Source organism: Medicago sativa, chromosome 7 (genome assembly GCF_051527215.1).
Source record: "Medicago sativa cultivar Bolivia chromosome 7, Bolivia_mono, whole genome shotgun sequence".
NCBI lineage: Eukaryota > Viridiplantae > Streptophyta > Magnoliopsida > Fabales > Fabaceae > Medicago > Medicago sativa.
Genome location: NC_140755.1, coordinates 61,066,915 through 61,139,003, shown reverse-complemented (window position 1 = coordinate 61,139,003; position 72,089 = coordinate 61,066,915). Strand labels below are relative to the sequence as shown.

General features: G+C 34.9%; 3 protein-coding genes, 1 long non-coding RNA gene and 1 pseudogene across 4 annotated transcripts in view; 2 read left to right on the top strand and 3 right to left on the bottom strand.

Moving 5' to 3' along the window:
• LOC146907372 (UPF0481 protein At3g47200-like) overlaps positions 1 to 5,919 on the bottom strand; it is a 12,895-nt gene extending 6,976 nt beyond the window's left edge. Inside the window, exons 1-2 of the mRNA XM_085724430.1 lie at positions 5,554 to 5,919; positions 107 to 590 (exon numbers count right to left, since the gene is read on the bottom strand). Coding sequence (XP_085580556.1) covers positions 107 to 590; positions 5,554 to 5,825 — 756 coding nt within the window. The 5' untranslated portion in view covers positions 5,826 to 5,919. The remainder of the gene's footprint in view (positions 1 to 106; positions 591 to 5,553) is intronic.
• Positions 5,920 to 20,030: 14,111 nt separating this feature from the next.
• Positions 20,031 to 20,534, bottom strand: LOC146907371 (uncharacterized). Its single transcript, XM_085729093.1, has one exon. It carries the CDS (start codon positions 20,532 to 20,534, stop codon positions 20,031 to 20,033), a length of 504 nt encoding a protein of 167 aa, XP_085585219.1.
• Positions 20,535 to 33,344: 12,810 nt separating this feature from the next.
• On the bottom strand, positions 33,345 to 34,714 carry LOC146907370 (uncharacterized). Its single transcript, XR_015019707.1, has 2 exons — positions 33,706 to 34,714; positions 33,345 to 33,459 (listed from the first exon to the last, which is right to left on the bottom strand). It is a non-coding gene; the product is annotated as an uncharacterized LOC146907370 (long non-coding RNA).
• A 10,315-nt stretch (positions 34,715 to 45,029) lies between these two features.
• On the top strand, positions 45,030 to 47,466 carry LOC146907369 (UPF0481 protein At3g47200-like). The gene is made up of 3 exons (XM_085726509.1): positions 45,030 to 45,916; positions 46,112 to 46,163; positions 46,614 to 47,466. Exons 1-3 carry the CDS (start codon positions 45,195 to 45,197, stop codon positions 47,256 to 47,258), a joined length of 1,419 nt encoding a protein of 472 aa, XP_085582635.1. The 5' UTR covers positions 45,030 to 45,194; the 3' UTR covers positions 47,259 to 47,466.
• A 4,405-nt stretch (positions 47,467 to 51,871) lies between these two features.
• On the top strand, positions 51,872 to 52,928 carry LOC146907368 (uncharacterized; annotated as a pseudogene).
• The last annotated feature ends 19,161 nt before the right edge of the window (positions 52,929 to 72,089 follow it).

Genomic DNA, 72,089 nt, shown 5'->3' with positions numbered 1-72,089 from the left:
AATGTTAGTATATTTAGGGGACTATTTACTTATTTAACCCAATTTTTTTGTCTATAATTGCTATTTCAATCTTTTCTAGTGTTTTTTATCGTTAATTGTATTGTACCTTGGACTTGGACGTAGTGAGAATGATTTTGCGCTGAAGATCTAGAAGATGAGTGGGTGTCTCTGACTGTGACTCATTTGGTAATGGTATTGATACACTATGTTCTCCTTCTCCTTTTCCTTTTGGAACTATGCCATTCTCCTTATCTGACTGTGACTCATCTGGTGTGAACCAAGGATGACAATTGAGGAAATTTTTCATGGTCATTATCAATTCACTCTCTTCGTTATCTTTCCACAATAGATTGAGTACTTCATAAGGAAGTTGATTCTCCAACAAAAGCACATCCGTTATCAAAAGATCCGGTTGATCAAGCTTAATATTCATGGCCCCTTTCTCCAAGATATGGAGCAAAGAACATCCATCCACAAACAACATCCACGACAACTTTTCTTCAAGGCTACCAAAGCCTTCAAGAGACTTTCTAGTTAAATTTAAAACATCGTCGCTAAAACGACCCTTCAGTTTATCGATGTTAGTATTATGAAAACAGAGAAATGGGAAAAATGGTTTCATTCATCATAATGTGAAATGAGAGTACAACAACTATTTATAGGAGTTGGTAATTACACTTAGCCTAATTACAAACTAATGAAGTTGAATTAAGACTAAGTATGATAACAGACTTGGAGTGCAAGTAATTGCTTATTGTCTAAGTAACATCAGAAGCAGTTATCTACATCAGAAGCAGTTATCTGTTTTCTTTCTTCTTCCTCTAATAGCCCCCCACAAGCTGGAGAATGGTAAATATTCAACATTCCCAGCTTGAATAAGAGAGTATGAAATGGTTGTGGAAGTAAAGGCTTGGTAAAGAAGTCTGCCAGCTGATTAGTGGAAGTTACAGGAAGTAACTTCATGATGCCTGCTTGTAGTTTTTCTCTAACAAGGTGACAATCAATCTCTAAGTGTTTAGTTCTTTCATGAAATACTGGATTGGCTGCAATGTGAAGAGCACTTTGATTGTCACAATAGAGGACTGGAGGTTTGACAAGAGTGACCTGCAGATCCTGAAGAAGGTAAAGTAGCCATTGCAACTCACAAGTTGCAGCCCCCAAAGCTCTATATTCAGCTTCTGAAGAGGATCTGGAAATGGTCAATTGCTTCTTAGTCTTCCAGGAAATCAAGGATTTACCAAGAAAAAAACATTGGCCAGAGATTGATCTCCTTGAATCCAAGCAACCTGCCCAATCAGCATCAGAGTAGCCTGACAAAAATAAAGAAGAATCTCTAGGAAAGAATAAACCTTGACCAGGAGCATTCTTCAAATATCTCAAGATTCTTGTGGCTGCCAAGTAATGTTTCTCAGTAGGAGAATTAAGAAATTGACTGAGTTGTTGAGTGGCAAAGGTTATGTCAGGCCTAGTATTGGTAAGGTATATCAACCTACCAATGAGTCTCCTATAGGAGGGAACATCAGCATAGGGAGGGCTGCCATTAGAATGAATCTTGAATGATGGATCAGAAGGTGTAGAAGCAGGTTTAGCAGCAAGAAATCCAGTGTCAGTTAAGAGATCAAGGCAGTATTTCCTCTGGCAAAGATGAATGCCTTGAGAAGAATGGGCAACCTCTAAACCCAGAAAGTACTTCAATTGGCCAAGATCTTTTATTTTGAAAGAAGCATGCAGAATGGCTTTGATATTGTCAAATTCAGAGAGTGAAGTACCAGTGATAATCACATCATCAACATAAACAAGCAAAGCTGTGAAAGAAGTGTCAGTCTTTTTGATGAAAAGAGAATGATCAGAAACAGACTGAATGAAGTGGTTATGAATGAGAAGTGATGTGAGCTTTTCATACCACTTTCTACTTGCTTGCTTGAGGCCATAAAGAGATTTAATGAGTTTGCAGACCTGATTTGGTTTGGAAGGTGTGATACCCTGTGGAACAAGCATATATACATCTTCTTGAAGATCACCATGTAGAAAGGCATTATTTACATCCAACTGATGAATGTGCCAATTGTTCATAGATGCTAAAGCTATAACAGTTCTGACAGTTGTGAGCTTTGCAACAGGTGAATAGGTATCAAAGTAATCCAAACCTTCAATTTGGTTGTATCCTTTGGCAACCAATCTGGCCTTCTATCTCTCAATGGAACCATCTGCATGATACTTGATCTTATAGATCCATCTGCAACCTATAGGTTTGACATTAGGTGGCAGATCAACCAGTTTCCATGTCCCAGTATTCTCAAGAGCAGACAGTTCAGCTTGCATAGCTTGCTTCCAACAATCCAATTTGCTTGCCTCAGCATATGTGGTAGGCTCAGTGTGGGAATCAAGAGACAAAGCAAAAACACAATGTGAAGAAGACAGATTATTATATGACATGTAATTGGAAATAGGTTATTGAACAGCAGAAGCAGAAAAATTACACACATAATCTTGTAAATGACTGGGTAATTGAGTAGTTCTAGATGATTTTCTGATGACAGGTGGTGGTGGAATGGGTGAAGTAGGCTGATTATCATCAGGAGTAGGTGGATCAACATCAATAAAAGATGGAGGGACAAAGGGTTGAGTGACAGGAGTGACAGAAATAGGGTTACTTGGGGAACAAGAAATAGGAGAAAAATAATCCCAAGTAGTGGTAATAGTTGATGGATTGGTGGGATATGGGAGAATGTGTTCATGAAATTGGACATGTCTAGAGATATGAATTTCTCTAGTGTGCATATCTAAAAGAACATAGCCCTTATAACCAATAGTATAGCCTAGAAAGACAGATTTTCTGGCTCTTGAAGATAATTTGGTTCTATGTGATTGAAGAGTAGTGGAATAACACAAAGAACCAAAGACTTTAAAGGATGACTCTGCAGGGATAGAGTTATAAAGAAGTTGATATGGGGATTTATTATGCAATGTTGGTGAAGTGACTCTATTTATGATGAAAACAGCATGAAGCAAAGCATATGACCAGTAAGAAGCAGGTAATTTTGATTGAAACAAAAGGGCTCTGCCAACATTCAAAATATGCTGATGCTTTCTTTCCACTCTCCCATTTTGTTGGGGAGTCTCAACACAAGATTTGTGATGAACTATACCTTTGGAAGCATAAAAGGTATTGAGTAAAAACTCAGGGCCATTATCAGATCTGACCACTTTAGGTGTAATGTGAAACTGAGTATGAATGAGATTGATAAAGTTTTTGACATGCTGAGAAACTTCAGACTTGGATTTTAACAAAACAATCCAAACAAACCTACTATGATCATCAAGAATGGTAAGGAAGTATCTATGATTATGTATGGATGTGACAGCTAAAGGGCCCCAAATGTCAAAGTGTAAAAACTCAAAGTTACTAGAAGCAACAGAAATGCTATTGGGAAAGGGTAATCTTTTTTGTCTAGCAAATTGACAAATGTCACAAGCTGCATGATTATCTATAGTGAGAGTAGGATAAAGATGAGACATGTGATTGAGTCTTTTATTAGAAACATGACCCAATCTGAAATGCCATAAGGCAGACATAGGTATAGTAAAATTGGAATTGGTGACAACATTATTGACATAAGTTTTATTTAGAAACTGACATGAAGGAGAATCTAAAACTAATCTATACAGACCTCCAACTTGTTCACCCAAACCAATCATCTTCTGGGAGTGAAGGTCCTGTAAGAAACATTTGTTTTCATGAAATGAAGCAAAACACTGTAATGATGCACACACTTTGAATATAGAAATCAAATTCAGTGTGAAAGAGGGTGAATATAGAACATCTTCAAGATAAAAATCAGGAGTGAAATGAATGGTGCCAGCATACTCAACCAATACAGATGTACCATTTGGTAAATTAACAGGTTTGGAATTGATCTTATGAAAAGAAGTAAACCAATCAATGCTAGAAACAATATGTTCATTTGCACCAGAATCTAAATACCAAGTATTATTGGAAGCAGTAATAGAACAAGTGAATATGGATGATATACCTGACTGTGTGGGAAAGTTTGAATCAGAAGCAGATGAAGCATGAATATGATTGGCACTAGCTGATGAAAAAGGTGCGGAAGCTGCAGGAATCAAATTGGCTTGTTGTAACAAGCTAACAAGCTGATCATACTTTTCTTGAGAAATACTGGAACTAGGAGAAGCACTGCAACTTCCTGGTTGGGCCTCAACATCATCATTACTACTAGAGGCATTCACTGAAGGATTGTGCTTTTGAAAATTAGGATACCCATGCTTCTGATAGCAAAAATCAACTGTGTGATTGCTTTTACCACAAAATGTACAATGTCTAGGAGGTTTGGAACCATTGTAATATCCTCTTCCTCTACCTTGAGGTTTGCGTGAATCAGCAGCATTCACAACAGAGAAAGGCTCAATATTGGAAGAAGCTATAGACAAATTGTTGCTTTCTTCCTGAACCACAAGAGAATATACTCTGTTAATGGAAGGAAGAGGATCAAGCATGAGAATTTGCGTTTTCACCACATTAAACTGATCATTGAGACCAGTTAAAAATTCCATGACTTGATCTTCAAGTCTAAACTGGCGTGCCTCCCTCATTGCAGCACAACGACAGGGATGAGGACAAGTGCAGTGAGGCATAGGTCTGTGGGAATTCAACTCTTCCCATAGAGATTTCATTTCAGTGAAATATTCTAACACTGATCTAGAACCTTGTTTCAAGTTGTTGATCTTAGAACGAAGCGAAGAAATACGAATCTTATCAGCTTTGGAGAAACGTTCTTTAAGGTCAGACCAAGCATCAATGGCGTTTTCATGGAAAACTAGGGTTTGAGCAATTTGTGGTGAAACTGAATTGATAATCCAGGATTGAACTAAGTGATTGCATCGTTCCCAAGCAGCACGATTCAAATCATCTTCATCAGGAATCTCCAAGGATCCATCAACAAATTTCAATTTGTTTTTCGCGCCAAAAGCTCGAATCATGGATCTACTCCATGCGAGGTAGTTTGTTCCATCCAATGGAGGTCTAACCAGAACAGAGTTTGGTCCTTCACTTGGATGAACGTAAAAGACAGATTCAGTGTCTTGTTGATTTTGGCGAGGCATTGCAGAGAAGACAAAAATTCAGTAGAACGAAGGAAGAGCAAGATGAATGCTGAACAAAGACGCAAAAATCACGAAGAATCTTCAAAGAATGATGAAGATCGAAGCAAAAAACGATGAAGATGAAACTGTAACTAACTTTTCCGCCATGGATGAATCAAAAAAAAGCTCTGGATACCATATTATGAAAACAGAGAAATGGGAAAAATGGTTTCATTCATCATAATGTGAAATGAGAGTACAACAACTATTTATAGGAGTTGGTAATTACACTTAGCCTAATTACAAACTAATGAAGTTGAATTAAGACTAAGTATGATAACAGACTTGGAGTGCAAGTAATTGCTTATTGTCTAAGTAACATCAGAAGCAGTTATCTACATCAGAAGCAGTTATCTGTTTTCTTTCTTCTTCCTCTAATAGTTAGCATCAATCTTTTTGTGTAGTTCCTCTGGACTAAGTCCAGTGTTTTCTATGTATTCTGTTGCCCACATAAGCTTGTACTTCTCTCCTAACTTCAGATCTTTTCTGTCATGATGGATAGGACCTATTGACACCAACTTGGGTGTGTAGTACTTCCCAAAATTTGGTATCTTTCTGCGGTAATATGCCACCCTTTGTATCTTGGGTCGTGAACTTTCGGGTGTTTGCTTTGAATTTTGTAACTCCGCAAATTTTTTTTTAATAGTTTGGGATGCCATCATTCATTCAATATACTAATGGTTGAGAGATATTGATCTAAGTTACGAAATTATGAATCAAAATGCGGATTATATATTATGGACTCAGTGATAGTGCTGTAGTTTTTTCCATGCACTCACTCACTCACACGTTTTATCTAATAAGTGAAGGGTACGGCTCTGAGGTGAAAAGGAGAACCACATGTGAAAGTGATAAGAACAAGAGAAAATTACTCTTTCTTTTTTTTGGCAGAGTAATTAGTAATTACTCTTTTAACTTAAGAAATTGTTCATTGATACCCTGCTCGTTCCAACGGCAATTACCGTTGAGTTCTGATATGCATGCAGGTAGTATTTATTACCTCTATACAAGTACACAAATGACCTGTAATTTATAAACATAATTTGCATCAACATACAACTGGTTCGACTACAAATTAAAACTCAATCATAAGCCATATCATTACATAATCATCAAGGCCGGATCTTGCGGTGTGCAAACAGCTCAATGGAGTTGGGCCTCCCTAAATTATGAGCCTAAAAAAAAAATTATAGTCCAATAGTACTACTAAGTGTTAGGTGGATGTTTTTTTGGGAGTGTGGTTTGAAATTCCTCATGCATACGGTAGCGATTTTCACTTTTGAGTGTACCGCATATATACGACATCTTGTATTTATCTTTTAAAAAATTTAAATAGATTATTGTTCTTTAAAAAAAATACATTTTTTGTTTTATTACGGGCTTCTCTTCACTTATAGAACCGAGTCTCCAGATTCGTAGGAACGGCCCTGATAATCATTGATAATTGAACTAAACTAGTATAGTGACCCGTGCCAAGCACGGGAAATAAAAAACTTTTTTAATCAAATGTATAGATTTTATATCATGTTATCTTAAAGTTATAAGTGTGGTTATAATTTAAATTTGATATGTAAAAAAATATCATCTTAATTTTGTTAATTTTGTATATATTTTGAAATATTTAAACATTGCACATAACGATTAAAGTATTTGGATTTATATTTATACTAATTATTTGTAGTATAAGATGTACTCATTGTTAAACTTAACATATGTAATATTTTTGCAAAAATACGCCGACGTACTGTATATTATTATTTGTTGACATAATGTATTTTATTAATCATAAAAACTACAAAATTTGTATTTTTTTTATATAATAGTCAGTGTCAGATAGGCATGGCAAGAAAACCCATACTCGCGGTTATCCGCCCGAACCAAACCCAATTTGACGGGTCTTCCCCGTTTTTACTGGGTTTGAATTTGGGTATGGGTTTTTCCCGATTTCAAAACACGGGTATGGGACGGGTAACGGGTATATAGGTACCCGCCCCAAACCCAAACTCATACTCGTCCCAAATGTAAAAAATTACTTTATGTTGATATGTCATGTTTTTTTTTTGATAATTGTCATGTTGATAAAAACTACAATTGATATTTAAAGGATCAACTAAATCATTTCATCTAACAAATGTTAATGTGAGCGTGTTATTCGATAATGTATTACAACATTTCTCTTGGGGATGCAAAAAATCTTCTCTTTTTTATTTAAAAAAAATATTCAATGCGGGGACAGGGATGGGGCGGGGATACCCGAACTCGTCGGGGACGGGGATGAGATTCAATTTCTCATCCTCGTTGGGTATGGGTAGAATAACAGGTAAGTATATGAGAATCGGGTATGGGGACGGGGAAGGTAAAACCCGTCCCCACCCCCCCCCCCCCCCCCCCCCCCCCTCATTGCCATGCCTAGTGTCAGATGTATACACCTAGTCTGTGAATGTAAACGTTAAATTTTTTACGGGTGTGTATAAATATAGTTTAGGCTACAGAAACGCCGATTGTTATTTGTTTTTATTTTTTACAAAACCAATGGTCTAATGTAAATATTGTATTTTTGGGTAACAATGATATAAAAAAAAGTTCCATGTATTGTTATACCTGGAAAGTGCATCAATTAAAAGTCAATGGCAGGAGGATCTACTTATATAGAAATTGCATGGCCTGTAATGACCAGTACGCCTTACAAAGAAATTAAAAAAAACAACTTCCAAACAATATGCAACTTTAGTTTTCTAAATTATAGCAACAACAATTCTAAAACATAACCAATGATCATACTTTTTGAAAAACTTCACGATACACAACATTTGTGGTCTCCTTGCAAACATTATTATCTTCATCCAAGATGAGCAGCTTCAAACCTTTTCTAGAAGTAACTCGAGAGACAGCGGCATAGAGTGGTCCATGCGTGAACACGAACTTAAGAAGATAAACTCCCACCCGAGATAAAGATTGACCCTGACTTTTATTTATTGTCATTGCAAAACAAAGCGTCAATGGAAATTGCATGTGCCTGAATTCGAAGGGTAGTCCTGGATCACTCGGAATAAGATTCATCCTGGGAATGAATACCCTAGTACCGTCCCTTTTCCTGTAATTAGGGTAGCAGCTATCGTGCTCTTCCCTAGATTTGTAACTGTCAGCCTCGCACCATTACACAACCCATAGGCCTGATCGATGTTTCTCTCCAGAGCTCTTAATACCATTAAGAAATTCCGTTGTTAACCACTCGCTTTGGACATCAGAATTTTCACCCGATCGACAAACAGAATCAGAGCTTAAATACTCTTTCTCTTCACCTGGAATCACTGACATCATATATTCATTAACATGCTCAACTGAATCAAGCGTTGGTGCGAGTATTCCCCTTTCTTGGAAAAATAACGGGTCACCAAGATTATCATTCAAATCGGGATACTCGTGCAAAGCACGGGAAATTAACATACTTTTTTATATTTTTTTACTCAAGGAATTAAAGTTAATGTTTAATAAAATATTATTTAAAATTCAAAATTAATTTACATAAAGTTTGTGAGTATTTAAGTTATTTGATATATAAAATATAAATTTAAAGTAACTTTAAATAAATTATATAGTTTTTTTTGACAAAAAATATAACTTAATATTAATAGTTTTTGTAAAAAAATATAATATTATATAGTTGTATCAAGATCTTTTCTTTTACAATTTTTTTTTGAGGGAATATTTTCTTTTACAAATATAAAGTATATATATAGTTTACAACTATATATTATTTTAAATTGGTATTTTTATCCTAACTAATAAATTGTTTTTGGGGTTGAGTAGTTCAAATGATTTGAGTTAAGGAATAAGGAGTTGGAGGTACTGGGTCAAACTCAAACGAAGGAGTAATATTAATTTAACAACTAATTACTAACATTTGTCATTAAAAAAAAGGGCAATTGTTTTGATCTCTCCAACATGATGATATTTGCCCCAAGAATATATTACATTGACATTTTAAAAAAAATATATTTACTATTGTCAAATTCATCTTTTGAAAATGGATTTTTTTATAAGATCTATGGTAGCATGTGTTCCTATTATGATTGGCAAGTATTTAAAGATATAGATACCCATTTCGAACCTATACCGAATGTAGAAATATATTAATATGTAACATGCAAATCTCTAAATATTATCTCTACTTTTGAGATATTTTTGAACTTTTAATCACTGTAATCATTACCCTAATTTAAAATTGACTAATTACTTTGTGAAGAGGTTTGTTTGATATAAAATATGGTGTTGTGTGTTTTCCTACCTCAAATGGATTAGATTAATAAAAAATGGTGGATATGAATTTCTAGTAGTAGGTTCGGGTTTGGGAAAATGTTTAGGTTGGGGACGGGTTCAGGTTTGAGGATGAAATTTCTCCACAACTTTTTTGCACTTCAATAGATTTATTTTCAAGCTCAACTACCTTATTGTCTCATCCGTTTCAACACTTCTTTTACCTCGTGTTCTATAATACGATGATAGTAGTTATAGTTTATATTTGCCTCTCTAATATCTATCTTTTCTTTCTTTCTCGTCCTTTAGCAAGAATATATATAAACTTTTCTCCCTCATTGGTGTGTAAGGATTGGTATAACCCATCAAAAACTTGTGTTCTTGTTGCGTTTAATGCCTTCTTTGTCCCTTTCTTAGCTCTCTTATAATTTTCCTAAATATTTGTACGTGTACACCTATACCACACTTTAAAACATCCCCTTTTGATTCTCATTTTAATTTAATAATGTTAGTGCCACCATGATTCTTTACTCCTAGTTAGGTCCAAAACCTATTAGTTTTTCTATTGTCTTTTTTGCTACTTTTCTAATCTCATATGTCATCTTGTTCCACTTATCATTTTCGCTTCTATGTAGCATGACGCAACCTTCCTTTAAAATCTTTTGTTGGAAAACACTTTGTTTTTCATCCTTTAAATGCCACCATTTGATCCTTGTATCCCAACTGTGGCATCTCCTCTTCTCTCTTCTCTTAACCCTTGCATCTATAACCAATACTATATGTTGGATAGTCAAACTCTCTCCAGGTAAAACCTTAAGTTCATCAAATCTTATTGTCATAATTACTAATAAGAAATACATCTCTCTGAAAACATGACATCTCGCTCTTGTATGTAATAAGACTCCCTTTTGTTTTCCTAAAGTAAGATTAGAAGACAACAAAAAATCTAGGATAAATTTACCCTGTGCATTTATCTCCCCGAGGCTATACCCTAATTCACACCTTCAAAACTTATCAAACACTCCTAACATGCCCATTTAGACCCCCTCCTAGAAAAATATTTTCTTCTTGTGGTATATCTTGAATTAAGCCTTTCAAATCCTTTCAAAATTTTACTTTAGGACATTCTTTCAACCATACCTAAGATGCATAAACACTAATAACATTAAAGTTGTCTTATTTTCTTTCAAAAAATAATAATTAAAGATGTCTAATTCAGCTACAAATTTGTGGGCTACAATCCAATCTCCTATCCTCTTTACATCCATAATATCCTTTTTCCCTTATTTATTCACAATAATGCCTACACCATTTCTTGATCCAACTTTTCCAGTGTATCAATGCTTAAATCTTGAACTATCTAATTCTTTCGCCTTTTCACCCACCCACTTAGTTTCTTGTTGGCACATAAAATTAACCTTCCTCCTAGTCGTAGAGTCAACTATTTCCATATATTTTCAAGGGTGCTTTTATTCCATGTTCTAAAATGGGTCATACTCTCGTGAACTAACTTATTTACTCACACTCGTTCACAAAGATGTTGAGACTCTTGCTTATTTTTTACTGCATCCAGGCGGCGATGTATCGACCCTAGGCATGGCAATGGGGCGGGGTGGGGACAGGTTTTACATTCCCCATCCCCATACTTGATTCTCATATACTTACCTGTTACCCTACCCATACCCAACGGGGATGAGAAATTGAACCCCATCCCCGTCCCCGACGGGTTCGGGTATCCCCGCCCCATCCCCGTCCCCACATTGAATAAGTTTTTTTAATAAAAAAATATAAGTTTTTTTGCAACCCCTAGAGAAATGTTGTAATGCATTATCGAGCAATATGCTCACTTTAACATTTGTTAGACTGATTGATTTAGTTGCTCCTTTAAATATCAATGGTAGTTTTTATAACACGGCATTACCAAACAAATAACATGGCATATCAACAAAAAGTAATTTTCTGCATTTGGGGCGGGTTTGGGTATGGGTTCGGGGTGGGTACCTATATACCCGTTACCCGTCCCATACCTGTGTTTTGAAATTGGGGAAAACCCAAACCCATACCCAAACCCAGTCAAAACGGGGAAAACCCGTCAAATTGAGTTTGGTTCGGGCGGGTAACCGCGGGTATGGGTTTTGTTGTCATGCCTAATCGACCCTTGCTCATTTAACATTGTACTTGACTTATACAACGTGTTTCCTCTAAGCACTGACCTAGTGTTCACACTATTAATACTCGGTTCATGTCATAGAGATTCAAAGTGTTTCAATTGTATTCAAATGTTCAAATTTTAAACAATAGAATCTAGTCTAAGTCTTTAAGTTTTTATAATATAGAATGTCATTTAATTATATATATTTTAAATATTTTTAAAAAAAAAGTTATATGTAATGATTTGTTGATCCAACCTAACGAAACTTCATTGCATCGGGTAATAGATTACAATGAAAAGTGACCCATCCTGTGAACACATGTAGGTGTCGATGCAAAAGCATGTATAACAACACCCGAGTATATATAATTACAAATGGTTTGACCAATTTTTTTAAACTTGCAATTCTACTGTTATCTTGTAGACATCTTTCACATGTAAGTTTATTTTTAGGAAAATTTTGGTGTGACTATAGCCACACCAAATCCATATGGTGCATCCACCCATGGAAACACACTCATAAGAATGAGATAAAATATATAAAAAAAAATTAAAATCAACCAATGATATATTAATATTAATGCAATACATTTGTAAATGTTTGGTCTAGTGGTAAAGAGATAAGATCTTGGACATTAAAGACAGATCAATAAATTACATCAACCTGTGATAAAAAGAAATGAACTGGTTTTCCCTTTTTATTTTAATAATACTTATTATTTTAATTTATTAATGTATAATTGTAGTTATAAAAAATTAATTTTTTTATTTATTATTATAATTATAATTATTAAAATTCGACGGTAAAGAGAATGTCCTGATTAATATTCAATTTTCTGTTATATATTATATTGAGATGACTTATTAGGAAAACTTCATTACTCATTAAGGAGAGTACGCATTAAAATTAAAATTTATTAAAAATATTACAAATTGATAACTTGTTTAGAAAGCTTGTATCACAATATTATCATTTAAATTGCTTCTGATTCTCTTAGATATTTGTCTACCTTCATAAGTTTTTTTTTCATATGACTTAAAAATTATATAACTATAATAATTTTTTTGAGGAATTTAATTATAATATTTAAAATCTTAAGAAAATTAAAAGATAACAAAATTATTTTAACCATGTTGTAGATTAAAAATGATTTAAATTTAAAAAAAATCAAATTATCTTTATTTATACTTTTTCAACATATAAAAAATTAATTTAGTGGTACAATTTTTAAAGTAGATGAGTGTTGGTTAGAAACCAACAAAAAAGATGAATGTTGTTTCAATTTATTTAAAAAAATAAGATTAAAACAATTATATTTATAAAAAAAATTTAATTTTCTTTTTTAGTTATAATTATTAAATTTTGTGTTTGGTCCAATTAATGCCTACATATTGAGAAAATAAAAAACCTTAGAATAGTAAAATTATTTTAAAGCTTACATCATGACCAAATAAAAAAAAATTATAATAAAGAAATAACCGCCACAGATGTTAAATGCATGAAAATGCTTGGTTTGGTCCATGGTGTGGTGTGTCAAGAGTAGGCTTTGAAGAACTTTGTTTTCATATATACATTTGAGATAGAAGCCTTAGAATAGGTGGTAAATTTATATTATATAGATTACACAAGAATTTGACATTACCTTCACAATACACCAAAAATGAAATTCAATAAAATTGCAACATTACGGATTTTTGCAATTTTTTTTTTTTTTGATAAGCCAAGAGCAAAGTGACATAGAAGAGAATAGTTTCCAACTTAGTTGGTACCCTACTCTAATCTATTGCCGATTACTCATATATATTATTAAAAAAAAGGAAAAATTACAAAATAAAACTGGGGGGACATAAGACCTGACCCAGTCGACAACCCTAACAGGCAAAATAAAACAAAAATAAAAAATAAATATCCACAAATTGTATTCAACCCTAAACAGTTGTAACAATTAAGCACGGGTCTAAAGTTTGACGAGTGAATCGATCGTCAACACAAAATCGAATCACTTGTCATCAACTCCCAGCAACAAAGACAGCAAGCATTGACGACTCTTTCGAGTCCAAACAGTCCCAACTGAAAAATGCTTGAAAGTGGGGGGTGAGTTCGACCGCCAACACGGTAATTAGCGAATCGACGCGCACCAACTAAATTGCAAATTAAAAGAAAACAAACTATCGTGCACCAATGCACAAATTTGTGATGTTTGCAGGCACGGAACTTAGACATTGAGGGTGGTGGGTAACCTGACCGCCAACACGGATAACAAGTTTACTCACCGACAACCCACTACAACAAAAACAGCGAGCATTCATGGCTATTTCGAGCCTAACAGTCCATTGTCAAAATAATAGTGACTCGGATAAGCCGGCGACGGTGGTGTGAATCCGTTGAGAGATAGAACCACCAACCGAACGCAATCCATGACTAAACCTTCGATGTTGAAATATCACGCTTGAACCAGAACAGACTCTGAAGGTGAGAAAAACACAAGAAGGGGGGTTGAATTGTGTTTTGAAAAATTCTTCGTTTCTCCTAAAAACTGAACACACTGATCAGAAGCTAAGTGAGACAGCTTCTGAAGTGATGATCAGAATCTAAATGCAGCGGAATAAAACAGAGAGAGAGAAGAAGAACGACACAAAGCAATTATACTAGTTCCTTCCACAATCCGGAAGTAGTCCAGTCCCCCTTGCACTTCCAAGGAGATTTCACTAAGAGTAATATCTGATTACAATTGCTCAAGCACACAAGCAAGAGACTTCCTTTGCTCAAACACACAAGCTAGAGACTTCCTTTGCTCAAGAACACAATCAAGAGACTTCCTGCTCAAGCACAATTGCAAGAGACTTCCTAACTAAACAAAATTACACAGAAAATTGTTTAAGGTTGAACACTTGATATACAATCAGAGGTGCTCACAATATAAATCAGATACAGACTCAATGGACTTAAGAATTTCTAAGATATGACTTTGAGACACAGAAATTCTAAGTGAATGCAGAACAATTTCAGCAGAGGTTTGGCACTTGTAAAAATGTTGTGAGTCTTTCGTTCAGCGTTCTTGCATTGCCAAAACTCTAAGTCTTCACTCCTTTATATAGAGGTGTGAAAGAGACGTTGTGAAATTGCCAGCACACCAAAGAGTCGTTGTTGAAGCTTGATCTTTCACCAATGATATTTTGCCTGATTTGGTTGTTGTCCTATGAAGAACAAATTTGAAATCCATTCCTTATCCAAAGGAACATCTTTGCAGGCGAAGCCGTATTCTGAAGCTGTTTTCTTGTCTTGTAGCGTGGACACAAAACAGAGTAGTGGAGAAGGTGGTTGTACAGTTCGTACAGAGGTACAATGTCAACGCTTTCGTCCAAAATTGCAAGCACATGCCTTCAAACACCTTTGAAGTGACCGTTGCAATGTTCCACTAGTTTTCTGCTATGTTTTCGAATCCAATAGACAACTTTTGCAATGTAGATTCTTCAATCTTTGAATCTTTTGCAAATCCAGTTGATCTTCAGCTTCTGGTGAAATGACTTCTGATGATGCAGCTTCTGATAATGTGGCTTCTGGACCTCTTGTCTTCAGGAGCACTATTCTTCAGGAGCACTATTTCTTCAGGAGCAGCTTGACTTCAGGAGCGCTTTTACTTTCAGGAGCGTATTGCCTTCGGAATCATCTAAGCTTCATTTTCTTTTGCTCTTTATTTGCTCATTCAGAACCAATTAATGAAGTAACTTTTTAATTGTGGTCCTGTACACTTGAACAAATATTAGCTAGTCCAATTTACAATTTTTAATACCTTGTTATCATCAAAACTCTTTGAGGTTCATTGTTAAACACATTTTGTTCCAACAGACTCCACCGATGTGATGGAGGCATTTTGAACAACCATCACGAAAAGGTTTCGACGGATTGCGAAACCCAGCAACGAAACCAGATCGCGAAGGGGTCTGAGAACAACGTGGAGGCGGAGATCTGAGATCTGATGTATCCTACCCGAAAGGGTCTAAGAGAACGGCGGTGAACAAAAAGAACACCGTTGCAGCCATCGATGGCAACGGCAACCATAGAACAGTATAAAGGTGAGAAAAAACACAAGAAGGGGGGTTGAATTGTGTTTTAAAAAATTCTTCGTTTCTCCAAAACCGAACACACTGGTCAGAAGCTTGGTGAAGCAACTTCTAAAGTGATAATCAGAATATGAACGTAGCGGAATAAAACAGAGAGAGAAGAAAGACATAAAGCAATTATCGTGGTTCCTTCCACAATCCGGAAGTAGTCCAGTCCCCCTTGCACTTCCAAGGAGATTTAACTAGAATGTAATATCTGATTACAATTGCTCAAGCACACAGCAAGAGACTTCCTTTGCTCAAGCACACTTCGCAAGAGTCTTCCTATGCTCAAGAACACAATCAAGAGACTTCTATGCTCAAGCACAACTGCAAGAGACTTTTAAACAAACAAGATTACAAAGAAAAATGTTTGAGATTGAACAATTGATATACAATCAGAGGTGCTCACAATACAATCAGATATAGACTCTAAGACTTAAGAATTTCTAAGACTAGAACTTGAGAAACAGAAATTCTAAGTGAATGCAGAACAATTTCAGCAGAGGTTTGGCATTTGTAAAAATGTTAAGAGTCTTTCGTTCAGCATTGCCAAATCTCTAAGTCTTCACTCCTTTATATAGAGGTGTGAAAGAGACGTTGTGAAATTGCCAGCACATCAAAGAGTCGTTGTTGAAGCTTGATCTTTCACCAATGATCTTTTGCCTGATTTGGTTGTTGTCCTACGAAGAACCAATTTGAAATCCATTCCCATTGTGAAGGAACATCTTTGCAGGCATAGCTGTTATTCTGGAGCTGTTTTCTTGTCTTGTAGCATGGACACAAAACAGAGTAGTGGAGAAGGTGGTTGTACAGTTCGTACAAAGTACAATGTCAACGCTTTTTGAAGATAAGCTTCCAAATCCTTCAAATCTTCACCAAAATGACCGTTGCAAATTTCCACTAGTCTTCTGCAGTGTTTTCGAATCCAATAGACAACCTTTGAAGTGTTGATCCTTGAATCTTTAGCTTGTGGTGATAATCAGCTTCTGATGAGCTTCAGCTTCTGATAAAGTCGCTTCTAAACTATCCGCTTCTGATGACTTTCAGCTTCTAATGATTTTCAGCTTCTGAAGACTTTCAGCTTCTAATGACTTCATCATTCTTCAGGAGCACTTTTGTCTTCAGATGTACTTTCGCATTCAGATGCACTTTTCTTCAGATGCTTTCAAGCTTCCTTTTCTTGATTTCTTAGCTCTCTTTTTGTTCTTCAAAACCTTTATATGATGTAAATTTATAACTATGGTCCTGTACACTTGAACAAATATTAGCTAGTCCAATTTACAATTTTTAATACCTTGTTATCATCAAAACTCTTTAAAGGTCATTGTTAAACACATTTTGTTCCAACAATCTCCCCCTTTTTGATGATGACAAACAATAGTATTTAAAAATTGATCAATTGTTTTTAATCTAATTAACAAGTTGACTTTGGGGTTATGAGGTTTGTAAGCTCAGAGTCTGAGGTTTGTAAGCTCTAACTCCCCCTGAGTCTGCTAGTCTTTAAGGTGAGGTTTGTAAGCTCCCCCTAAGTTCTATCAGGTTAATTAAATTCATTTAGCGCGCAATAATATCTGAGCTTTAAACAATTAATTGAGAAGAAGATTATAGATAAGAAGAGTGGTCCATTTAATTTTATTTGAAATTTGATACTCCTTCTTTTTTCATAGCTTATACCTTTCAGGTAAAAAATGATAGAAGTTTTTCAAAATAATTTTCAAATAACATTAATGGGGCTCAGAGCCTTTAAATACTATCACATATACTCCCCCTTTTGTCATTAGCAAAAAGCAAATAAGCAATAAAGACAAAAAGATATTGAGAAAAACTCAGACATGAAGAGAGTATAACTACAAACAGAACCTATAATCTTAACAAAATATAATCAAAACATAAATAAAGAGTAATTCAGAGTAATGTATATGTATATGAACAAAATATCAAGGCATTATGAATCAGAACCAACTAAGCAGTCAAAGTTCAGAAACAGTAAGAAATATAAAGTATGAGATGTTCAGAAGCAAGAACTGAAACAACTTAAACAAACAACAAAAGAAATAAACACTAGGGTGTGCAACTAAGGTTTGGTTTGTTGTTGTTGTTGCATCATGTTCATCATCTTCTCCATTTGTTCTGCTTGCTTCTTCACTATCTCTTCAAGTGCTCGTTGACTCTGAACAAGAGCATCTTCCCTTGCCTTATATTCCTCCTGTTGCCTTGCTAGCTTCTGCTTTAGCAGCTTGAACATCCGTGCTTCCCTTGTCACATAGTCTGCTTCTGAGTAGAAAGGCTCATTAGTCAGAAGCAGCTTGGGACCTCTAGCTCTTTTAGCTGACTGAGAGATCTTGAAGAATCTCCTGACAGTTGCAGCTTTAGTCCTGATGCACTTGTTGCTCACTGCTTCTATCAGATCAGTAGCTCTTTTCTTCAAAGATGCCCATTCTTCCTCATAGGCTATTGGCAAGTCAAGCAGTCTTCTGAGCTGAATCAGATCTTGCATATCTGAACTTATCTTGAGTAGCTCAGATTCAACGTATTCAGATTCCAGGATGTCTAGGGGTGGTTGTTCAAGGATTTCTAAGTCTGAGGATTGGTCAGACGCACTAAAGGATAGGTTTTGAACAAGGTCAGACTCTGGAATGGTGAGTTGTTCAGATTTGGTTGAGGAAGATGGTTGGTTAGAAGCGATGTGTACAGATGAAGTTGAGGCTAGGAAATTGACTTGATGATTGTCAATATCCATTGGAATAGGTTGGGGTAAAGCTTGTTCTGGTTGTGGGTTTGGTTGGGATTCAGCTTCAGTGTTGGTTGGTGGTTGTTGGGGTGATGTTTGCTCTGTTTGAATGTTGGGTTGTGGGTTACTATCAACTTTGGGTGATTGTTGTTGTTGGGGTGATGAGGGCTTGTGTGGTTCTGGTATTTGTTGTTGGGGGCTATTTGAAACAATCTTCTCAGAAGCAACTGCTTCTGAAGTTGTTTCAGAGGCTTTCTCTGAGTTAAGCTCAACAGTTTCTAGTACAACCATGTTGAGGGGTTGAATGTTGAGAGGTTGAGGGTGATGACGGAGAATACTATCAATGACTTTGTCTCTTCTCTCAACCATTTCTTCTAACTTTTCATTAATTATATGACCAATAGGCTCATAAGTGCTTGACTGAGAGGGTTTTTTGTTGGTCTTGGTTGATGTTGGATGGATTTTTACTAGTTTTGGGTAGCGTTGTCCTAGGGGTTTATCATCATCAGAATCAGAGGATGATGATAAGAATAAGGATATGGATGAGGAATCTGAGGATACATTGATTACATCTGCTGGCTTATTATCTGAGTCCTTCTGAATACCTTCAGCTCTGTTTGCAATCATCAATAAGTCCTCTGCTTCTGAGATGACTTGATTTTGAAGATCTTTAGCAGCTTGAAAGGCTTCTGTAGCAATAGCAGCATCATCTTTATTTATAAGGCTAGATGCAGGAACTTCAATCTCTTTTGATAGCTTAAGAGCCTGGTGAAGAGCCTGAGCAGCAGCAGTAGCTTCTGCTTCCTTAAAAATCCTCCTTTTTGCTGGCTTCCTCTTCTTATTTGGTATTGAAGGTTGATCAGGAGCAACCAAAAAAGTAGTAGCTTCTTCAATTGATGGCATTGCAGAACCACCAATCTTGAGCTTGTCAGAAGTAGCTTTTGCTTTCTTTGCAGGTATTTCAGCTTCTAAGTACTCTTCTGCAGTCAGCTTCTTCTTTGATTTTCTGCCTCTAGCAAGTGGCAGAGCACCACCATACATTTCTTCAGGTACATCCTCCAATCTGATGACCTTGTTAGTTGCCTCAAAGAGATCTTTGATGAAATACATCTGCACATTAAGAGGATCCTTCTTGCAAATGGGTGGAAAATCTTTCATCAGATCAGATTTAGCACTGGATTCACTCAAGTCAATTTCAAGCTTGGTGACATTACTGATCAGCTTCATATTCTTGAGCGTTTGAGCATTTATGAACGTCCCAGTCTTAGTGTCAAGCAGCTTATCTGAGAAGGCTTCAACACTGCTTAGTCTGTCCAAAACACCTCCTTGATAAAATATTTCTGATAAGAGTCTTCCATAAGGTACCCAGGGTCTATCCTGCAACTGACTCTTTTTCAGACAATCAATCAAATACTTGAACATGTATTTGGGCACATTCACCTTTTCCTTCTTGATGAAGTGCTGGAGAAAAACTTTCTGTGCCAAATTAGGTTTATCACTTCCACCACATGGAAGCAAATTCTCATTCTGAATCTTCAGAAGCAACCTTTTTTCAGTGCTTAGGTCAGCATATTTTCCTTCCCGCTTGGAGTTGTACATAGCCAGGTTGACTTTTTCCTTCTAGAGGCGTTCTTCAGAACTTGAGATTTCAATTCCTGAATATTTCCCAGAAGCTTCTACACCAAGTACAGCTTCTATCTGCCATTCAGCAATGATAATTGGAATTCCACAGATGCTTGACCTGATCTGTGTGCACGTAAATGGTTCAAGTCTCGTTTCTTTTCTTGTCTTGCCCTCCAGACTTGGATAAAGCAAAACCTTTTGCCTTTCTTCAGCTATGGACGCAGCTCTGTCATAAAGTTTCGCTCTCACCCAGAAGTGCCTAACCAAGGCTTCGTATGTTGGTCCATTCAACATCTTGAAGTATGGCATAAGTCCTTGCTCTTTGTAGTAACTTCTGATCCAACACTCATGGAAGGCTAGAGATGAAAAATCCACTGGATTTTCTATTTGTACCATTAACTCCCATTCTTCTAGCTTCAAGCTTCTTCCTCTAAAGTCATAGGAAGAGACCTCTTGTGCAGTAGATTCTGGAGCTTCTCGTTGCAAGCTTGATGATGTCATTTGATTGATGATGAAGAAGATACTTTTAGGGTTCTAGGGTGGAGAGAATTGCGCTTACTTCGCAAGAACAAGTTTGAAAGCAAAGTGTTTGTTGTGAAGTGAGTAGTGTGTGAATTAACAATGTGTTAAGAGTAAAAACGATTGCAATTCAAAAGAGACAAACAAACATAACATTAATGACATTGGGGGCGCGTGAAAGTACTTTTAAAGCTTTTAAATCATCATTGCCCTTTTAAGTTATACACCAGTACAGATAAGCCACGTCAGAAGTTCTCAGCGTAACTACTAAGTTAATGGGCTAGTGTTACTTCAAAAAGTAACTTCCAGCGTTTCCACTAACTCCACTATTCAGAAGCATAAAATCCAGCTTCTAGACTTCAGATGCTGACGTCATCATCAGAAGCGTATTTTCCTCAGAACCTCAATAAAGAGCTTCTGATGGACCATAGCTTCTGAACAGACTTCAAAACCTAAAATCATATTCAGGAGCAAGCAAGTATTTAATCAGACACAAAGTGCATGTTCAAATTTTTCTTTATAAAATCAAATCTTTCAACAGTTAAAGGCTTAGTAAATATATCAGCCCATTGATTCTCAGTATCAATGAATTGTATATCTAAAATTCCTTTTTGAACATAATCTCTGATAAAATGGTGTTTGATTTCAATATGCTTAGCTCTTGACTGCAAAATTGGATTTTTAGACAAACAAATAGCAGCAGTATTATCACAATAAATGGGAATACTGTTAGCAATTATCTGATAGTCTTCCAATTGATGTTTCATCCAAAGTAGTTGTGTACAACAACTTGCAGCTGAAATGTATTCTGCTTCTGCTGTAGACATAGCAATAGTTGTTTGTCTTTTACTAGCCCAGGATATAAGATTATCACCTAGAAGTTGACAATTGCCACTGGTTGACTTTCTTTCAATCCTATCACCAGCATAGTCAGCATCACAGAATCCAATTAGCTTATAATATAAGGATTTCCTATAAAGGAGTCCAAGATTAGTTGTTCCCTTCAAATACCTGAAGATTCTCTTGACAGCAGTCATATGAGATTCTCTCTGATCTGATTGGAATCTTGCACACAAGCATACACTGAATAAAATATCATACCTCTGTACAGCTTCTGATCTACTTTAGCTCCTTCATCTTCTTTGCTTAAGGTGCATATAGGGTGGATTGGAGTGTTTATCACTTTACAATCTTCAAGCTTGAACTTCTTCAGAAGCTCCTTTGTATACTTTGATTGATGAACATAAACTCTATCTTTGCATTGATTGATTTGAATGCCAAGGAAGAACTTCAGTCCTCCCATCATGCTCATTTCAAATTCATCCTACATTAACTTAGAGAATTCCTTGCAAATAGATGCATTAGTAGAACCAAATATTATATCATCAACATATATTTGCACAACAAGAATATCTTTCCCAAGGGTTCTTCTGAAGAGTGTTGTGTCAACCTGTCCTCTTTTGAAATCATTCTTGATTAAGAAATTACTTAGTCTATCATACCAAGCTCTGGGAGCTTGTTTCAAGCCATATAGTGATTTCTTCAGTTTAAAAACATGATCAGGATATTTAATATCCTCAAAACCAGGAGGTTGCTTGACATACATTTCTTCTTCTATGACACCATTAAGAAATGCACTATTGACATCCATTTGATATAATATTATGCCATGATTAACTGCATAGGAAAGAAGTAACCTGATTGCTTCCAATCTTGCAACTAGAGCAAATGTTTCAATATAATGAATGCCTTCTTGTTGACTATATCCTTGTGCAACAAGTCTTGCTTTGTTTCTTGTTACTTCTCCTTGCTCATTCAACTTGTTTCTGAATACCCATTTTGTTCCAATAATGTTCTTGTGCTGAGGTTTGGGTACCAGATCCCACACATCATTTCTTTGAAATTGATTCAACTCTTCTTGCATGGCTAAGATCCATCCATCATCTGAAAGTGCTTCATCAACTGTTGTAGGTTCAATCATTGAGATTAGTCCAATCATAGATTCTCCTTGTCTGAAGTATGATCTTGTTCTCTTAAGACTTTCTTTGTTTCCAATGATTAGCTCCTCAGGATGTGAAGACTTATGCTTGAATGTGTTTCTGGGAGGATCTGCTTGATGTGAGCCATCTTGAGCTTCATCAGAAGCAGCTTCATCTTGTGCTTCTGATGTGGGTTCAGCTTCTAGACTTTCTTCAGATACAGCTATCTGATCAGGTTCTGGAGTATCTTCAGGAACCTGTATCTCTGCATAACTTTCACCTTACTTTGAAGTTTTATCTTCAAGCTCTTTGTCATCAAATCTAACGTGCATAGATTCTTCAACACAAAGTGTTTCTGAATTATACACTCTGTATGCCTTTGACCTTTCAGAGTAACCTAAGAAGATTCCTCTTTGGGCCTTGGCATCAAATTTCTTTAGGTAGAGCTTGTTATTCAGAATGTAGCATATACATCCAAATTGATGAAAGTAAGAGATATTGGGTTTCCTTCCTTTAAAGAGTTCATATGTTGTTTTCTCCAAAATAGGCCTGATATAGATCCTGTTCTGGACATAACATGTTGTATTCACTGCTTCTGCCCAAAAATGTTTTGGTAAATTGTTTTCATGGATCATGGTTCTAGCCATTTCTTGTAAAATTCTATTCTTTCTCTCTATAACCCCGTTTTCTTGTGGAGTTCTAGGAGAAGAGAATTCATGGACAATTCCATCTTTTTCACAAAAAGCTTCAAATGGCTCATTTTCAAACTCTCCACCATGATCACTTCTGACTTTCAAAATCTTTGATTCTTTTTCAGATTGAATTTGAGTGCAGAAACTACTGAATACATCACAAGCAACATCTTTACTCTTCAGGAATTTCACCCAAGTCCATCTACTGTAATCATCAACAATGACTAATCCATATTTACTTCCATATAAGGATGTAGTACTAACTGGTCCAAATAAATCAATATGGAGTAGTTCTAAGGGTATGGAGGTTGAAACAATGTCTTTGGTTTTAAAAGATGATTTCACAATTTTTCCTCTCTGACATGCACCATAGAGTGCATCTGAATGATAGTCAATATCTGGTAGGTCTTTGACAAGTTGTAACTTACTAAGCTTAGAGATTAACCTCCAGTTAGCATGTCCCAACCTTATGTGCCACATCCAATTCTTATCATTCACTGACAGAAGGCAAATCACATTCTGATCAGCCAGTTCAGAAAAATTGATTTTGTAGACATTATCAACTCTCTTTTCCTTGAACACAATGGATTTGTCTTCCTTATTGATTACAGTACAGTTGGTTTTCTCAAATAACACATCATAACCATTATCACAAAATTGACTAATGCTCAAAAGGTTATGTTCAAGACCATCTACCAACCATACATTATTAATAGAGGTATAGGAATTACCAATAGTTCCTGTACCTATGATTTTGCCAGACTGGTTGCCTCCAAATCTCACACTTCCTCCTTCCTTCATTGTTAAGCTGAGTAAACTGGACTTCTCTCCTGTCATGTGTCTTGAGTAACCGTTGTCTAGGTATCACAATTTTTGCTTTGGCACTGCTCTTAGACATACCTGCATTATTGACATTTTTAGATTTAGGTACCCATTGTCCTATGGGTCCTGGAAGGTTAGTACTTGAGGCTTGACTCTTCACTTCCTGTACCTTGTGCTGTGAGTTGGGTTGCTTATGATTAACCATCACCTTAGGTTTTGGTACTTCAGAAGCAGTAACTGTCATCTTCTAAAACTTAGACTTCAGAACCTCAGATTTTGGTTTCACCAGACTCTGAGGAACAGGTTCTGATCTTTTCAGGATCCTGATCTTTGAAGTCTTGGAATCAGATTTGATCATGGCCTTTGGCTTAGAGTTCTTTGGCTTTGAAATAATCTTAGCCTTAGAGCTAGAAGCATCAGGTTCTGATTGAACAACAGTTTCCAACTCAGCACCTTCAGGTACAAAAACTGTTTTCTGACCTTCCTTGATGCATTCACAACAGGATTTTAGATTGGTTTTCTCAAGTTTCACTTCTGGAAAACCAATTCCTCTGCCATTGTTCTTGTAAATGCTATAAATCATAGGAGCCACTCTGCTTCTGTCTATGCCAGATATAATAAAATCTTCAAGAGCAATTTCATGGTTGCTTAAAGGTTTTTCATTACACTTTCTTGTAGCTTCTGACATAAGAACCTGAGCTGATCTTCATAAGTTTTACACGTGAAGTCAAAACCCCTAAGTCCTTGTTCAGAAGCTTTCAGATCCAATAGAGTTGATTTTTGCTGTTTTACCAAATCAACATATTTTTCTTTTAAATCCTTCAACTCATTGGTTCTTACTTCAAAATGTGTAAGAAGTTCTTTAAGTGACTCAACAAGTTCATCTCTGGGAATTTTATAGTATACCTCATTTTCATCTTCTGAGTCTGAATCTGATCCTGCTTCTGAAGTTGCTGTAGCTACTAATCCAACAACTACCTTTGCGTCTTCATCAGCTTCCTCTTTGTCAGATCCAGATTCACTTCCTAAATCATCCCAGGTTGCCATTAAACTCTGCTTAATCTGCTTCTTGAATTTGCTTGGTTTGAATGATGACTTCTTTGACTTGTCCTTTGACTTTTCCTTCTGAAGATCAGGGCAATCAGCAATGAAATGACCAGGCTTCTTACAGTCGAAGCATCCCTTCTGATCTTCTTTCCTTGAGCTTCTAAAGTTACTCCTTCTAGTCAGAAACTTCCTGTTCTTCTTAGCCAGATACTTAAGTATGTTGGAGAGCATGGCCATTTCAGCAGCGTCCTCTTCAGAGTCTGAACCAGATGGTTCTTCTTCTTCAGATTCAACTACTTTGAGGGCCTTTGATGACTTGTCTTTGGATGGAAGAGCTATTGATTTACTCTTCTTAGTAGACTTATGTTCATTAAGACTTAACTCATGAACTTTGAGAGAACTAACAAGATCTTCAACACTTAAAGTGTTTAAATCTTTAGCTTTCTCAATGGCAGTCACCTTTGGTCTCCATCTAGCAGGCAAGCTTTTGAGTATCTTGCTCACGTGGTCAGAAGCAACATGACTCTTCTTCAGGATTTGTAGCCCAGAGACTAAGGTTTGAAACCTTGAGTACATCTCCTCAATAGTTTCATCATCCTTCATCTTGAATAACTCATACTGATGTACAAGCATGAGAGTCTTTCCTTCTTTAACCTTCTTGCTGCCTTCATAGTTTGAACAGAGAGAAGCAAACATAGCTTTAGCAGTGGACTTGTCACTCATCTTCATGTACTCTGCTTTTGGAATAGCAGTGACAAGTGCTCCTCTGATAATATGATGCTTCTTGTAGAGTTTCTTCAACTCATGAGTATGTTTCTTTCTGTCAACAGCAGCTCCTTCTTCATCAAGAACTAAGTCACCAACACCTTCTTCTAGTATATCCCATAGTTCTTCATCTAAACTCATGATATAACCATAGAAGTTTGTTTTCCACCAAGAAAATTCTTCAGCATCTCCGTTGAATTTTGGAATCTTTCCAACACTGGATTTTTTACTGTCACTATAATCATGTGAGGCATTATTATAGCTAGTATCACCAGATCCAGTAGGAATAGGAGATTGACCAGACATGTTTTTCTCAGATCTTGGACTGTTACACTGTTAGGTGTTATCAACAGAACCAGTGCTCTGATACCAATTGAAGGTGAGAAAAAACACAAGAAGGGGGTTGAATTGTGTTTTGAAAAATTCTTCGTTTCTCCTAAACTGAACACACTGGTCAGAAGCTTGTGAAGCAGCTTCTGAAGTTATAATCAGAATCTGAACGCAGCGGAATAAAACAGAGCGAGAGAAGAAAGACAGAAAGCAATTATCCTAGTTCCTTCCACAATCCGGAAGTAGTCCAGTCCCCCTTGCACTTCCAAGGAGATTTCACTAGAATGTAATATCTGATTACAATTGCTCAAGCACACAGCAAGAGACTTCCTTTGCTCAAGCACACTTCGCAAGAGTCTTCCTATTCTCAAGAACACAATCAAGATACTTCTATGCTCAAGCACAACTGCAAGAGACTTCTAAACAAACAAGATTACAAAGAAAAATGTTTGAGATTGAACACTTGATATACAATCAGAGGTGCTCACAATACAATCAGATACAGACTCTAAGACTTAAGAATTTCTAAGACTAGAACTTGAGAAACAGAAATTCTAAGTGAATGCAGAACAATTTCAGAAGAGGTTTGGCACTTGTAAAAATGTTGAGAGTCTTTCGTTCAACATTGCCAAATCTCTAAGTCTTCACTCCTTTATATAGAGGTGTGAAAGAGACGTTGTTAAATTGCCAGCACATCAAAGAGTCGTTGTTGAAGCTTGATCTTTCACCAATGATCTTTTGCCTGATTTGGTTGTTGTCCTACGAAGAACCAATTTGAAATCCATTCCCATTGTGAAGGAACATCTTTGCAGGCATAACTATTATTCTGGAGCTGTTTTCTTGTCATGTAGCGTGGACACAAAACAGAGTAGTGGAGAAGGTGGTTGTACAGTTCGTACAAAGTACAATGTCAACGCTTTTTGAAGATAAGCTTCCAAATCCTTCAAATCTTCACCAAAATGACCGTTGCAAATTTTCACTAGTCTTCAGCAGTGTTTTCGAATCCAATAGACAGCTTGTGAAGTGTTGATCCTTGAATTTTCAGCTTGTGGTGATAATCAGCTTCTGATGAGCTTCAGCTTCTGATAAAGTTGCTTCTGAACTATCCGTTTCTGATGACTTTCAGCTTCTGATGACTTCATCATTCTTCAGGAGCAGTTTTGTCTTCAGATGCACTTTTGAATTCAGATGCACTTTTCTTCATATGCTTTCAAGCTTCCTTTTCTTAATTCCTTAGCTCTCCTTTTGTTCTTCAGAACCTTTATATGATGTAAATTTATAACTATGGTCCTGTACACTTGAACAAATATTAGCTAGTCCAATTTACAATTTTTGATACCTTGTTATAATCAAAACTCTTTAAGGTTCATTGTTAAACACATTTTGTTCCAACACAGCAGAACGACGAGATCTGCTACGGAACAGCAAGCATATCGTGACAGAGGATGCCGACGATTTCTTGTGACGATCGCACCACCGTGAGAGTTAGGCTACATCTCAACGAAAAAATATTCACAGCAATAAATAAAAAAACATTAATCGTCCTCTTGAAGTCGGAGTATCGGACATGGGTTTCAACTTTTTCATCCCGAGACATGATTCACTAGGCAGAAGTAGATACAAGAGCAAATATCATAATAAAACTAAATTAAAGATAAAATAAATTGTTGATTAACTGGAGACATATATTTATATAAAATACGGTACAATAATAACCACATAAATTGTCGGTGCTTCACCACCGCATAAAAGCCATATATTTAGTTTTTTTTTCTTTAATGGAAAAATCATATATTTATATAATTTATATATGTTAGTTATATATTGGCCAACAAAATGACATTATATGAACACCAACAAAAAAGTGTCATAGCCTATTTAGTGAAACTTCATCTTCATCCTCTTGAAGAACTTCAAATTCTTCATTTTCTCTTGAAGTATCACACAAAATTGGGTTGAGTTGATTTGATTCTTTTTTTGACGGTTTCTCTACTTTAGCCACGAGGTCTAGAAACAAATCATGTGTATCCAAAAACTTAAATTCTCATTTCTCAGCCTCACCAATCTTGTGTAGCGTCCGCTCTGTACATGATGGTGGTATTGGACAACCATCTTTCAAATGAACATGAATAAAATGATCAGGAATTAAGTCATGCCACATGATGTAGACATGTGGGTTAAGTGGTGGACTACCTCTGATTGGGAAAAAGTATCACATATAATGATTATGGGATTTGTCAACAAAATTATAACTCTATTGTAACAAGTTGCAACAATGTGACATATGTCTGGTAATATCAATCACTTTTCTTTATATGCAATTCTGCCATTATTTTTGGGAGGGTATAAAGTTTTCGTGGGTTAACACTAAAAAAATAGGTTAACATTAAAAAAATATAAACCTACAATTATGCCATGTCTGGCAATATCAATCACTTTTCTTTGAGAATCAATAGGTTAACACTAAAAATATATTCTTACAAATAAAGTTTTCATGCAAGTTTGCAATTATGCCATGTCTGGTAATATCGATCACTTTTCTCTGAGATTCAATAGGTTAACATTAAAAAAATATTCTTACAAATAATTACTAATGGGTTGATATGCCCTGAGAATCAATGGATTAACGGATTTCGTCCACCAATATGGGTCACTCATACAGATTGTGGTACATGGTAATCTTTCCAAGTTCCAGCTTCATAGAAATTTTTCTTCTTATAACAGAAATTGCTGACTCCAACTGAACTTCCCAAAATACCTCCCACGTGACTTGACTTGAGTCACACAGATGTTAAACTCAATGTAACTTATGTCACCCTGTAATACAACCTATGTATCCAGTGTGAGTTAATCCAGTGTGAGTTAATTCACGTGGCGTCCCTTCATAAATATAAGACAACAACTTATCTCTTCATTCTTCCTCATTTCTCATCTCAAATCTCTAAAAACTCTCAAATCATCCAAACCCAATGTCTTCAAGTTCAAATCAATCAACACTCCAATAACAAGTAAGTTTTCATTATCAAACACCATTAACATTTTATGTTTATATGTTAGGTTGCTGAGAATGTTGGTATTAAAGTGTCTTATACTTAGCGTAAAGGTTTGCATGTCTATTTTAAAACACACAAGAATGAAGAGAAACATGTATTCAACCTACTCAGCAATATAGGTTTTCACATCAAATTCATTCGTATAAGATGAGTGTCACAAAAGGGAATGCACTTCTATGATGTTGTTTTGTGTTTGATCGTGCTCCTCTGTCAATTGAAACTTGTCAGTTGGTAGAGTAATATGATTAAATTCAAAATAATGTATTGGAATGCATTCCTTTTTGTCGTGACTCATCTTATATGAGGGAATTCGATATGAGAACTTATATAGTTGATTCGGTAGAATACATGTGTTGTGTTCTCTTCATTCTTTTGAGTTTTCAAAGAGACGTGCAAATTTTTACACTAAGTATAAGACACTTTAATACCAATTTTTTGAGCAAACTTTCAAGAATTAAACCCAACATCATGATGATACCACATATTTAGGGAGAATGTAATGTAACGTAGATGAAATTAAAACTAAATAAAGTTGTATATTTTTTAATTGATTTCGTGTACTTGTGCAATTTTATACAAATTTATTCAATACCAAAATGCACAACATATCCAAAAACATAAAAGAAAAAAACATCCAAAAAAAAAATAAGACATTACAAGCCTTTACATTTAATCATCTCCATCGTAACTTAAGTCAATTGGGTTGTCCTCGACAGTTCATAGGGCACCTGCTTTTGTTTATGGATCAAAATAACATGTCATTCCGCTCCTCTTCAGACTGTAGTGATTGTACACCGTCACCTTCGAATTGCTTTTTTTTTTTTTACAAATCCAGGCATTCAATGTCATGCCATGTCACAGTGATTTTTGCTTTCTTCTTCTGACCCTCCTTTTTAAATTGAGTATCACCTTGTTTTTGAGACATATCTACACAATGCAAAAATCAATGGTCAAGCCTACTCTAATCCTAAAAATTCTACCATAATTTGACAATTTCTAACAATTTCAAACATCTACCACATTTCAATCAATTCTACTCTAATCAACATTTTCCACTCTAATCAACAACTAACAAATCAATCAAATCATAAAAACCTAAATATGTGACAATTTATCCAAAGAAAATATAAAAATTCAATAAAAAAAGTCAATGCAATAAGATAATAAAGACTTACCTGATTTTGGGGTTGTAATTGGTGTTGAATGACTTGCTTGGAGAAAATCGCAACAATGATGATCAAAACCGCAACAATGGAGTTTTGGAAATTCCTATGGTTCTATTATGTTTTTATAACAAAATCCAACGTGAATTAATTTACGTTGAAATCGAGCATGACTTAAGTCACATTGAGTTTAACAACTACGTGAATTAAATCATGCAATGGGTATTTTGGGAAGTTTGGTTGGGAGTGAGCAATTCTCGATGAGAGAAGAGCAATTTTCCAACTTCATGGACCCATTTTATTAGATCAATCAATTCAGAAGAGTTCAAATTCAAACGTGAAAATTGTTGTTCACACTTTAAATAAGGCTAAAACACACTCATAAATGACCAAAATGACCCTTCAGTAGTTAATTGCCGATGATATGAACTAGCGACAGTTAACTACCGAGATTCCATCGGCAGTTAACTGTCGTTGCAATTTAAAAAAAAAAACTCCATCGGCACTTAAGTGTCGTAAAGCTTGCATTTTGATATTTAATGCATAAGCTTGCATTGTGAGCCCAACACCTTTAGCTGCTAACCCCTCCATCTTATGGACTCAAATACAAGCACAAAAATTAAATAAAGAAAAGTAGTAATTGATAGGGTGTTTAATATAAACTCTATTAGATTGATCAGGAGTTTGATAATTAAAGTTTAATTTATTTTTCTTCCAAATGTTTTTTGTAAATAAGATCGGAAGGAGTATTTAATTTTGTTATACTTAATTTGTATTTAATTTCATTGATTATTTGTTATGGAGAAAAATGAGAGGAAAAAGAAATTAATTTGCATTTAATTTCACTTTGAAAAAAATGATGTTTGAAGTTCTGCAGTAGTTAAATGCCGAAGTTCCGCGGTAGTTAACTACCGTCGGTTAACTTCGCAACAGTTAACTCACAAATGGGTATTTCGATATTTTATTGGGATTTTTTTAGCCCTATACTACGTGGGAACAACAATTTTCTTTAAACGCGAGATAGGCTGATAAGAGGGTCCAAGATATAAATGCACAATGATCACCTTTGTCTCCCGTTTTAAATGCCATTGAATTCGGCCACCAGCTTTTCTTTTTTGATCCTTTGGATCACATGTGATATCAATCATTCAATATACTAACGGTTGAGAGATATTGATCTTGCAAATTTACGAAATTATGAATCAAAATGCGGATTATATGTTAGGGTCATGTTAACTTGTGCCCTTAGGGCACAAGTTAAGGAGCTTAAAAGGGAAATTAAAAATAAATTTTATATTGAAAGTATAACTTTTGCAACATTTAAGACATTGAATGTGCAAGTTTCAAAAAAAACTTTCTACATTTACCTTCTTAATTTATGCCACAAGAGCACAAGTTAACATTTCCTTATATATTATGGACTCAGTGATAGTGCTGTAGATTTTTCCATGCACTCACTCACACCTTTATCTAATAAGTGAAGGGTACGGCTCTGAGGTGAAAAGGAGGACCACATGTGAAAGGGATAAGAACAAGAGAAAATTACTCCCTCCGTCCTTTAATGTAACCCCTCTTTGCATTTTTCACATTTCTTAAGAAAAGTTGACAGTGTAATTAATGTGTCTGTTTTGTGTATTAATATTACCAAATTGTCCTTTGTCTGTATATGTATTAAATTTGACTATTCATATTTCAAGACAAGTTAGTAGTATTAATTAGGGGTATGTTTAGGAAAAAAGTAATAAATGCATCTAGTAATTTGAAAAGGGGGTTACATTTAGGGAAAAAAATAAAATCAAATGGATGATTACATTAAGGGACGGAGGGAGTACTCTCTTTTTTTCGCAGAGTAAATTACTCTTAGAACTTAAGAAATTATTCACTGATACCCCGCTCGCTTCCAACGGCAATTACCGTTGAGTTCTAATATGCATGCAGGTAGTATTTATTATTTATTACCTATATACTATTTGCATTAACGACAAATGACCTGTAATTTATAAACACAATTTGCATTAACGACAAACTAAAACTCAATCATAAGCCGTATCATTAGATAATCATTCATAATTGAACTAAATTACACAAGAATTTGACATTACCTTCACAATACATCAAAAATGAAATTCAATACAAGTGCAACATTACGGATTTTCGCCAACATATTTCACATCAATAAATAAAAAAACATTAATCATCCTCTTGAAGTCGGAGTATCGGATATGAGTTTCAACTTTTTCATCCTGAGACATGGTTCACTTGATAGGAGTAGATACAAGAAAAAATATCGGAATAAAACTAATTTAAAGATAAAATAAATTGTTTATTAACTAGAGACATATATTTATATAAAATACGGTACAATAATAACCACATAAATTGTCAGTGCTTTCAACACCTTGGGTTGGATTTTTCTTTCCAAAAATACCCTCAATTTTCAATATAAATAACACATGTTACAAATAGATAAAAATAAATTTAAATGTTAAAACAAATGTATGTGTGTGTGTGTGTGTGTGTGTGTGTGTGTCTATATATATATATATATATATATATATATGCTTTATCATTTAAAAAACGTAACAAACTAGATTAGTAAATTTATCCTTACTTTTTCATCATTCCAATTATACCCTTAAATAACTTTTTCTATAATAAAATTGTTGTTGGTGTTATTAAAAAAGCAATTTATATTTTTTTTTTGTTATATTGTATTATTGTCGGTGTTATTGAAATAGATAATCATGGTTAATTTGACTTTTTATAACTTGAAAGTAACAAACATTTATATATTTTTAGTTTTAATCAAAATCAAAATTACATAAAAGAACATCGTTCATAATTTTCAAAATAACTTGCTTTTGTTTGTGGACCGAAATAACATGTCATTCCTCTCCCCCTCAACCTGTACTGATTGTACACCGTCGCCTTCGAATTGCTCTTTTTATTTTTTTACAAATCCAGGCATTCGATGCAGTGCCATGTCACAGTGATTTTTGCTTTCTTCTTCTCACCCTCCCTTTTCAATTGAGCATCACCTTGTTTCTGAGACATATCTACACAATGCAAAAATTAATGATCATACCTACTCTAATCGTAAAAATTCTACCATAATTTCGCAATTTCTAACAATTTCAAACATCTAACAATTTCTACCACATTTCAATCAATTATACTCTAATCAACATCTAACAATTCAATCAAATAAAAAAATTATAAAAACCTAAATATGTGACAATTTAACCAAAAAAAATATAACAATTCAATAAAAAAAGTCATGCAACAGGATAATAAAGACTTACTTGATTTTGGGGTTGTAATTGGGTTGAATGACTTGCTTGGAGAAAATCGCAACAATGATGATCAAAACCGCAACAATTGAATTTTGATATTTAATGCATAAGCTTGCATTTTACGCCCAACACCTTTAGCTGCTAACCCCTCCATCTTATGGACTCAAATACAAGCACAAAAATTAATCAAAGAAAATAGTAATTGATAGGGTGTTTAATATAGACTCTATTAGATTGATCAGTAGTTTGATAATTAAAGTTTAATTTCTTTTTCTTCAAAAAATTAAATAAAATTAATTAATATTATAATTTCATTAATATACAGTTCGATTATTGTTACGTATAAACTCTCTCCATTTCAAATTATAAGCAGCAAAATCTCATTTTCTTTATCTCAAATTATAAACAAAAAAGACAAACTTTTGTTATACGTAATTATGTTATTTCAAAAAATCATTTTTTCTAAAGTGAAATTAAATGCAAATTAATTTCAAATATCCAAAAAATATATTTGATTTTGTTATACTTAATTTGCATTTAATTTCATTGATTATTTGTCATGGAGAAAATGAGAGAAAAAACAAATTAATTTGCATTTAATTTCAATTTTAAAAAAATGAGGTTTGAAGTTCCGGCAACAGATAACTGCCGAAGGTCCGCGGTAGTTAACTAATGCCGGTTAACTTCCGCAACAGTTAATTGCCAAAGGCATATTTTGATTTTTTACTGGTATTTTTTTTTAGCCCTATACTATGTGTGAACAACAATTTCCTTTAAACGCGGGATAGGCTGATAAGAGGGTACTAAGTATAAATGCACAATAATCACCTTTGTCTCCCGTTTTAAATGCCATTGAATTCGGCCACCAGCTTTTCTTTTTTGATCTTTTGGATCACATATGATGAGGTAAGAAAAGATTTTTGGATCACATCACATATGATGAGGTCAGGAAAAATTATTTTTGTGGGCACCCAAATATGTACTTCCGCTCAAAATTAGGAAGGAACGTGACCGAAGTGTGTCATTTTTTAATGAACTTTTTTTTGGAACTTCATGTATAAAAATTAGTCCTTTCGTCTCAATACATTTTTATTAGAAATTTGTCTCTAAATATATATTTCTTTTTTTAAATTACTCCCTCCATCGCATAATAATTGTTTCTACCATTTTTCTTTTTCTCAAAATAATTGTCACTTTAGAATACCAATGCAACATTTATTATTTTTTTCCTTTATTATACCCTCATTTATTGAATTTCATCAAACTTAACTACTCCACTAACTACAATTAATAAGGGTGTTTTAATAAATGATACTAATTTTACCATCAAAATCAACACAATTAATCATTTTCTTAATAATTGTGCACTAACCTTAAACGACCATTATTTAGAGACGGAGGGAGTACTATATACATTTATTATTAATTCTTTTAAACATACCCTTAATTAATACTAGGGTAAATTGCATTAAGCTCCCTTAAGTTTTGTTAAAATGTCACATACACCCCCTCTATTTTATAAACTGACTTGATCCCTTATTTTATTCTATAAATTACATGTACCTTCCTTGAAGGTTAATACCGTTAAAACTCTGAAAACCTAACAAAGATTGTGAAGCTCTTTGTTCCCTTTTAATGAACAGCGCCAAATACTATTCTCATGCCCTTTCTGCTCCAACATTGTTGAATCACGTGGCTTTGAAACTAAGATATATCATCATCAAGGTCACTCATACATGATTGTTTAAATTCGTATAAGATTTACACCTTTTCAATTCAACCATAACCAACTGATTCACTCACAAATTCATATATTCTGGATTATCTATTTTATTGTTTGGAACAAACAATTGGTAATTCGACGAGATACCAATTCATTCAACGATAACCTACGTTGTTGATTCCCTGCGAAATTTTGGAAAAATATCTTCTCTCCAATGCTCTAGGACTTATATACCAAAAGGCAGAGAAGAACAATAATTACAAAAGCAACAAAAAAGAGTATGCATATTATGCAGAAAAATAAACTTGTAAAGAATGGTAAGAAGCATATGACTTCTTCCCAGCCTTATCATAAAAAAGAAAAATGACCTAGCTATTGTTGTTTCGACTCTTTACATAATATTTTCTATTGATTTGCTTTTCTCCCTATTTTCTACTAAGACTCTACCTTGAATATTCATTTCTTTCCCAATTTATAGACATTGAGAAACTTGGAGATCAAACTAAAATTGAATACAACTGTTTGAGAAGCTTCAAAATTAAGTCTTAAGCTGCTGGACATATTTTTCCAAAGTATCATAGGCTCTCCTTGATTTTTCTTTCTATTTGTGCTGAAATGTAGAGAGAATCAGGCAGTTGATGCAAAGAATAGATAGTGGATGCCGAGTGTCATGATGATGTCACATTGATAATGTCACCTCATTCTTTTTGTAGTATAATAAGATTGTTCATGTCTATGCTCTAGCTCTAGATCGTCGTCGACGAAACAACCATCTTTTTGTCGCTTTTTTTTTTTGGAGGAACTTAACAATGATGGAAAACAATGAAATTAAACATAGTTACTTTTTTTTTTAATTTGTACAAACAAAATTAGGTACTACATAAAAGTTGAAGCTTTTTCAAATGGGTCAAAACTTTATAATCCTCTAAGGTCAATTACTGGATGCATTGTTTTAAAAATAGAGTTTATAAATGGACATAGGGCCGGCCCAACATGTCAAAAGGCCTAAAACAAATTTTTTATATTGAGGCCTTTTTGGAATTAAAAAAAAAATAACACAATGCTTATTAAAAGCATAATAAATCAAATTTTGTTAAATCTAAGATTTGAACTTTAGTCCAAAAGAATTTGAGGCCATAAAATTGACCAACTAAGCTAGATAAATATTGATCATTAGTATGTTATATTATATATTTATAACTAAATTGACTTATTTTGAGGCCTTTTTTTAACCCAAAATCTTGAGGCCTAAAACCCCCGCTTTGGTGGTTTGGCCCTTAAGCCGGCCCTGAATGGACAATCACTAAGGGGTTTGATATATCATTTGAGGTAAGTTTCTGGTAAGGCTCAAAATTCAGTTACCATTGTTGTTGAAACAGTAATTAGAAAATAGTTTATGTTATTGCATGTTGAATTTTACATGTTTAGGACATTTATAGTTAAATGGAGGTTATGTTAGGATACAATTGTTGAAATTGAATTTCCCTAAACATAAATGGTAGGACAAGTTAGTTGTAAGATATAATGATGCAAATAATATCGTGATGGTGAGATAGATAATAACCTATGAAGCCCCGATACGGATACGGATACGGGTACGATACGATACGGATATGCGAATACGTCAAAAATTTCAAATTTAGGATACGATACGGCTTAGATACGTTTACAATTTTTTTTAATATATATATATATATATATTAGACATAAACACACAAAAAATAAATAGCGTGAAATCTTAAAACTAATTACACCAAGTCAAAATACAATGGACCATTCACCAACTAAGATATCCTTTAAACCAAAACATACCGTATAAACAACCCGCACTATGATGATACCAAGGTAGTATGAAGATAGTCACCCTTTTCAAGTAATGGCCAATATAATGATCCCAATTTACAAAAATTAATACTTGTGATCAAAATACAAATAAAAATTTTAAATAAAAATTAAATTAAATCATTCGGATACTTCTGGGATACGTATCCGGGAGTATCCTTAACGTATCCTTAAGGTATCCAATATATTTTTAAATAAAAATTAAATTAAATCATTCGAATACTTCTGGGATACGTATCCGGAAGTATCCGCGGAGTATCGGTATCCGATACGTATCCGACACGGGTACGTCACCATTTTGGAGTATCCGGGCTTCATAGGTCTGGTTTCATTAAAAAATGACGCACGTTCTTCCCAATTTTTAGCGGAATCATATTTGGGTGTGGACCCCACAAAAAAAAAAAAAAAAAACCTCACGGGCCTGGTTTCATTAAAAAATGACGCACGTTCTTCCCAATTTTTAGCGGAATCATATTTGGCTGTGGACCCCACAAAAATAATGTTTCCGACCTCATCCATCATATGAGATCCAAAAGATCAAAAAAGAAAAGCTTAATCAGAAAAAAGAAAAGCTGATGGCCGACAAAGGTGATTAACCTTTGAAAACGTTGGACCCTCTCATCAGCTTATCCCACGTTTGAATTTGAATTCTTCTGAATTGACTGCACTATTAAAATGGGCCAATGATGTTGGGAAATTGCTCTCCCATCAAGAATTACTCACGAATTCTTCTCTTTATCCAAACCGTTTCGCTCATTGCTAAAGTAAATATCGAAAATGCTCTTACGTATGTTAACTCACGTAGCGTGAGTTAATTCACGCCAGTTATAAGAGTAGTGTGATTTAAGTCACGCAACGTGAGTTAAGTCACGTAATGTGAGTTAACTCACGCTACGTGCTGTTATTAGTCCAGGCAGAGCCTCATTCTGCCTCATTTTCAAACAACACACACTCAAATCTCAATTCTCTCTCAAATTACCCAACTCCAAAATTCCTTCAACTTCAAATCAAACAACACTCCAACAACAAGAACAAGTAAGCTTTCACTTAAATTATGTTAAGGAATATCATCATTTAAACCAAGTCTAACAAAAATTTAATCTTTTGAATGAAACAATAAAACTTCCAGGTGAACGCTTGATAGATGTTGTTTGACAAGTTTGAATTTACCTCATTCAAAGGTAAGATAATTGTTGTAGTTGGAAGGTGTTTTCCAACTACAACAATTGTCTTCCTCTGGATGGGGTAATTCAAACTCGTTAAACAGCAGGACTCAGTATTCGATCGACATTTCTATTGTTCCTTTCAAAAGATTAAATTCTTGTTACGCTGGTTTAAATGAAGGTATTGAAGTGTCAAGGAATGTACCTTGTTCTTTTGACACTTGAATACTGTCATTTAAACAAAGACTAATAAGAATTTAATCTTTTGAATTGAGCAATAGAAATGCCGGTCAAATACTGGTGCCATGCTGATTAGCGAGTTTGAATTCACCTCATTCAGAGGTAAGATAATTGTTGTAGTTGGAAGGTACATTCCCAAATGTAATGTAATATAATGTAATGACTTGTCTATATAATGTAATGTAACTTTTATTTGAATTTATTCAATACACAACTTTAAATGAATTCACGCTGAATTTATTCTAATTTATTTATTGATTTTATTCAAATTTTTAATTCAATACACAATCATAAAATAAATGCAAAAAATTAACAAAGCGTGTAAAAAACAGTTACAATGCATTAAAATGAATGAACAACCGTCGACAGTAGCGTGGCTTAACACACGCAAGGTTTAACACTAGCGTGAGTTAAGTCACGTCCAGGTTAACACTAGCGTGAGTTAACACACGCAAGGTTTAAAATTAGTGTGAGTTAACTCACGCAAGGTTTAACACTAGCGTGAGTTAACTCACGCAAGTTTGGCCGGTGGTCACAACTTAAGAACACGTTTTTTTGGACTTTGGTTGGTTATACAACTATGGTTTTATTGAGTTTTACACTTTTTTTAGTGTTTTTTAACTGCATTTAGTGCATATAAAACCTATGCACTAAATTATTTTCAATTAGGCCTTTTTTCAATTTTTTTTTTAATACGTAACTTTATTCGAATTTAGTCAACACGAAAATTTTATTCTAGTTCACACTGAATTTATTCATGCTGAGTTAAGTGGCGCATAGTGGCCACCTTTTTTTAATTTATTTACTATATTCAAATTATTTTATTTACTTTATTCTAAATTATTTTATTTACTTTATTCTAAATTATTTTATTTACTATATTCAAATTATTTTATTTACTTTATTCTAATTTATTTATGCACTTAAAATAAATATTGATTTGATATTATTCATTAAATAAATTTAAATATAAATAAAAGTAAATGAACTAAATTAATATTTATTTATTAAATACAAAATTATAAAATAAAAGCAAATATAAAATAAAAAGGAATGACAAAATTGAGGCATATAACAATACCTCATTTTATTAATAATTCACACTCCCTCCGTCCCAAATAATAAGCAAAAAAACAAAAATCACACTTATTAAGAAAACTAAAGCATAAGAATTTGTAACATAGTTTTTTGTGTTTTCTTTGGAATAAGTTTTATGGGAAGATGTAAAAATAATTTTCATTGGCTATTGGTTATGGAAAAAAATGGAAGAGAGAGAAAATTAAATGTAATTTGCATTTAATTTCATGAGAATAAGCAAAAGTTTTTATTGGAAAAGATGATTTTTTTTTTAAAAAACAAGATTAAATATAATAAATGTTTGTCTTTTTTGCTTATATTTTGGGACAAAGAAAATTAGTTTTTTTTTTCTTATATTTCAGGACGGAGGGAGTACAATACAATAATTTATTCAAATTCACTACTTATTTTCTCCTTCTTGGGGTAAAAAGTGACCAATCTTCATGGGGTAAAATAGTGAGCAGCCTTCTTGGGGAAAATACATCATCAACCCTTGAACTAAATTTAAATCTGTTTTTTTACCCCAAAAAGTTCTTTTTACCCACAATAAAAAGTTTTTGGGGTTAAAAAAAGCATATTTAAACTTATCCCAAGGGTCGATCACTTCCCCAAGTCCGCTACTCAGTATTTGACCCCGAAGAAGTTTGATCACTTTTGCCCCCGAAGAGAATATTGAAAAGAAAAAAAAGAAGAGAAATAGAGGGACAGAGTGAGGAGGGGGAGAAAGTGATATGGTGAGAGGAATTAGGGAAGTATGGATGGGTATTTATAGGTGGGAATGGTAGTATAGGTTGTAAACACCATTAATGTGGTCAAAAAACATGTAAAATTTGGCAAAAAAACGTGTGGATTGAATGTTGAAAAACTGACCAAAGACTAAAAAACGTTTGTTCTTCAGTGCTGACCACCGACCAACTAGCACGGGTTAACTCGCACGAAGCCTCAGTGGTGCTTGACTTAAGTCACGCAGAGCTAACACTAGCTTGAGTTAAGTCACGCTGCGTGACTTAAGACACGTAATTTATACACTAGCATGACTTAAGTCACGTAGGGGCGTTTTGGGCATTTACTTTGGGAATGAGCGAAACCATTTGGGTAAAGAGCAGTTCTCTTACTCACTTCCAACTAGGGGTGGGAATATGTCAGGCCGCTCGTCACGGGCCTATGACAAGGCCTACTAAAAGCCCGGTTTGGATTAACTCATTTAATAAATGAGTCAAGCTTGAGCTTTTTAAAAAACCTATTAATTTATTTAGGTTTGGCTTGGGCTTATAAAAAAAAGCCTATCAAACTTATCAGACCGGCCCATATATGAGTATATTACATTTTTTCATATTTACTATTTATATTTATATATGTCAAAAATAATTACTGATCCTTCAAGTTTTCTTACCACAATTGGGATACAACACAACTCTTGATGTTTCGTACTGTTTGAAAGCTTGCTAAGTTATCATTTAAGACTCATATGATTATTTGATTTGTGTGAACTGTTAAGGCTTGCTACTCATATGCCTAAGGTCAAGTATGATTATTATATTAAGTTTGAAATCCTTGCTGTTATTAGACATGATTATTCTTAAGTTTCTATCCATCTATTAATTTTACAATTGTGTTTTATTAGTTTAATTGGTATCTAATTAATGTTTATCTCTATATTAAGTACGTTGCACAAATCGAAAGGAAAAAAATTGATGAACAAACTCTGTTTGAAATTTGTAACACAAATTAGGCTTTTAAACAGACTAATAGGCCATTGCAGATTTTTAAAAAGGCCAAGACAGACTTAAAATAAAGCCCTTGAAAGGTAAAAGACCAAAGTTTAGGCCTTAGTTTTTTTTTCTTTCAACTAGGCCTAGCCTATTTAAGCAAAGCCCTACTTCCAACCAGACTTCTCAAAATACCTTTGTGTGACTTAACTCACGTAGGTGTTAAACCCATCATGACTTAAACCACGCTTAGTTAACTCACGTTGGATTCTGTAATAAAATCTGAACAAAACAATAAGAATTTCTAAAACTCCATTATTACGATTTTGATTACCATTGTATTTATCCTCAATTGGTTTGTATTTATCCTCTCAAGAAAATCGCCATGACCTCATTTCGTACAAGATCGTTTCTTTTATCGGAGTTTCTTTCATTGGAAACAAAAATGGTGTTTAGTTAAAATGTTCTCCGACAAGACGATGTTCTTACGAAGCCGTCAGGATAATAAAGGCACAAAATTGGCAACCAAAATTAAATTAAGTGCGAATGCCAAATAAAATTTGCCAAAAGAACATTGATAAGATTAAAAAAAAGCCAGCTATTGGGCCAAAATACATTAAGTCGAAGATTTGATTAAGCAAAGTGTTGTTCATTTTGACACATTGCAAAAAATGGCTTCAGCCTCTAAAGCAGAAAATCAAGGTGGAAAAAGCAGAACTGTTCCAAAAACCAAGCAATCACAACGTTGAGGCGACAAGAGAGACAAAAGTTGGTTAAGGGGTAATCTTCATCTACACCAAGAAGAGGTGAGCTAATGTTCCTAAATCTTCGGCTCCCCTCACAAGCCCTAACGGAAGGACAAATAAACATTTATTCCAAGCCAAAGGGCATAAACCTTAAGCTGAGATCTTCTCGAGCAAAATGGAAGTCATCCGGGTTCGTAATGGTGTTCTTGCAATTAGCGAGATAACGGAAAAAGAAAATATCGTAGAAGGCTGGAAAAACTCTATCTTCAGAAAATCCCTCACTAGCTAACACTTCTAGCATTATCTCAAGGTTTTTGACCCCGTCAGACTTATGCTTCAACACTTAGGTCAGGCTGAGGTTGGAAAAGCAAGCAAGCCGCCAACACCACATAAATGGATGCATGGCCACTGTAGGTCAGCCTTTGCATGAATGCATCTTTCGCTACACCGGGTAAATCATCATCCAAATACCTTAGATAGCTGTTTGGTAACAATCTAACCTTCGACTTCTTATCAATGAGTTGGCGATGACGCGAGATGTTTCATTGAAGTTGAAAAGGTCACGGATCCCAGAAACATTACAGGGGCGGATCCAGACTTTAGCACATGTGTAGCTAAAATTTTAAAGAAACAATAATGTAAACTATATTAAAAATAAGTAATAATATTGTTTGATACAATACATTACAATGAAAATCGTCTTATATCCATTTGGTGAAAATGAGCTAAAATGACAACGTCTTCTATCCATTTGTTGAAAATGAACTAAAATGACATCATTGCTAATTGTTAAAAGAACATCTCTTTCTATATATAAGTTACAAGACAATTATTTAGCCACTGATCACCCATTTTGTTACATAGGTTACTCTTCACAACTTTCATATATGAAAAAACACGTTCAACACTGGCAGTTGCTACCGGCAAGAGCAAAGCCAACTTCAAAAGTTTATAAACCATAGCAAATATGTTGTACTTATATGTTTTGCACAAAGATCTGAAAGCCCTTTCAACTTAGCAAATTTTCGGTCAGATCGAACATCTGTAACATGATTCTTAAGTTGAGTGCGTAACGCCACTTTCGACACATCTATAAAATCATTTGGATAAAACTCGGTCATCCTCAATAACTTGTTCACATCAAAAGCTGCAAATGACTTTGCGAAACTCAAGCATGAAACACCGTAAAAGTTCAGTATTTTGCTGCTGCGTTTTATCTATTATAAAAGAAAAAAAAAGGAAAAAGCATGTGGAGCTATAGCTCCACATTGCCCCAACATGGATCCGCCCCTGCTTATTTATGATGGCAAGAAGAAGCTCACCCGGAAGCCTATCCATTTTTTGCATAAGAGTTTTTCCTTCTTTTGGGTAGAAAGAGGAAAGTGAAAGTACAAATGGCAAAGATTGAGGAGCAGGAATGGAATGGTATTTCACATAAAAGGCAAGAAAGAGGGGTCCTTATAAATGATGGCAGTAATTAATCTGGAGAAACTCTTCATTTCTCTGATCACCAACTGCCACTTGTCTTGAATGGGCAATTGATTTTTCTTAACTTAGTACGAAAGTTAAAAAATTCGAGGGAAACTGATAGACAAGAAGGAGGCGCAGTAATGATGAGAAATAGGGAAACGAAAAAGACTTGAAGATAAGAAGGATATCGAGGGACACTTGGCATATTGGGGTAATTGGAAAGGCTCCATGAACTTTTCAACTGCAGAACTTGTGGCCCACAAAATTTTAAGATCGTGCAAGAAAAGGTAATATGAAAAGACTACTCTTGGAAGTCATGGTTACCATGACGCCTCGTTTTGAAATGCTTAGAGTTTCTAGAAAATGTCAATCTTCTCCTTCGAATTTGTAGCAGTCGAAAATGACATTTTTAGGGGGCAATTTGTTAGCCTGTAATTTCAACATACTCATTTAATGCAGTCAACATTAGTTGAATTTTATCTTTGCAGGAATCGAAGTCCTTTCCTTCAACATGAGGAGTTCGATGAGATTTGTACTTGGAATGAAAGGGTCTAAAAACGTTACAGTTTGACAAGACGTGAGTTAGGAATGCAAGACCGTCGAAGTCAAGGAACTACCCTTGACATGGGAAGATTTCAAATTTCAAAGAGAAGCGGTTTCCTCAATGGAAACGTGGGAGACAAGCGGTTGTCTACTTGGAAGAAGTGTTGATCGTGGAGTTAGACTTTTTTCAGTTCTTTTATTATGTATAAATAGTAGTTTTCCATAGGGAAAACGGGTCGCAAATCACTTGTAGAAATTCTACAACACTAGAAGTACCAACGCGAGAGAAAAGAGTCATACATAATGTATGTAAAGGACTTGTTGAACCACCTTTATTTTTAATGCAATGCAATTTAGCTTTTCTTTAAGTTTCTGCAATTTTAACTATCAACCTTTATTTTGCATTTACTGCTTTTAAAAAACCTTTTTCTGTCAAAAGACACCATACAGTCTTGTCTTGTTCATAAATCTACCTATGAACTTGATGAACACAAACTCTTTTTCCTGAAAAACAATGCACAACATGTCCTAGGATTTCTGGTTTAATCCTGCTTGTAATAATCAAAATTAGCCTTTATTGTTTACCAAAAATACCAGCAAACACCTGCATGCATATCAAAATTCAACAGCAGTTGATTACGGTTGGGAGCGAGTGGCGGTTAATTACCACAGGGGTATTATTGTATTTTTAGGGTATCAATGAACAATTTCTTAGGTTAGAAGAGTAGGTTTCTCTAGAAGAAAAAAAAAAAAAAAAAGAGTAATTTTCGTTTGTTCTTATCAGTTATCCCCTTCACATGTGGTCCACCTTTTCACCTCAGAGCCGTACCCTTCACTTGTGAGGTTCGTTAGATAAAGGTGTGAGTTGAGTGCATGAAAAAACTACAACACTATCACTGAGTCCATAATATATAATCCGCAATTTGATTCTTAATTTCGTAACTTTGTAAGATCAATATCCCTCAACCATTAGTGTATTGAATGAATGATGGTATCCCAAACTATTAAAGAAAAATTTGTGGAGCTACAAAGGTACATAGATTCAGAGCAAACACCCCAAAATTCACGACCAAAGATACAAAGGGTGCCACAGTATCTCAGAAATAGAACAAAATTTGAGGAGCATTACACCCCCAAATTGGTGTCAATAGGTCCTATCCATCATGGCAATACAGATCTGAAGTTAGGAGAGAAGTACAAGCTTATGTGGGCGGCGAAATACATAGAAAACAGTGGCTTTATTCTAGAGGATCTACACAAAAAGATTGCTGATAACATTGATAAACTGAAGGGACATTTTGGCGACGATGTTTTAACTTTAACTGAAAAGTCTCTTGAAGGCTTTGGTAGCCTTGAAGAAAAGCTGTCGTGGATGTTGTTCGTGGATGGATGTTCTTTGCTCCATATCTTTGAGAAAGAGATGCGAGAGATGCGTTTTGAAGATGAGGACATGAATATTAAGTTTGATCAATGGATTCTTGTGATGATGGATGTGCTTTTGTTGGAGAATCAACTGCCTTATGAAGTACTCAAGCTATTGTGGAAAGATGAAGACGAGAGTGGATTGATAGAAAGCATGATGAATTTCTTCAAATATATTTTGGCAAGACGAGGTGAGTCACAGTCACAGAAGGAGATAAACGTGGTTCCAAACGGAGGAGAACATTGTGTATCAATACTAAATGAGTCACAATTGGAGACACCCACCAATGAAGCACGGACACTCCTCGGATTAGGCGTGTCTCGGTGTCGGACACGTGTCGTGTCCGACACCGACACGACACCGACACTTGTAATTACACTGAATTATGTGATTTTTTCAAATTATTAGCTGTGTCGGCGTGTCAGTGTCCGTGTCGTGTCCGGTGTCCGTGTCCGTATCCGTGCTTCATAGACACCCACACATCTTCTTGATCTTCAACATAAATTCATCCTCACTACAACTAATTCCCAGGTAAAATAGATTTAACAATAAAAAGTACAAAAATAAATAGAAATAACAAAAGAAATTAGGGCAACCCGGTGCACTGAAGCTCCCGCATACGCAGGGTCCGAGAAGGGGTCCCACCATTTGGTGTATTGTACGCAGCCTTACCCTGTTTTTTACACAAGTGGCTGTTTCCAGGACTTGAATCCGTGACCTTACGGTCACATAACAACAACTTTACCAGTTGCGCCAAGGTTACCCCTCAAATAACAAAAGAAATTAGAGACAAAAATATTTGGTTATAAAACTAAGGACATAATTTGAAACGGAGTAATTTGTCTTTTCTGGTTTCTAAATGATTTTTCATTTGCAAAATGTGATATTTATTATATTTATTGTAGAGGAAGTATAATTTTGATTTTTTATTTTATTATCACAAGTAAGATGATCCATTCGATTTCTGATTAAAACATATAGGATAAAAGCAACGTAGCTGCCGCCAAGAAGCTTCTTAGAAAACAAATAAAGAAATGGAGTCTGAAAAGGAAGAATGATCTGTTCGAGCCAATTACATACAGGGGCATAGAAGATCTAAGAGCAGTGGGAATAAGACTTGAGTCAAACTTTACAGATAGGCCAACAGACATAGTTTTATCTGAAGGATGGTTTACTGGAAAACTGACTATTCCTATGATCCATGTGAACAACTTTACAGCCTCTACTTTACTCAACCTGATAGCATATGAGATGTGTCCAGATTTTAAGAACGACTATGAGATTTGTTCTTATGTAGCTTTCATGGACTCGCTTATCAACCATCCTGAAGATGTGAAGGAATTGAGATCAAAAGATATTTTGTGCACCTCTTGGAGTGATGAGGAAGTTGCCAGTCTTTTCAATATCATGGGTGCTAACTTGGCGGCACCTAACATAGACAAGTATTTTATACTCAGACAGAAATTGCGTGAGCATTACTTTAAAAAATACAAGACTTGGATAGCGCTGGGTTATCGCACTTACTTCAATAATCCTTGGGCCGTTATTGCAGTCCTTGCTGCATTTACTGCCCTTGCTCTTACTTTCATTCAGACATGGTTTACGGTTCACCCAGCTAGCAAATAAAGGTGCTTTGTTATGACAATGTTGTTTTCGTTATGGCACTCTTCACTTCTCTGTGGATTTTTAATAGGTTGAATGTTTTTAATGAATAAATTTTAGGTTAAGTTTGCGTGTACGTCGTCATGACTATGAATACTCAAAAATAAAGAGTGTCTTTGTATTTCTAATGTGTGTTTGAATTGAAACATGAATAAATTAGTATTCTCATCGATGATCTACATGTTACTGTATTTGTGCGATTATGTTGATTTTGTTTAGATGAGTTATTTAATATTTTATTCATAGACATTGCAATAAGTGAATTGACCAAATAAGTTAATAAGACATGTATATATTATAGGGGAATTTGTCATTTTAGTTCCTAAATTTGTAAGAAGTTGTCAGAATAGCCTCTGAATATATAGATATTGCAAGACATTACCTGAACATAAATTTTATTAGTCAATTTAGTCTTTGATATTAAATAAGTATGTTAATGTTGACATGGCATCTAAGGTGGCAATATGACAATTAACACGTAAGATTGTGATATGGCAAAGCTTAAACGTGTGGCAGAGACTAAAATAAAGAAATTAAAGAAAAGACAATTACATTACGGGTCTTTTATCTTATTTATTTGTAACACTTTGATCCTTTATCTTTATTTTTTCTGTTTAAGTCCTTTATCACTCATAAAAGCACATATAAATATTTTTTCTCATTTTTTATTAAAAAATACATAATTTTAATTTTAAAAATATATTTTTATTAAAAAAAATCCATAAATAAGATGAACACATCATCTTCATCTTCTTTCTTCGAATTTTCATCTTCTTCATATGAATTTTCATCATCTTCCCTGAATCAAAATATTATACACAAATTTATTTTTAAATATCATAAATTTATTCTATCATTGGCCTAGGACCTCTCATTGTTGTAGGCCTAACCCTTAATTATATAGGCTCCACAATAGCTTGACCAATACCAAATGGTTGTGGTCCTCGCACATTCATATCAAATTTTGGTCCATCAAATTCACCCTATTACAACCAGAATTCATAAATTTGTTACGCATAGAATTTAGAACAAAACCATGAACTAGAATTCAATCAGAATTTCAATTAAATCCAACAAGAATCATACATATAAAGTCAACCAAAATTAGTTAATTTTTTTTGAAAAATATAATAATAAATCTCACAGATTGTGTAACTTGTGTTGGTAGAGGTCCTTGTGTGTCATCCATATGATGTGAATCTGCAAGTGTACAGTTCTATCGAAGTAGTAAAAGATTATCGATCCACATGGAGTTATATGTAATTACAGATGTGAAATCCGCAAGCGCACCATTCTATCGAAGTAGTAAAATATCGTTCCACATGGAGTTGTTGTAATTACCGATTCTCTTTTTAATTATGATTAGCTGAAAGGTTTAAAGATCAAAAATTAAACAGATTGATTGATATAAAATTTAGATAATAAAAAGCGTCTCGGGATTATTGGTTCATCGTAATGACAAATTACTCACAATCCAAACCTACATTTTCCTCTTAAATTAAATCTGTTTCTAAAGACAAGCTTCTCTAATGTATTTTATGGTTCCTTTCAGAATCCATGAGTGTGTTTCAATAACAATCACGCCTATTGTCATGGTTGAGTGTTATTGAAACCCTTTAAGAGCGAAAATTATTGCCTCAATACTTACAAAACTATTCATTTGGGGTGTTCCCATCAAGTTTTGTGTCGTCTTGTCTTATTTCATTTGTTCCAATATCAAACTTCATCTTTCGATCCTTCATTTGATATTTGAGATGATGAAATAACAACTATTAAACTTCACCTTTCGGTCCTTCGTTTAATACTTGTTACTGAGTTTGAAAACAATGAAATTAAATTAGAAAATAGATTTAAATAAGATTAGGGTTCTAGGCTTGGTTTGATCGGAATTAAGTCATTAGACTCATCCAACAATTCCAAACCTAGAGATCTACTCACTCATGGTCATGGTAGATGAAGAAATTAAATTGACGGAATAGAAAGACATGAAAGTAGATTGCTGAATGTAAAAGTGCAGAATTGTAAAGAACAATGAATTAAAAAACAAGAAAATAAAGCTTTGATCAGTTTGATTCAATGAAAACTACTATCACAAATATTCCAAGATTCAAAGATGATTTACAAGTCTGATTGTTCTCTCTGTATATAGAACAAGTCAGCCTCTAGAAAAGGAAATAGTTCCACATTATAAGGCACTAAAATCAGTCATAAAAACAACCCAAATAGGAACATAAATTTGCACTAAATCAACACATAAATATGCACACAATCAACACATAAATATGCACCATATCAGCCTTGAATCATGCTTGAATCCTTTCTTTTCTTAATCATGCTTCTAAATCATTTCTTTTGCTCAAAGACTCAGTATTTCATCATATTTTATCCGGAAATAAAAACAAACAAATTTGAAGTACCAAAGATCTAAAAAGAAATTAAAACACATAAAATTCTACTAAAATAAACACTTAAACACCATATTAAATACGACTTATCAATTACCGATTTCCTTTTTAATTTTGATTAGCTGAAAAAGTTTAAGTTTAGAAAATCAACAGTTTTAGGATTGAATTCAGATTATAAAAGTGTCTAGGGATAGTTGGTTCGTCGTAATGGCAAATCACTAATATTTCAAGTCTATTTTTTTATCTTTAGGTTAAATTCTTTTCTAAAAGCAAGAGTCTCTTAGGTATTTTATGTTTCCTTTGAGAATACATAAATGTATCTCAATAACAGCCAATCATATTCTCATGGTTGATTATTATTGAGACCCTTTAAGTGCGACCCTTATTGCCTTAATACTTCACAAAACCATTCACTTGGGGTGTTCTCATCAAGCTTTGTGTCGTCTTGTCTAATTTCATTTGTTCCAATATTAAACTTCATCTTTTGATCCTTCATTTGATATTTGAGATGATGAAATAACAACTATAAACTTCACCTTTCGGTCCTTCATTTAACACATGTTACTGAGTTTGAAAACAATAAAATTAGACTAGCAAATAGAAGTTAAACAAATAGATATTTAGACTTGGTTTGAATATGATTAAGTCATTATACTATTCCAACAATCATAAGACTAAATAGGTCTACTCACTCATGTTCATTGTAGACAAAAAGACTAAAATTAAAGCGACGTAATATAAAGGCATGGATAGTAAATTGCTGAATGTAAAATTGCAGAATCGTTTATTATAAAAGCTAGAGTTGTTTGGCTACAATGTTTTCCCTAATGCCTAGAATTTTTTCCTCCTAAACAAGTACTAATTGCTACTCTAAACTCAACCGTTCAAACTCTATTTTCACACTTAATCACACCCGTTGATTCAAACTCTAAAAATGTTTCCTCATATAACTTCATTAATGCAATTAAAGACGTATTAAATGCTAATCAATTCATTCAACAATCCCCTCCACTAATTGCTAATCAAAAAAATCATAAACATCCATTAAAACGAACTTATATCAATTGGTCACGAAAAATAAACAAAATGCTAATCAATTCATTGAACAATCCCCTACACTAATTGCTAATCAAAAAAATTTGTTTGGCTACAATGTTTGCACTAATCCACCCTATTTTGCCCTAATGCCTAGCATTTTTCCCTCCTAAACAAGTACTAATTGCTACTCTAATCTCAACCGTTCAAACTCTCTTTTCACACTTGTTCACACCCATTGATTCAAACTCTAAAAATGTTTCCTCATATAACTTCGTTAATGCAATTAAAGACATATTAAATGTTAATCAATTCGTTCAACAATCCCCTACACTAATTGTTAATCAAAAAATCATAAACATCCATTAAAACGAACTTATATCAATTGGTCACCAAAAATAAAAGCTAGACTTGCTTGGCCTAATTCACCCTATTTTGCCCTAATGCCTAGCATTTTTCCCTCCTAGACTTGCTTGGCCTAATTCACCCTATTTTGCCCTAATGCCTAGCATTTTTCCCTCCTAAACAAGTACAAATTGCTACTCTATTCTCACCCCTATTTTCACACTTGATCACACCTGTTGATTCAAACTCTAAAAATGTTCCCTCATATAACGTCTTTAATGCAATTAAAGACGTATTAAATGCTACTCAATTCGTTCAACAATCTCATACACTAATTGCTAATCAAAAAAATCATAAACATCCATTAAAACGAACTTATATCAATTGGTCACGAAAAACTTGATACACAGAGAAGTTAATCGACTATCCTATATATTATATATATCAAATATGCTTCAATAACAAAAAAATAACCATATATAATATATTAAACACATTTGTCACGCTAAATAATAGCTCTATCTTTAATCGCCCTAATCAAAAGCTCTACCAATTACGGCCTATTAAAAGCAATTATTCAATTTTATGCTAATCAATTACTATTGCATTAATTGCTTTTATGGCTGCAATGAATAATAATTATTACCAATAGAAGACTATCATCATTCACATTTGAAACTAACAAAGAGAATTGCCAATTACCTATTTAAATACCACTTAGTTATGCAAATACAACCATTATCTACTTTAAGCAAATTTAAGCAAATATAACTCTTTCTTGCACTTGCTAATATGGCAAACATTTACACCCCCATTTCAGCTGTGACAGGTGGAAAGAAGAATTTGAAGTTGATTGTCCGTGTGGCCCATATATGGCTGATCTGTGATAAGGAAAATCCAAACAATATTATCTTCATGAACATGATATTGGTTGATGAGAAGTATATTGTATAAATCGATTGTATAGCATAATGATCCTTTTTTCAAGTTGCCACTAAATACTATGGTTTATATTTGATGACATGTTATTTTTTGTTTAGCGAGGACGGATCCATGCCACAGTTCGTAAGTTCCTGGTGCCAACGATTCAAGGAATGGTTGAAGAAGTAGGAACATATAAGCTAGAGAATGTCATGGTAGGATTTAATGAGGGGAATTACAAACTCTTGCCACACAAGAACAAACTTAACATGTCGGCAAATGCGAAATTTACTAAGGTGAATGCAAGCAATTTGCCGAGGAACGTGTTTGAATTCATGTTTTTCAAAGACATTTTGATCTCTCCGGCAGAGGACGTGGTTACTGGTATGAAATCCTACCTTTTATTTATGCGAATTTGTTACTAGCTGTAATGATTGCAATTTTTTTTTTGTAGATGTCATTGGTCATGTAGTCGAGAAAGATAGTGTACGCGAAACCAAAAAGAATGGAAGGAAAAAGCAAAGTCATTGATCTTACACTCGAGATAACTTATCAATTTATTTCAACTAATGACTTTATTCTCATGATCGAGTTAATTGAGTTATTTAATGTTTCAGGAACACAAGGATCCGTTGCTCTCTTTGGGGTGAATTTGCAACTGATATTGAAAACTACTTTTCAACCCATGACAACACTAAGCCTGTTGTACTGATTGTACAGTTTGGCAGATTGAGGAAGTATATGGGTAAATTTTTTAGTAATGTGTTATGAAAAGTTTAGTGTACTCACCGTAGTTGTGACTTTATTACTAAATTAACTATTATTTAACGAATAAACAGATGCAATGGGCGTGGCGAATTCGTTTTTCGGGGCCAAGGTTATCATGAATGGTGATCTTCCTGAAGTTGAAGATTATAAAAAGGGGTAAATAATAGATTTCATCAATAGTCACGACAATTCTAATATATTATGTATGCTACCATTTTATTTTGTTATGTATGATATAAATCTTCTATCAGCAATGTATGGTTACATTATTTTCATTGATTCGATTAACTTCTACGTAGTAGGACCCGTGCGGTAGCACGGGTCATTGGTCTAGTTGTAAAGAACAAGAAATTAGGGTTGCAGAAAATTAAAACCTAAAATAAAAATGAAAACTTTAATTCAATGGAAACAATTGTCACAAATATTCCAGAATGGTTTTAGAAGTCTAATTTCTGCTCATTATATAGCATAAGCCTAGCATCTAAAAAGGAAATAGTTCCACATTATAAGACACTAAAATTGGAATTAAAACAGCACTAAATCAGCACTAAATCAACACATAAATGCACTAAATAAGCACATAAATATGCACCGAATCTGCATCAGGATAGCGCGCACGATTTGTTGTAAATGGCGCATGACTGTGCGCGATATTTTGGCCACAATTTCATTTCTCTTTTCTTCTCAAACAAGCTTCCATCATGCCTCATGCCTCAGTCATGCTTCTGAGTCCCTTCTTTTGCTCAAAGACTTGATCTTTCATCATTTGTGATTCTGAAATTAAAAGAAACAATTTGAAGTAAAATAGTTCAAAAAAGAAACTAAAGCTCACAAAAAATCTATTAAAATAAACACTTAAAACACATCTAAATTACGACTTGTCACCATATCAATAGGTACATTTTCCATAGGTTGTGTCGAGATCAAGTTTAGTGGCATAGGATCCACACCTTGACCATTACTGAAATACCCCGATTTTGAAATATTAATTTATCGGTATTATTGTTATACAATACTATATAATGAACTTAAAGTTCAAAAACAAAATCTTCACAAAAAATGGCATTTGCCAATCTTTTCTCGTGGGACTTTTTTGCATTATGATTGTCCTGGCTTCGGGTAAGAAACATATGAAATTTTCCCTTATGTTCTATTTCTAGCATTCATTTCACAACAATTATTTATTTTTTTCTTTATTTTTTCTTGCATTTTTTTTTTTGCATTTCAGTTTTTGTACCTTTTTTTTGGGGATTTATTTGCTTAATAAAATCAATAGTTTGTTATACTAGATCCAAAAAGTACTTAGAATTTAGAGGGCTACTTTTATCTAAACCGATCTCATAAAAATAAAACTCGAACTTGTCCTGATTAAATATCGACATTTAGACTTTTTTTCAGATTATTTTTCTCTCGGATGAGTAAATATCGACAAAACGGTATTTTTCAATGCCCAGATGGATAAATCTAAAAGGAGCAGTTTTCTTGAAACATGGACATACCTCAGATTATGTGTGTCTTGATGTCGGACACCGATAAAACACTTATGATTACACTGAATCATGTCATTTTTTTTAAATTATTATCGGTCTCTTGTCCGGTGTTCTGTGTTTGTGCTTCATAGACAGTTTTTAAGAAATACATAAGGAAGCACCCTAAATCTATAGCTTCGAAAGGAGTTTTGAATTTTTAAATTTTATTTCTATAGCAGTCTTAAACTTCACCATATCCATGGTGGAAACTGAATCTTGAAGAAGAAGAAGGAGAGAAAATGAGAAGAAAAAACTGATTCTATTCAATTGAAATCTGAGTTATTACAACAGTGCTTATTTATAGTAGTTCATAAACCTAACAAACTTGTAACTAACTTTTAGATCAAGTAAAGCTAGTGTGCACAATAAGGTTCTATGGAATCACAAGGAAACTTGCTCTCCAAGTTATCTAATGTTAGTAACTTGCTCTGCAAGTTACTTAATGATACAAGGAGTAAGTAGTTTAACACCCTCCCTCAAGCTTAGCATGGTAAATATCTAGCATGTTAAGCTTGGGAATGAAAGACTGGAAGCTCTTAGGTGGCAATGGCTTTGTGAAGAAATCTGCAAGTTGTAATTGGGACTTGATAGGAAGCAATTTGAAGAGACCATGTTGTATTCTTTCTCTAACAAAATGACAGTCTATCCCCAAGTGTTTTGTCCTTTTATGAAACACAGGATTCCCAGCTATATGAATAGCACTTTGATTGTCACAATACAGCACTGGTGATTTGATGCAAGATACTCCCAAATCCTTCAGCAGATAGAGAAGCCACTGTAATTCACAACTGGCAAATGAAAGAGCTCTGTATTCAGCCTCTGATGAGCTTCTGGAAACAGTTTGTTGCTTCTTAGCTCTCCATGAAACGAGTGAAGATCCAATGAAGAAGCAATACCCAGAAGTTGATCTTCTTGTATCAGGACACCCTGCCCAATCTGCATCTGTAAAACCAAGCAGTTGTAAGGTGGAATCTCTTCTGAATAGCAGTCCTTGACCAGGAGTTCCCTTAAGATATTTGACAACCCTACAAGCTATTTCATAATGAGTAATTGTTGGTGCAGACAGAAATTGACTTATTTGTTGAGTTACAAAAGCTATATCTGGTCTGGTTGTGGTAAGGTACAAGAGTTTTCCCACAAGTCTTCTGTAACTGAGGATATCATCATATGCTTTTGAAGAGTCCTGATGTAGTTTGATGGATGGATCAAGTGGTGTTGATACTGGTTTTGAGCCAAGTAATCCAGTGTCATGAATAAGATCCAGACAATATTTCCTTTGGCAGATGCTGATTCCAATCTTAGAATGTGCCACCTCTATGCCAAGGAAATATTTAAGCTGACCAAGATCCTTGATCTTAAAATCTGTGTCAAGTGTGTGTTTGATTTTATGAATCTCAGTTAAAGAGTTCCCTGCTACTATGACATCATCTACATAAACCAACAATGCAGTGAACATAGAATCTGAGTGCAAAGTGAAGAGGGAATGATCAGAAGCAGACTGTGTATACCCTTGACTAAGTAAAAAACCAGTCAATTTTTCATACCACTTCCTGCTTGTTTGTTTCAAACCATAGAGAGATTTCAACAATTTACACACTTGATTTGGTTTAGGGCTGATAACACCTTGAGGTACAGACATATAAACATCCTCAGATAAATCTCCATGTAGAAAAGCATTATTTACATCCAATTGATGTAAATGCCATGATTTAATGGATGCTATAGCAAGAAGAGTTCTGACAGTGGTAATCTTGGCTACAGGTGAGAAAGTGTCAAAGAAATCAAGCCCCTCAACTTGATTATAACCCTTTGCTACCAATCTTGCTTTGTACCTTTCTATACTCCCATCTGCCTTATGCTTCACTTTATACACCCATTTGCTTCCAATAGGTTTAACATTGGGTGGAGGATCCACAAAAATCCATGTTTTGTTGTGTTCCAAAGCATTAAGTTCAGAATCCATAGCCTTAACCCAACAGTCACATTTGCTGGCCTCATTGTAACTGGCAGGCTCAGAAGTATTTGTAACAGCTAATGCAAACTTCTGATGAGAGGGAGACAGACTATTGAGTGAATGAAAATGATTAATAGGATAGAGTATACCTGAAGATGATGAATCAGCTGTCTCTTTAGAGGAATTGCACACATAGTCTGATAAATGGATAGGCTTTTGTGTGGTTATGGTTGACTTTCTCAGTGATGATGAATCAGGGTTAGGTAAGATATGTGGATCCTGATTGTCAACTTCTATGTTAGGAGTTACTTCAGGTTCATAAATGTCAGGGTTAGCATCATGGGTTGTGTTAAGTTGTTGGTGGTTAAAATTTGTATTGGTGATTGGTTCAATAGGTTCAGGTTCAATGACAGAAGTGGCAGGATTGCTTGAATAATATTGCCACTGAAAGGGCTGATTATGGTTAGTGTAAGGAAGAATATGTTCATGGTAGGTTACATGTCTAGATAGAAATATGGATTTGGTGTTAAGATCAAAAAGAACAGCTTCTTTAACACCTTGCTTGTAACCTAAGAAAAGAAACTTTTTGGCTCTAGAATCAAATTTAGTTCTGTGGTCTTTAAGAGTAGAGGCATAACATAGACAGCCAAAAACTTTAAAATCATTTGGGTCAGGATTTTGACCAAATCTAAGAAAATAAGGAGATTTGTTTTGCAGCAAAGGAGTGGGAATTCTATTGATTATGAAAACTGCATGCAAAACTGAATAAGACCAAAACTGTTTAGGTAATTTTTATTGAAAAAGTAAAGCTCTTGCAACATTCAAGATGTGTTGATGTTTTCTTTCTACTCTCCCATTTTGTTGGGGAGTCTCAACAAAACTTCTTTGATGTTCAATACCTTTAGAGGAATAAAAATCAGGCATGAGAAATTCAGGACCATTGTCTGTCCTTATAGTTTTGACTTTACAATTGAACTGATTTTCTATCATGACAATGAAGTTTTTAACATGATTTTGGACTTCAGATTTTGACTTACAAAGAATAATCCAAGTAAAACGACTATAATCATCAAGAGCAGTAATGAAATATTTATAGCCATGTACAGATTGGGTGGAAACAAGACCCCATATATCAAAATGAAAAACTTCATAACATTTGTCTGCTTTATTTACACTGAGCTGAAAAGGTAATTTTCTATGCCTGGAGTAATGACATATATCACAGACAGAATTCTCATCAATCTTAATACAGGGAAAAGATTGTTTCAAACTAAGTAACCTATAATTGGACAAATGACCTAATTTGAAGTGCCATAGGGCTTCTTGAGGCAAAAAAGAAGAGCTTTGTAAACTGGTTTGAGATGAGGCTATGACAGGTTGAAGCTTGGTTGATGAGGAAACTTGTGTGGCAAGTGTAACACCCTATTTCTAATAAGCGGTAAAACGCGCGAATACATCAGATATATTCTAGAAATATATGCTACGTCTCCGAATAAACCACAATACATACATGCATAAAGATCATGTCACATCACATAGCAGCGGAACATATACATATAATCCATAAACAACTCCCAATCTCAATATAATAAAAATATATCCTCCATATCTCAAATGTAACAATATCTCAACTCCAAAATACATAGTCAATAAAGCAACATGTAAGAACTATCCTAGATCAGAGCCCTAATCTAGACACCTGCAAATAAAGAGGAACTTCACTCCTCGGCATCATCAAGCAAAACAGACTAAGCATCTTGCACTCCATCTACCCGTCCATACAGAAAGGTAGGTGGTAAACCACTGAGGGTTAACATTACATCATCATATTCCATAAAAGATTTAAACAAAAACATTGGAAATGAAAGATATATTCAAGAATACAAAATAACAAATCATACATGTATTCACAGGTATTCATGATTCTCATACCATTCAAACCATTCCATATCATCATTCCAAGTTCATATCAACAAGTGTATCATACACGTATCACATATACATAACCCTCCCTCCTAGAACACTAGCATCACATGATTATTATTATCCCCCATCACTTACATTTCAAGCTATCACATGATTATCATAGCATAGCATGCATATTCAACCTCTAATCAAGTCATCAACAAAAGCTCATCATTTATCAACATCAATCAATGAAAACATTACTCACTTCATTACTCATCTAGCATGCTTATCTCAACAAGTACAATTCATCATATCGAAGTTATACGCAAGCCATCATCATTATCAAAGAACATCACCACATCATATATGTATATATACATATACAAATCTCACCTCATCATTATTATTAAAATAACCATCATCAATTATTCAAATGCATGCAATGTTCTAGACTCTTCTCTAGATGCATGTGGTACCAAAACACCTCAAGGTCGTCACCTTCGATGCAACAAAAACATCGTACTCACCTCAATTGGATATAAAATCCGCCACCATCAGTCTTGGATATAAAATCCACCACCATCATTCATGAATGCATGAACATATGACTCAACTACAAATGCATATGTTCACACAAACAATAATCACCTCACCATCACCAATACTTGTATATATGCAATCATCAACAAGTCACCACCAATCATCAAAAATCACACAACATGAAGTTGTCACATAATTATACCACCAACAATCAACATTTAACATGCTCAACAAACAACATAACATAAAAATGTTCATCACCATTCAATTAGTATATATGCATCGACAACAATTAACCACCACTTGACATTTATACAATCACCAACAACATCCACAATTCAATCAACATATAATTGTCACATATATACATCATCAATCATCTCCACATAAATCAACATATAATAACTCTCCATAAAGGATTCACTATCAATTGATTCACAAAAGTCATCTTTAGTCAAGTTCGTCTCTCAAAATCGCAACAATGAATTAATTGAACATTTGAGTCAAAACCAAGTAAACAAGCTCAATTGCCTATGCCTTGTATTCTCACAATTCACATATGTGCAGTAGAGGTTACATAAGCATTTCATCGGCCAAATACGATGAATTCATAAAAATCACCAGGTTCGTCTCCCTTTATCACTTTTCACAAAAATTTCCATTTTCAAATCAAAACAAGTTAGATTCACCACATCATAGTTTAAATACCATTAAACACCTTTATTGAACTCATAAAACTCAAGTTTGGAAGTTTAGAAGCAATCCATAAGGTTTGGGTCGACTTAGAAATAGTTATGCGGATTTTTCGTAAAATGTCTCTAAGACCTCCTTGGAGTATTTTCATCATAACTCAAAAACCAAAAATCATTTTCAAGTCAAACCAAAGCCATTGGAAAGCTAACAAAATTATCTACAACTTTCATGTTTACACCAAAAGCCAATTCAAAACGAAAAAGGGTGAAAAACGTGAATATTTCCCAGATTTGCCTGACAAAATCGGTGGCCGATTTTGGGAAATCGGTGGCCAATTTTTCCCGAGTCAAAACTGGAAAATCAACCCAGAAATCGGTGGCCGATTTTGGCAAATCGGTGGCCGATTCTGGGCTTCACAGCAGTTCAAAATGTGACGGTTCCAACCCCTTTTTGCCCCAAAATCCCAATTTTGATCATCCCAACCCCAAAACTCAATCCCAAAGATGTTCATAGGTCACATACACTTCAAAACACTTAAACTTGCATAAGTTTTGAGATTAACACATCAACACATCAAATTCATCAACATAACAAAATTCACCAAAATATCATCACTTCCTCAACTTTCAACAACAACCCAAAATCTCTTTATCAAATCATCAATCTTAATACCCAAAGCACCAATCCAACAACAACATGTTTCAAATCAATAACAACAACTAATGAACACAAATTCATGCACAATTCATTATCACAACTTCATTTCTCATCAAACTTGCTCAAGAACACAAAGCACCAACAACTATGCATTTAAACATGTTAATTCACATACTAACATGCAATTATCATATAAATCATGTTCTCAAACATAACAACAACAATTATGCACGAATTTTACAACAATTAGATTCAATTCATCAATTTAACAAAATGGGTAAAGAGAAAAAGATATGAATTATGGTTGAAATCTAACCCTCTTACCTCTAACACCAAGAATCTCTAACCCAAGCTTCAATTTAGCTCATAGATGATGAATCCCTCTTCTAGCTCTAACCTTCCTCTTCAATCTCTTCAAGCCCTTTCTTCTCTCTATCTCTATCTCTTCTCTCAAATGAAATGAAATGATAAAATGTTTGTAAAACCTAGTTCCACCAACAACTAGAGTTTATATATCCTCTACTCAATTGGGCTTATCTCACAAACCTTAATGGGCCTAACCCATTTCTATTCTAACACTCAAAATGTCACTACTCACTTAATGGTAAATTATAACACTAACGGTCACTTAACGGTAAACTAAATAATTACCCCACTCTCAAACACTTAGTAAAATAAAACCCTCACTAAGCACTAAAAATAACTTTCAGCAAAAATTACAAAATTACCCCTGCCCTCAAAATGACCAAAACACCCCTAAGTCCAAAATGACTAAAATACCCTTCTAACACCGAATTCTACGAATCCCAACCAAAAATACACACAGAGGCAATTAATCACATAAGAGCACATAGAACACACACAAATAAATCTAGCAAAAAATCGGGCTGTTACAACTCTCCCCCACTAAAAAGAATTTTCGCCCTCGAAAATTACCTGAAGGAAACCACTCTGGATACGCAACCCTCATCCTAATCTCCGATTCCCAAGTGGCACTCTCACCGGTCGGTCCAACCCAAATCACTTTAACCAAAACGACCTCCTTGCCACGCAAACGCTTCACTTCACGATCCTCAATCCTCACTGGCCAAGTCTCAACGGTCAAATTATCCCTTACTTCCAAATCATCCACTTGAATCACATGAGACGCATCATACACATACTTCCGCAACTGAGACACATGAAACACATCATGAAGATTCGACAAAGATGGCGGTAACGCAATCCGATACGCTACAACCCCAACTTTCTCAACAATCTCCAACGGTCCAACAAAACGAGGAGTCAACTTCCGACACTTCAAAGCACGTCCAACACCGGTTACAGGATTCACTCTCAAAAACACATGATCACCAACCTGAAACTCAATATCCTTCCTCCTCTTATCATGATAACTCTTCTGTCTACTCTGAGACGCTTTCATCTTCTCTTGAATCATCTTAACCTTCTCGGTCGTCTCTTGCACAACTTCCGGTCCTAACAAAGCACTCTCTCCTGACTCATACCAACACAACGGCGTCCTACATATTCGACCATACAAAGCTTCGAACGGTGCCATTCCAATACTAGAATGAAAACTGTTGTTGTAAGTAAACTCAATCGACGGTAAACATTCAATCCAACTGACACCTTGCTCCAACACACAAGCTCTCAACAAATCTTCCAAACTCTAAATAGTCCTCTCCGTCTGACCATCAGTCTGGGGATGATAAGCAGAACTCAACCTCAACTTAGTCCGCAAAGCAGCTTGCAATCTTTCCCAAAACTTAGAAGTAAACCTCGGATCCCGATCCGATACAATACTAGAAGGAACGCCATGCAATCTAACAATCTGCTCAATGTAGATCTCAGCCAACTTCGCCACAGACATACCGGTCTTGATAGGAACAAAATGTGCCGACTTCGTCAACCGATCAACAATCACCCAAATCGAATCAAAACCCTTAACAGTCTTCGGTAACGCTCCAACAAAGTCCATAGAGATACTATCCCACTTCCACTCTGGCACAAACAACGGTTGCATCAAACCCGACGGTTTCTGATGTTCAATCTTAGACTTCTGACAAACCAAACAAGCATACACAAACTCTGCGATCTCTTTCTTCATTCCAGGCCACCAAAACAACCTCTTCAAATCTTGGTACATCTTAGTCGCTCCTGGATGAATACTCAAACTACTTCTATGACCTTCTTCCAAAATCTGTCTCTTAAGCTCAAGAACACTAGGCACACAAACACGATCACGAAACATCAAAACACCGTTCTCATCCAATCGAAAGTCTCCACCTTTGCCTTGATTAACCAACACCACTCGATCTACAAGTTCCAAATCTTCCTTCTGACCATTCTTGATCTCTTCCAAAATATTACTCGTCAGCTTCAACATTCCTAACCTCACACCATCCGGCGTTAACTCACTAACCAAACTCAAGTCTCGAAATTGCTCAATCAACTCCAACTCTTTCATCATCAAAGTGGACATATGCAATGACTTCCTACTCAAAGCATCAACAACAACATTGGCCTTTCCAAGATGATAGCTCAACTGGAAGTCAAAATCCTTAAGATACTCCAACCATCTCCTCTGCCTCATATTCAACTCTTTCTGGTCAAACAAGTACTTCAAACTCTTATGGTCACTAAACACTTCAAACTTAGAACCATACAGATAATGCCTCCAAATCTTCAACACATACACGACAGCCGCTAATTCTAAGTCATGAGTTGGATAATTCTTCTCATGCACTTTCAACTGCCTTGAAGCATAAGCCACAACCTGACGATTCTGCATAAGCACACCACCAAGACCCATCTTAGAAGCATCACAATACACAACAAAAGATTCCTTCGGATTCGGCAAAATCAACACTGGGGCTGAAGTCAACCTCTTCTTCAACTCTTGGAAACTCTTCTCACACTTAGCATCCCAAACATAAGCTTGTCCTTTCCGAGTCAACTGCGTCAATGGCAACGCCAACTTAGAGAATCCCTCAATGAACCTCCGATAGTAACCTGCCAATCCAAGAAAGCTTCTAACCTCAAATACGGACTTAGGTGATTCCCACTGCATCAACCTTCGATGGATCCACGGCAATACCACCTTTAGAAATCACATGACCAAGGAAACTCACTTCCCGCAACCAAAACTCACACTTCAACAACTTAGTAAACAACTTATTCTCCTTTAAGACTCCCAACACAATCCTCAAATGCTCGGCATGCTCTTCTTCAGACTTCGAATACACCAAAATATCATCTATAAACACCACCACAAAACGGTCCAGAAAAGGATGAAATATCCTATTCATATATTCCATGAAGACACCTGGCGCATTAGACACTCCAAATGGCATCACAGAATACTCATAGTGTCCATACCTCGTTCTGAACGCAGTTTTGGATATATCTTCCGCCTTCACTCTAATCTGATGATATCCTGATCTCAAATCAATCTTGCTAAACACTTCCGCACCAACCAACTGATCCATCAAATCATCAATCCTCGGGAGCGGATACCGATTCTTGATTGTCACCTTGTTCAACTGCCGATAATCCACACACAACCTCATGCTTCCATCTTTCTTCTTAACCAACAACACTGGAGCACCCCACGGAGAAACACTCGGCCTGATAAACTGTTTCTCGAGCAACTCTTCCAACTGTTTCTTCAACTCACCCAATTCTGATGCAGACATCCAATAAGGCGCAATCGAAATAGGACTCGTTCCAGGTACCAAATCAATTACAAACTCAACCTCTCTCTCCGGTGGTAACTCGGTAATGTCGTCCGGAAAAACTTCTGGAAACTCTTGCACTACCGGCAAATCACCAACTCCTTTCTCACTATTCTCCTTCAAGGAAGCAAACATCATGAACACACAAGCTTCGCCATCCAAAGACTTCTTCACTAGCTCCGCGGTTAAGAACCTTCCACCTTCTTCAGCTACCGGTTTAGAAAACGTTACACTCTTGGTCAAACAATTAATGTTAACACCAAAAGTCAACATCCAATCCATACCAAAAATCACGTCCATATGCTTCAACTGAAGACACACAAGACCCAACTCAAAATCAACAGGAACCTTAACACAAACAACAAACAACTGAGCCTCCGCAGCCAAAGATACCTTCCCTTACCAGACCCAACGAACCTGAAACAACCTGCTACTCCCCCCACTACGCTCAAACCCACCTAAAAGAACGAAACAACACAACAAGTACCGACAGTACTTCCGTACATGTCGCATACAAACAGGAAAATCAACGGGTTTTGGGCTGGACAAGACCGACCACGGCTCTGATACCAACTTGTAACAACCTATTTCTAATAAGCGGTAAAACGCGCGAATACATCAGACATATTCTAGAAATATATGCTACGTCTCCGAATAAACCACAATACATACATGCATAAAGATCATGTCACATCACATAGCAGCGGAACATATACATATAATCCATAAACAACTCCCAAACTCAATATAATAAAAATATATCCTCCATATCTCAAATGTAACAATATCTCAACTCCAAAATACATAGTCAATAAAGCAACATGCAAGAACTATCCTAGATCAGAGCCCTAATCTAGACACCTGCAAATAAAGAGGAACTCCACTCCTCGGCATCATCAAGCAAAACAGACTAAGCATCCTGCACTCCATCTACCCGTCCATACGGAAAGGTAGGTGGTAAACCACTGAAGGTTAACATTACATCATCATATTCCATAAAAGATTTAAACAAAAACATTGTAAATGAAAGATATATTCAAGAATACAAAATAACAAATCATACATGTATTCACAGGTATTCATGATTCTCATACCATTCAAACCATTCCATATCATCATTCCAAGTTCATATCAACAAGTGTATCATACACGTATCACATATACATAACCCTCCCTCCTAGAACACTAGCATCACATGATTATTATTATCCCCCATCACTTACATTTCAAGCTATCACATGATTATCATAGCATAGCATGCATATTCAACCTCTAATCAAGTCATCAACAAAAGCTCATCATTTATCAACATCAATCAATGAAAACATTACTCACTTCATTACTCATCTAGCATGCTTATCTCAACAAGTACAATTCATCATATCGAAGTTATACGCAAGCCATCATCATTATCAAAGAACATCACCACATCATATATGTATATATACATATACAAATCTCACCTCATCATTATTATTAAAATAACCATCATCAATTATTCAAATGCATGCAATGTTCTAGACTCTTCTCTAGATGCATGTGGTACCAAAACACCTCAAGGTCATCACCTTCGATGCAACGAAAACATCGTACTCACCTCAATTGGATATAAAATCCGCCACCATCAGTCTTGGATATAAAATCCACCACCATCAGTCATGAATGCATGAACATATGACTCAACTACAAATGCATATGTTCACACAAACAATAATCACCTCACCATCACCAATACTTGTATATATGCAATCATCAACAAGTCACCACCAATATAATATATATACAATCACCAACAATCATCAAAAATCACACAACATGAAGTTGTCACATAATTATACCACCAACAATCAACATTTAACATGTTCAACAAACAACATAACATAAAAATGTTCATCACCATTCAATTAGTATATATGCATCGACAACAATTCACCACCACTTGACATTTATACGATCACCAACAACATCCACAATTCAATCAACATATAATTGTCACATATATACATCATCAATCATCTCCACATAAATCAACATATAATAACTCTCCATAAAGGATTCACTATCAATTGATTCACAAAAGTCATCTTTAGTCAAGTTCGTCTCTCAAAATCGCAACAATGAATTAATTGAACATTTGAGTCAAAACCAAGTAAACAAGCTCAATTGCCTATGCCTTGTATTCTCACAATTCACATATGTGCAGTAGAGGTTACATAAGCATTTCATCGGCCAAATACGATGAATTCAAAAAAATCACCAGGTTCGTCTCCCTTTATCACTTTTCACAAAAATTTCCATTTTAAAATCAAAACAAGTTAGATTCACCACATCATAGTTTAAATACCATTAAACACCTTTATTGAACTCATAAAACTCAAGTTTCGAAGTTTAGAAGCAATCCATAAGGTTTGGGTTGACATAGAAATAGTTATGCGGATTTTTCGTAAAATGTCTCTAAGACCTCCTTGGAGTATTTTCATCATAACTCAAAAACCAAAAATCATTTTCAAGTCAAACTCAAGCCATTGGAAAGCTAACAAAATTATCTACAACTTTCATGTTTACACCAAAAGCCAATTCAAAACGAAAAAGGGTGAAAAACGTGAATATTTCCCAGATTTGCCTGACAAAATCGGTGGCCGATTTTGGGAAATCGGTGGCCGATTTTTCCCGAGTCAAAACTGGAAAATCAACCCAGAAATCGGTGGCCGATTTTGGCAAATCGGTGGCCGATTCTGGGCTTCACAGCAGTTCAAAATGTGACGGTTCCAACCCTTTTTTGCCCCAAAATCCCAATTTTGATCATCCCAACCCCAAAACTCAATCCCAAAGATGTTCATAGGTCACATACACTTCAAAACACTTAAACTTGCATAAGTTTTGAGATTAACACATCAACACATCAAATTCATCAACATAACAAAATTCACCAAAATATCATCACTTCCTCAACTTTCAACAACAACCCAAAATCTCTTTATCAAATCATCAATCTTAATACCCAAAGCACCAATCCAACAACAACATGTTTCAAATCAATAACAACAACTAATGAACACAAATTCATGCACAATTCATTATCACAACTTCATTTCTCATCAAACTTGCTCAAGAACACAAAGCACCAACAACTATGCATTTAAACATGTTAATTCACATACTAACATGCAATTATCATATAAATCATGTTCTCAAACATAACAACAACAATTATGCACGAATTTTACAACAATTAGATTCAATTCATCAATTTAACAAAATGGGTAAAGAGAAAAAGATATGAATTATGGTTGAAATCTAACCCTCTTACCTCTAACACCAAGAATCTCTAACCCAAGCTTCAATTTAGCTCCTAGATGATGAATCCCTCTTCTAGCTCTAACCTTCCTCTTCAATCTCTTCAAGCCTTTCTTCTCTCTATCTCTATCTCTTCTCTCAAATGAAATGAAATGATAAAATGTTTGTAAAACCTAGTTCCACCAACAACTAGAGTTTATATATCCTCTACTCAATTGGGCTTATCTCACAAACCTTAATGGGCCTAACCCATTTCTATTCTAACACTCAAAATGTCACTACTCACTTAATGGTAAATTATAACACTAACGGTCACTTAACGGTAAACTAAATAATTACCCCACTCTCAAACACTTAGTAAAATAAAACCCTCACTAAGCACTAAAAATAACTTTCAGCAAAAATTACAAAATTATCCCTGCCCTCAAAATGACCAAAATACCCCTAAGTCCAAAATGACTAAAATACCCTTCTAACACCGAATTCTACGAATCCCAACCAAAAATACACACAGAGGCAATTAATCACATAAGAGCACATAGAACACACACAAATAAATCTAGCAAAAAATCGGGCTGTTACAGCAAGGAAGTACAATCCCTCTATTAATTCAGCCAAACCAATCATCCTCAAGTTCCTCCTTTCCTGTATTAAACATTTATCATTATCAAAAGTTACTATGTAGTCTGTATCCATACATAGTTTAGGTACAGATAACAGATTCAACTTGAATTCAGCAACATATAATACATTCTTAGCAATCAGTCCTGGAGAAAACTGAACCGTGCCAGAAAATTTTGCTATAGCTATACTACCATTTGGTAGCTTGATATGCACATGTTTAATTGACTGATAGGAATCAAAAACCTTAATAGATGAGCATATGTGGTCACTTGCACCTGAATCAACTATCCATGAACCAAAACTGGAATGATTCAAGGCATACGAAAGTCTAGATATACCTGAGGTCACATGATTAGTGACATGATTAACCTTGCTAGATGCACTCTGCTGCTGAGTTTGAAGAAGATTAACTAGTTGTTCATACTGCTCCTTTGTGATACCAAAAGAATCATTCTCTTTGCAGCTTTTTGAATCATCTAACTCCTCCCTTTCTTCATGCACTTCAAGAGAGGAATTGTTAGCAGTAGCAGAGTTCTTCCCAAAGTTTGGAGGAAATCCATGTTTCCTATAACAAGTGTCAACAGTATGGTTGCTTCTTCCACAAAAAGAACAAACACGTTTGGCACCAGAAGTGGATGAAGAACCTCCATAGCCACGTCCTCTTCCTTGGGACTTAGGAAAATTCACTGCATTGATGAGTATCTTAGATTCATCAGCAGGAATAGAAACTCTAAACTGCCTTTCATGCTGTAAAACCATTGAGAAAATCTTGTTGAGAGTTGGTAAAGGATTCATCAATAGAATTTGAGAACTCACAAGATCAAATTGATCATTAAGACCAGTGAGAAAGCGAATAGAACGTGTAATTTCATGTTGATGTTTAGCATTAAGGACACCAGTATTGCAAGTACAACGATGAGGACATGCACAAACCGGAGTTGGGAGATAAGCTTCAAGTTCTTCCCATAAAACCTTCAAAGCAGTGAAAAATTCAGAAACAGAGCGTGAATCTTGTTTCAATCCAAAGATTTCACACTGTAATTCAGAGATTCGAATGTAGTCCCCTTGAGAAAATCTTTCTTTGAGCTCGTTCCAAACATCTACAACATTCTCAAGGAAAAAAATACTCTCTGCAATGGAATCCTCAACAGAGTTCATGATCCATGAATGAACAAGCATGTTGCAACGGTTCCACGCCTTGAAACTTGGATCAAAATCCGTAGGAACTGGAATTGATCCAACAACAAAATCAAATTTGTTCTTTCCTCCTAAGGCTCTTCGCATTGAACGCGCCCAAGAATGATAATTGGAATTGTTCAATACCGGAGTGATATCATCTTAAACTTCACCATATCCATGGTGGAAACTGAATCTTGAAGAAGAAGAAGGAGAGAAAATGAGAAGAAAAAACTGATTCTATTCAATTGAAATCTGAGTTATTACAACAGTGCTTATTTATAGTAGTTCATAAACCTAACAAACTTGTAACTAACTTTTGGATCAAGTAAAGCTAGTGCACAATAAGGTTCTATGGAATCACAAGGAAACTTGCTCTCCAAGTTATCTAATGTTAGTAACTTGCTCTGCAAGTTACTTAATGATACAAGGAGTAAGTAGTTTAACAAGCAGGACTACATCCAGGTTTGAACGATAATCCAGAGGTTGACAAAGGTGCAAAGGTACATACTGAATTATGTAATGGACCATGTGATTTAGATTGCATACAAAGGTGCAAAAATCAAGGATACAAAGGAGCTGTCTGTGTAGGATGGATTCCTAGTTGTTGCTGTATGAAGTAATGAAAGAAATTACATTGAGGAATTAACTAAATAAGAATCATATTCCTCCATTGCTTTATGGAAGGATAATTACAAGAATAATGCATTATTCTAATCAGTGTGTTTCAATATATCGTTTTTGACATTTGTTGTTCAAAAAGCCGAGACATTGCTGGTCGGGTGGCATTACTTCTTTGGCAAATTTGGGCTGCACGTAACGATGTCATTTGGAATGACACTCATCATACTTCAACAAGCATTGGAAGGACATCACTAGATGCATGGAAGCAATGGCAAGATGTTCATAAACATCCCTCGCTACCGATTGTGCAACACAGCCAGATTTGAGTGCAAGGGAGCAACTCAGTTTGGGAGAAATCGAGCGAGACATGGTTGAAGTGCAATGTGGATGCCGCGTTTCATGACCGTAACCATCTTACATCTTTTGCGTGTTGTGTTAGAGACTCCCGGGCCCAATTTATTCGGGCTCAAACGAAATGTCAAAGGGCAAATATGACAGTTTTGGAGGGGGAGGCAGTAGCATTACTCGATGCTATTCACTTTGCTGATGTGAATAGATGGGACCGGGTTGTCTTGAAGTCTGACTCCGTTAGTCTTGTGCAAGCTCTGTCGTCTCCGGGCCATGGTGATTCAGAATTCTATGCTATTGTTTCTAGTATTGTTGATCAGTTATCTTTACATTCCAACTTTGAGGTGAAGTTTGTTAGGAGACAAGCGAACATGGTTGCTCATACTTTAGCTAGGGAGGCCTGTTCTTGGGTTAGTCACCATATTTTTAATTCTTATCCTTCTTGTATTGAACATTGGTTGATTAATGATAATAGTTAACTTTGTTTTGGTAAAAAAATAAAAAATAATCATGATTGTGTTTTCTTTAATTATGAATAAAAATGCTGAAATGCAAGGATAAACTTTGTTATCTGATCACCAAAATTTTAAATTTACACACTATGAATTTGTGATTTTCCATCTGATCCCAATAGAATAAAACGTGGAAAACTTTAAAACAGTGGCGAAGCTCCATAAAGAAGAGGGAACGTAATTGTGCAACTTTGTGAAAAATTGTTATTTGCCACAACACTTTAACTGGTAGAGTTTTGAAATTGATGGTTCATGAATTGAAAAATAGATGTTTATCGTTGAATTAGTGACAATATATACTCATGAAACTCAAATTATTTTATATGTAAATTAAATCCCAATTGTTGTTTAGGATTTAGGATGTTGCAGTGAGTTGGACTACATATGAACTTCCTGCATGTGTAATGACTAATATTTTTCTCGATAAAAATATTATGTATTGTTCTTGTACTTCTCTATATATGTTTATTGTGTTTCTACTTCTCTATATACTCCCATCCGTCTTATTTATAAGAAAAAGTTGACTTTTTAGATTTATTGTGTAATTAATGTATCTTGTCTTGAATATAGATCAAATACATTATTTATGCAATGAATCAAAAAAGTCAAATTTTTTTATAAATATGACCGATAGGAGTATGATAAAGTGTAAGTAACACAGAGGAGTAGACAGAGACAAAGACATGTTGCCTACCTTTGAGGTAGACTATCCAAATCCATAATTCAAAGAACATGGTGTAGGCGATGTTAAAGTTTTCATGAGTGTGTACACTACACAATCTCAACCATTAAAAAAATAGTCAACACTTGAGTAATCTAAAATTTTGTTTGATACAACTAAGTTGCTTGGGCTCCAGTGGCAAGGAGCTCCTTTCAAGGACGTACTCGGGGAATACCGGGTTCGATTCTCAGGGGGAACAACGCTTGGCCAGTGTGCATGCCTCTACGCATGAGCCGGATTAATCACCCACCATTGGTGGGTCGGAAGTAGGTGCGAAAGCCAAAAAAAAATATTATTTGATACATATTTATCATCCTCATCCAATTATTTAATATCGTTTTATTTTTGTATTTTTTTTTGTCAGGATGATAAATATGTATCTATTTGATACATATTTATCATCCTCATCCAATTATTTAATATCGTTTTATTTTTGTATTTTTTTTTTGTCAGGTAGCCTAGTGGCTAGAATTCACCTTATAAGGTGAATAAGTGGGGTGTCCGGGGTTCAAACCCCGGCCCCTGCATATAATAATGCATTGTCCTACCAATTGAGTTAAGCTCACGGGACTTTGTGTATTTAATTATTTGAAAATAAATTAAAGGATAAATTAATTTTGTTTAAAGGGTATTGGTATCAAACAAAACTCCTAGTTACCAAATAATTCTCCTAAAATGATTCAATCATTTTATAAAAAAAAGAAAAAAATCAATATATCATGTATCCTGAAATAAACTTGAAAATAAATTTTATTAATTCAAAATGGAGAGCCAAATTTAATTTTATCCTAGAGAACCATATTCAAGGTCAAAGAAAGAAGACTAAAAAGATAATAAAAGTTGTGTGGTGCTGGTATTTGCCATGTGAATGAGATCAAAAAGAAGCAAAGACTGAGTGAGGTGAAGATGCCTTGTCTCACCCTTTCAACAAACGTTAGCTTTGATGGTGTAGATGTATCTTCAATACTCTCTCAACTCAACTCTACTATTGCGAACATCTTGGT

Coding starts and splice junctions, on each gene's coding strand:
- LOC146907371 (XM_085729093.1), bottom strand. CDS start 20,534: ATGACATCATCAAGCTTGCAACGAGAAGCTCCAGAATCTACTGCACAA.
- LOC146907369 (XM_085726509.1), top strand. CDS start 45,195: ATGATGGTATCCCAAACTATTAAAGAAAAATTTGTGGAGCTACAAAGG. Junction 45,917..46,111: donor TCACAATTGGAGACACCCAC/CAATGAAGCACG, acceptor ATAGACACCCAC/ACATCTTCTTGATCTTCAAC. Junction 46,164..46,613: donor TCACTACAACTAATTCCCAG/GTAAAATAGATT, acceptor TAAAACATATAG/GATAAAAGCAACGTAGCTGC.